General features: G+C 46.7%; 1 protein-coding gene across 2 annotated transcripts; it reads right to left on the reverse strand.

Annotated features, from left to right (window-relative positions):
• Positions 1–30,057: 30,057 nt before the first annotated feature.
• Positions 30,058–60,267, reverse strand: ZNF395 (zinc finger protein 395). 2 transcript variants are annotated; one of them, XM_063915043.1, is made up of 10 exons: positions 59,952–60,267; positions 49,590–49,825; positions 43,084–43,331; positions 42,785–42,891; positions 41,754–41,998; positions 41,457–41,557; positions 41,000–41,258; positions 34,138–34,230; positions 33,714–33,802; positions 30,058–32,513 (listed from the first exon to the last, which is right to left on the reverse strand). In XM_063915043.1, exons 1-10 carry the CDS (start codon positions 60,181–60,183, stop codon positions 32,402–32,404), a joined length of 1,722 nt encoding a protein of 573 aa, XP_063771113.1. In that variant the 5' UTR covers positions 60,184–60,267; the 3' UTR covers positions 30,058–32,401. The 2 variants fall into 2 exon arrangements, with proteins under 2 accessions (XP_063771113.1, XP_063771114.1); XM_063915044.1 differs by lacking the exon at positions 59,952–60,267 and adding an exon at positions 53,888–54,636.
• Between the last annotated feature and the right edge of the window lie 9,041 nt (positions 60,268–69,308).

Consider the following 69,308-nt stretch of genomic DNA (forward strand, 5'->3'; position numbering starts at 1 on the left):
GTCTGAGCGAACAAAAATACCCTTATTTAGGGTATATAATCACCCAAATCACGTTCGAACCTGGACTTATCACCCCTAATGAGACTGTACCATTAATAGCATTAGTCTGCCCCGACTCGCCTGGGGATAATGGACATTTACCCGCCATAGTGGGAACCAAAACCAATTTGTTTCGAAATCTTAGTCGATGGTGTGAAAGGCAAGAGAAGGAGAATCCCCTTGCGGGGGGTGGTCACCTTCGAGACGGAGGTTACCGATGTCAGAAGATTGGCAGCTGGTCTGTCCCCAGTGATACTTCCTTCAGTTTTAAGACCGATACATCTGGGACCCTTAACCTAGACTCCTGTTTCCAGGGCAGTGACATTGATGATGCGAGTAAACAACGTTTGATGGAGCAGCTGCAGTTGAGGGAAACCGTCTTCTCTAAGAGCGACTGGGATCTAGGTACTGCAACGGGGGTGGAACACCATATTAACCTCAAGGATGACACTCCGTTCAGGGAAAGGTCAAGGCGGTTAGCACCGGCTGACTTTGAAGACGTCCGAGAGCACTTGCGTAATTTATTGGAGAACAATGTCATCGCAGATTCAGAAAGTCAATACGCATCCCCTATAGTAGTCGCTCGCAAGAAGAGCGGGGAGATTAGGCTGTGTATAGACTATCGTACATTAAATAGCCGGACGGTGCCGGATCAGTACACTGTTCCGAAAGTGGATGAAGCACTCGATTGTCTACAGGGTAGTCACTGGTTTTCTGTTCTAGATCTACGATGCGGATATTACCAGATTCCGATGAGTCCGGCGGACAGAGCCAAGACAGCCTTCATATGCCCCATCGGGTTCTTTGAGTTCCTAAAGATGCCCCAAGGAATAAAAGGAGCCCCGGCGACATTTCAACGCACCATGGAAAAAACGGTAGAGGATATGTGTTACCGGGAGGTATTAGTATACCTAGATGACATCATTGTCTTCGGGAAAGATCTGGAAGAACACAACGAGCGTCTACTTAAAGTGTTAGATCGCCTTCAGGGTAGAGGGCTGAAATTGTCCCTTGAGAAATGTAAGTTTTGTCGGGCGTCTGTCAAGTACTTGGGGCATATAGTGAGTAGGCAAGGTATAGCCACTGATCCTGATAAAGTTGCCACGGTGAAGAACTGGCCCAAACCAGGAAACCTCAAGGATCTAAGGTCCTTCCTCGGATTCTGTGGTTATTACCGTAAGTTTGTGCCTCAATACGCAACAGTCGCCAAACCATTGACTGAATTGACCCGAGGGTATCCACCTGTCAAGACGCAGTTGAAACTTCACGGATTGCACAGGGAAAAACTCTATTACAAACCTCGTGAGCCCTTTGGGGAAAGATGGACAGCGCAGTGTGAAGAAGCCTTTACCAAATTGAAGGACAGCTTAACCAACTCTCCAGTGTTGGCATATGTACACCCCGAACTCCCCTATGAAGTGCATATCGATGCCTCATTTGAAGGCCTTGGAGGAGTGTTGTATCAAGTACATGATCAGCAGCTACGACCTATTGCCTATATAAGCAGGGGGCTGTCAAGTAGTGAAAAGCACTACCCCGTTCATAAGCTGGAATTTTTGGCACTCAAATGGGCCGTAAGTGAAAAGTTCCATGACTATTTATACGGAGTTCACTTTACCGTACAAACAGATAACAACCCGTTGACCTACATCCAGTCTTCAGCCAAATTAGATGCCACTGGCCATAGATGGCTGGCAGCGCTGACGAACTATGACTTTACCATCAAATACCGCCCAGGAGCCAATAATCAGGACGCGGATGCGTTATCCCGATTGCATCATGGAGATGACTGTGGATCAGTGGAAGAATGGGTTGAGGTGCCAGCCGCAGCAGTTAAAGGATTATGTCATCATATAAGTACCCATAAACACCGTCAAATGGCTGCTATACTGACAACTGGGGCCTCAGCCGCCGCCATTCCTCCTTCCTACTGTTGGCTGAGTCGCATGGAACTGGAAGGATTGGATATGATAACCAGGAAGCAGATGGCTCAAGCGCAACGGGAGGACCCCGATATCTTTGCAGTATTGAAATTAGTAGAGAATCCCCATCTCAAATTGAATCGGATGCAACTGTCAACATTGGCGAAACTTCTCTGGCGACAACGACCCAAGTTGAGGATGATGAAGGGTGTGTTGTATAGGACTGTTAAGAAAAATGATGGGGAGTTTAAATTTCAGTTGATATTGCCCCCTAGATACAAGAAGATGGTACTTGAGGCCTTACATGATCAACACGGTCATTTGGGATATGATAAAACGCAGGGATTAGTTGCTGATCGGTTTTACTGGCCCTTCATGAACCAAGACATAGAACAATTTTGTAGAACGTGTGGCAGTTGCATTCTTAGGAAAACATTACCTACCAGATCTGCTCCTTTAGTGAACATTACTAGCTCGGGACCAATGGATCTAATCTGCATTGATTTCTTAACGTTTGAAGGCCCTGAGGGACAGGACGCTCACATCTTGGTGGTAACGGATCATTTTACCCGGTATGCTCAAGCATATATCACGACAAATCAGAGAGCCGGGACCGTGGCCACCACGTTATGGAAAAAGTTCTTTGTTCATTATGGATTACCCGCCCGCATCCATTCTGATCAGGGAAGAGAGTTCGAAAGCCGATTGATTAAGGAACTGTGCCAGTGTTGTGGCATAAAAAAATCTCGAACCACACCCTATCATCCCCAAGGGGATCCACAACCCGAACGATTCAACAGGACTTTGCTAAATATGCTGGGCACCCTGGGATCAAAAAAGAAATATCAATGGAAACGCCATGTAGCTCCCTTGGTTCATGCCTATAATTGTACCAGAAACGAGGCTACTGGATTCACACCATATTACTTAATGTTTGGCCGGGAAGCCAGACTACCCATTGATGTATGCTTAAGCACACAGGTTAATTCCCCGACGGCATCGTCACACTCACAGTATATTAACCAACTTAGACAACAACTATATGAAGCATACCAATTAGCACAAACACAAAACAATATAATAACAGCGCTACCAGGTGCTGATTACCAAATCATTAAATAATGTTTAATAAAAATCAATTAATGTCATAAACACATATTAAAATCAAATATAATAAAACAAGCCTCATGTGCCAGTGATATGACCAAATGGAGAACTTTCCATGGACTCTTGTTAAGGCCAGATGGTAATGAGTATTCCACTGCGTTAGAATATCATATCCTGCATGGATAGCCGTGTAATAGTTACCAGATCCCAAGTGGAAAAAGGCAGGGAATCCCACCTAGCGCGGTGATGATAATTCTGTCCTGCGCAAATATGAATGGCGGTTCTCCCTTTTTATTGAATATCCACAGGTATGGATCGGTCTCCGGATGGGTGAGCGTGAGATGGATCAAAGCTCTGTGGACCACTGCGGGTTGTCCCAAACGTCAAAATCCAACTTTAAAAGTAGCAATGGATGTTGGATTCCATAGACTCACTGGCCTTGGCGACGTCCTGGTCATGGACTGGCAACCTAACGCGTTTCACTGTCTGTTTGGCAGCTTTATCAAAGGTAGTGTACTAGAGGCTCACTTCCCCTTATATAGGGGATTTAATGAAAAATAATCAGCACCTGAACCAACATTGGTTATATACATTTTTTTTAAAAACAATCTCAAATTATCTAGGAAGCAGCAGGAGACCAGACTTTATAATCTACATATCTTCTAATTAAAAAACGAAGTAAATAAACCACTTAAGAAGGACTTTTTTATACAGCATATTCAAAATAACGATCATGTGTACGTCACGGGTCCCCGTCCGATCATGTGACTATACCCATGTGATCGGAGGTATAATAATATTGATGATCCATAGTTCCGGGGTAAAAACAAAAACAAAAGGTTTCACTATTAACGTCACGTAGCAGAGTCCGATCACGTGATTAAAAACACGTGACCGGAAGGATGACGTCACTGGATATCCGAGTAAGAGTATAGTTATATTGAAGTGGGAATAAGGATTACACCGTCACTATAGCAACGTGTCCGATCACGTGTCTGTAAACACGTGACCGGAAGTATGACGTCGTCCAAAATCCAAATATGGGCATGGACATCCGAGAGCCTGAATGGTGTTTATATGGTTACTATAGTAACGTTCCCTGTTGGTGGATTAGAGCCTATAATAAGGGACAAAGCGGTCATGTGATCAAGATCACATGATCGTTATTTTGAATATGCTGTATAAAAAAGTCCTTCTTAAGTGGTTTATTTACTTCGTTTTTTAATTAGAAGATATGTAGATTATAAAGTCTGGTCTCCTGCTGCTTCCTAGATAATTTGAGATTGTTTTTTAAAAAAATGTATATAACCAATGTTGGTTCAGGTGCTGATTATTTTTCATTAAATCCCCTATATAAGGGGAAGTGAGCCTCTAGTACACTACCTTTGATAAAGCTGCCAAACAGACAGTGAAACGCGTTAGGTTGCCAGTCCATGACCAGGACGTCGCCAAGGCCAGTGAGTCTATGGAATCCAACATCCATTGCTACTTTTAAAGTTGGATTTTGACGTTTGGGACGACCCGCAGTGGTCCACAGAGCTTTGATCCATCTCACGCTCACCCATCCGGAGACCGATCCATACCTGTGGACATTCAATAAAAAGGGAGAACCGCCATTCATATTTGCGCAGGACAGAATTATCATCACCGCGCTAGGTGGGATTCCCTGCCTTTTTCCACTTGGGATCTGGTAACTATTACACGGCTATCCATGCAGGATATGATATTCTAACGCAGTGGAATACTCATTACCATCTGGCCTTAACAAGAGTCCATGGAAAGTTCTCCATTTGGTCATATCACTGGCACATGAGGCTTGTTTTATTATATTTGATTTTAATATGTGTTTATGACATTAATTGATTTTTATTAAACATTATTTAATGATTTGGTAATCAGCACCTGGTAGCGCTGTTATTATATTGTTTTGTGTTTCTACATGTGGTGACTGACTATCACCTTGATTTAACAGCTGCTTTAGGAACACAGCTCTGTTAAAGCGCCCGTCAATTAAATATAAACCTATTTATTGGTATATTTTTTAATTCTTTTTGCCTACCAATTAGCACAAGCCTCGGCTCACACGATGGGGGAAAAGAACAAAACCCATTTTGACCGGTATGTTAAAGAACATTGTTTAAAGCCAAGGGACAAAGTGTTAATACGATCATTGGGACAGCCCAAGAAGCAAAAATTGCATAATAAATGGCGGATGGAGCAGTATATAGTAGTCCAACAATTACCTAATCTTCCTGCATATCAACTAGTGCGGGCCGATGGACTGGGACCGTTACTAACATATCACAGGCAGCATTTGCTTCCCATTTCCCAAAACATACGGTGGGAGAACCTAGAGGAAGACCATTCTCAAGAGTACAAAAAATCCAAGGGGACAGCACCACCCTCTGAAATTGGCAGTGTGAGGGAAGAAGAGAATGAGAATAATACTGATGGATACGCCCCCGGATCTTTCTATTACGACAGGGATGGTCAGCCAAGGGAGTCAGTTGTGGGACAGGATCAGCAGGAACCGGTAGTCCTGTACTCCTCCAATCCTTTGGAACAGGATCACAGGGTATTCGAAAAGGACGCCACTAATGAGGAAAGTTGGGAAGAGGGTGAAGAGGTGGAGTTAATAGCTAATCCTGGGGAAGGCTTAGAGATCTTGTCAGAGAGACACAATCTGTCTCCAAGGACACAAAGGATCAGAAAGCCTCCAAGAATTCTCACCTATGAGCAGTTGGAAACTCCCACCGAAGTTCCACTGGTATTACACCCCAACCTGGTAATGTCATGGCCATATTTTGGGTACCCCTCCTACTGTTATCAGATAGAACGGCAGGGCCTGGGAATAGGTGGTGAGGTCCACTAACACTTTGCGTGTACTCACCAGGGGGAGAGTGTAGCCCATGATATATATATGCCCATGGGTTTGAGGGAATACAGGTATCTGGAGACCTATACCTGGTGGTGTATTTATATATGGTATCTGGAGACCTATACCTGGTGGTGTAGTTATATATGGTAATTAAAGCATACACTTGTAAATATACTAAAGTTTTATGAGTAAAGGATATGTATATATTATGGTATTCAAGTCCCCAGGGACCTTGGACTATGGGGCCAAAAGGGATGAGCTGGCACGAGGGGGCTGAAGAGACTCTTCCAGAAGCCCCTCGTGCAGGGACAGAGTGTGCTCGTGGAGAGGAGAGGGACGGTTGGTGACTAAGAGGGAGAGCGAGCCGGCGGAGGGAGCAAGCAAGGGGCTACGGAGGCTCCAGCTGAGAAAAGTGGTGTCCGGAGCTACGAGGGGAAGGAGATCGGAACTTACCCCGGAGAGGCGCGGCACTACTGAGTGGGGAACAGGAGATGAGAGCCGCCAGACGCAGCCAGTATCAGACCGGGGATCCGACTGCAGCCGGTGACAGAGCTGCACAGTGAGCTGAGCAGAGACGGGAGCGGAGATAGCGGATGGTGCCGCGGTGCGTTGCAACGGCAGTGTTGGAGGTACTGTAGATCCCGGGCCCCCCCGCTGATTGACTGTTGTTAACTGGAGGGCAGAGCCATGCACAGCGGACCTTCCTACCCACCACAGTGACCATCCCTCATGGTAGGAGGGGCTGGGGGGAGTGCCTGAGGACTGACTAGTTACGGTGAGATGAGTGGACTCATCACCGATAAATCTCTTTTACCCCTGGGGGATTTAGAGTCATCATCGGTGTGATATGGTAGAGAAACTGTGGCCGCCATCATATATAAAATAAGAATTTACTTACCGATAATTCTATTTCTCGTAGTCCGTAGTGGATGCTAGGGACTCCGTAAGGACCATGGGGAATAGCGGCTCCGCAGGAGACTGGGCACAAAAGTAAAGCTTTAGAACTACCTGGTGTGCACTGGCTCCTCCCCCTATGACCCTCCTCCAAGCCTCAGTTAGGATACTGTGCCCGGACGAGCGTACACAATAAGGAAGGATTTTGAATCCCGGGTAAGACTCATACCAGCCACACCAATCACACCGTACAACTCGTGATCTAAACCCAGTTAACAGCATGATAACAGAGGAGCCTCTAGAAAAGATGGCTCACTACAGCAATAACCCGATTTTTTTGGTAACAATAACTATGTACCAGTATTGCAGACAATCCGCACTTGGGATGGGCGCCCAGCATCCACTACGGACTACGAGAAATAGAATTATCGGTAAGTAAATTCTTATTTTCTCTAACGTCCTAAGTGGATGCTGGGGACTCCGTAAGGACCATGGGGATTATACCAAAGCTCCCAAACGGGCGGGAGAGTGCGGATGACTCTGCAGCACCGAATGAGAGAACTCCAGGTCCTCCTCAGCCAGGGTATCAATTTTGTAGAATTTTACAAACGTATTTGCTCCTGACCAAGTAGCTGCTCGGCAAAGTTGTAAAGCCGAGACCCCTCGGGCAGCCGCCCAAGATGAGCCCATCTTCCTTGTGGAGTGGGCATTTACAGATTTTTGGCTGTGGCAGGCCTGCCACAGAATGTGCAAGCTGAATTGTACTACAAATCCAACGAGCAATAGTCTGCTTAGAAGCAGGAGCACCCAGCTTGTTGGGTGCATACAGGATAAACAGCGAGTCAGATTTTTTGACTCCAGCCGTCCTGGAAACATATATTTTCAGGGCCCTGACAACGTCTAGCAACTTGGAGTCCTCCAAGTCCCTAGTAGCCGCAGGCACCACAATAGGTTGGTTCAGGTGAAACGCTGAAACCACCTTAGGGAGAAACTGAGGACGAGTCCTCAATTCCGCCCTGTCCGAATGAAAAATCAGATAAGGGCTTTTACAGGATAAAGCCGCCAATTCTGACACGAGCCTGGCCCAGGCCAGGGCCAACAGCATGACCACTTTCCATGTGAGATATTTTAACTCCACAGATTTAAGTGGTTCAAACCAATGTGACTTTTGGAACCCAAAAACTACATTAAGATCCCATGGTGCCACTGGAGGCACAAAAGGAGGCTGTATATGCAGTACCCCTTTTACAACGTCTGAACTTCAGGGACTGAAGCTAGTTCTTTTTGGAAGAAAATTGACAGGGCTGAAATTTGAACCTTAATGGACCCCAATTTCAGGCCCATAGACACTCCTGTTTGCAGGAAATGTAGGAATCGACCCAGTTGAATTTCCTCCGTCGGGCCTTACTGGCCTCGCACCACGCAACATATTTTCGCCAAATGCGGTGATAATGTTTTGCGGTTACCTCCTTCCTGGCTTTGATCAGGATAGGGATGACTTCATCCGGAATGCCTTTTTTCCTTCAGGATCCGGCGTTCAACCGCCATGCCGTCAAACGCAGCCGCGGTAAGTCTTGGAACAGACAGGGTCCTTGCTGGAGCAGGTCCCTTCTTAGAGGTAGAGGCCACGGATCCTCCGTGAGCATCTCTTGAAGTTCCGGTTACCAAGTCCTTCTTGGCCAATCCGGAACCACGAATATAGTGCTTACTCCTCTCCATCTTATCAATCTCAGTACCTTGGGTATGAGAGGCAGATGAGGGAACACATACACTGACTGGTACACCCACGGTGTTACCAGAGCGTCTACAGCTATTGCCTGAGGGTCCCTTGACCTGGCGCAATACCTGTCGAGTTTTTCCCAACGGTTTATAATCATGTGGAAGACTTCTGGGTGAAGTCCCCACTCTCCCGGGTGGAGGTCGTGTCTGCTGAGGAAGTCTGCTTCCCAGTTGTCCACTCCCGGAATTGCTGACAGTGCTATCACATGATTTTCCGCCCAGCGAAGAATCCTTGCAGCTTCTGCCATTGCCCTCCTGCTTCTTGTGCCACCCTGTCTGTTTACGTGGGTGACTGCCGTGATGTTGTCCGACTGGATCAACACCGGCTGACCTTGAAGCAGAGGTCTTGCTAAGCTTAGAGCATTGTAAATGGCCCTTAGCTTCAGGATATTTATGTGAAGTGATGTCTCCAGGCTTGACCATAAGCCCTGGAAATTCCTTCCCTGTGTGACTGCTCCCCAGCCTCGCAGGCTGGCATCCGTGGTCACCAAGACCCAGTCCTGAATGCCGAATCTGCGGCCCTCTAGAAGATGAGCACTCTGCAACCAACACAGGAGGGACACCCTTGTTCTTGGTGACAGGGTTATCCGCTGATGCATCTGAAGATGCGACCCGGACCATTTGTCCAGCAGGTCCCACTGGAAAGTTCTTGCGTGGAATCTGCCGAATGGGATTGCTTCGTAGGAAGCCACCATTTTACCCAGAACCCTTGTGCATTGATGCACTGAGACTTGGCTGGGTTTTAGGAGGTTCCTGACTAGCTCGGATAACTCCCTGGCTTTCTTCTCCGGGAGAAACACCTATTTCTGGACTGTGTCCAGGATCATCCCTAGGAACAGAAGACGAGTCGTCGGAACCAGCTGCGATTTTGGAATATTGAGAATCCAATCGTGCTGCCGCAACACTACCTGAGATAGTGCTACACCGACCTCCAACTGTTCCCTGGATCTTACCCTTATCAGGGAATCGTCCAAGTAAGGGATAACTAAAATTCCCTTCCTTCGAAGGAATATCATCATTTCGGCCATTACCTTGGTAAAGACCCGGGGTGCCGTGGACCATCCATACGGCAGCGTCTGAACTGATAGTGACAGTTCTGTACCATAAACCTGAGGTACCCTTGGTGAGAAGGGTAAATTTGGACATGAAGGTAAGCATCCTTGATGTCCCGAGACATCATGTAGTCCCCTTCTTCCAGGTTCGCAATCACTGCTCTGAGTGACTCAATCTTGAATTTGAACCTCTGTATGTAAGTGTTCAAAGATTTTAGATTTAGAATCGGTCTCACCGAGCCGTCCGGCTTCGGTACCACAACAGTGTGGAATAATACCCCGTTCCCTGTTGCAGGAGGGGTACCTTGATTATCACCTGCTGGGAATACAGCTTGTGAATGGCTTCCAAAACTGTCTCCCTGTCAGAAGGAGACATCGGTAAAGCCGACTTTAGGAAACGGCGAGGGGGAGACGTCTCGAATTCCAATTTGTACCCCTGAGATATCACCTGAAGGATCCAGGGGTCTACTTGCGAGTGAGCCCACTGCGCGCTGAAATTCATTGAGACGGGCCCCCCACCGTGCCTGATTCTGCTTGTAAAGCCCCAGCGTCATACTGAGGGCTTGGCAGAGGCGGGAGAGGGTTTCTGTTCCTGGGAACTGGCTGATTTCTGTAGCCTTTTTCCTCTCCCTCTGTCACGGGGCAGAAATGAGGAACCTTTTGCCCGCTTGTCCACGAAAAGACTGCGCCTGATAATACGGCGTCTTCTCATGTTGAGAGGCGACCTGGGGTACAAACGTGGATTTCCCAGCTGTTGCCGTGGCCACCAGGTCTGAAAGACCGACCCCAAATAACTCCTCCCCTTAATAAGGCAATACTTCCAAATGCCGTTTGAAATCCGCATCACCTGACCACTGTCGTGTCCATAACCCTCTACTGGTAGAAATGGACAACGCACTTAGACTTGATGCCAGTCGGCAAATATTCCGCTGTGCATCACGCATATATAGAAATGCATCTTTTAAATGCTCTATAGGCAAAAATATACTGTCCCTATCTAGGGTATCAATATTTTCAGTCAGGGAATCCGACCACGCCAACCCAGCACTGCACATCCAGGCTGAGGCGATTGCTGGTCGCAGTATAACACCAGTATGTGTGTAAATACATTTTGGGATACCCTCCTTTCTATCAGCAGGATCCTTAAGGGCGGCCATCTCAGGAGAGGGTAGAGCCCTTACAAGCGTGTGAGCGCTTTATCCACCCTAGGGGGTGTTTCCCAACGCACCCTAACCTCTGGCGGGAAAGGATATAATGCCAATAACATTTTAGAAATTATCAGTTGTTATCGGGGGAAACCCACGCATCATCACACACCTCATTTAATTTCTCAGATTTAGGAAAACTACAGGTAGTTTTTCCTCACCGAACATAATACCCCTTTTTGGTGGTACTCGTATTATCAGAAATGTGTAAAACATTTTTCATTGCCTCCATCATGTAACGTGTGGCCCTACTGGAAGTCACATTTGTCTCTTCACCGTCGACACTGGAGTCAGTATCCGTGTCGGCGTCTATATCTGCCATCTGAGGTAACGGGCGCTTTAGAGCCCCTGACGGCCTATGAGACGTCTGGACAGGCACAAGCTGAGTAGCCGGCTGTCTCATGTCAACCACTGTCTTTTATACAGAGCTGACACTGTCACGTAATTCCTTCCAACAGTTCATCCACTCAGGTGTCGACCCCCTAGGGGGTGACATCACTATTACAGGCAATCTGCTCCGTCTCCACATCATTTTTCTCCTCATACATGTCGACACAAACGTACCGACATACAGCACACACACAGGGAATGCTCTGATAGAGGACAGGACCCCACTAGCCCTTTGGGGAGACAGAGGGAGAGTTTGCCAGCACACACCAGAACGCTATATATATACAGGGATAACCTTATATAAGTGTTTTTCCCCTTATAGCTGCTGTATCTTTAATACTGCGCGTAAATAGTGCCCCCCCTCTCTTTTTTAACCCTTTCTGTAGTGTAGTGACTGCAGGGGAGAGCCAGGGAGCTTCCCTCCAACGGAGCTGTGAGGGAAAATGGCGCCAGTGTGCTGAGGAGATAGGCTCCGCCCCCTTATCGGCAGCCTTATCTCCCGTTTTTCTATGTATTCTGGCAGGGGTTAAATGCATCCATATAGCCCAGGAGCTATATGTGATGCATTTTTTGCCATCCAAGGTGTTTTTATTGCGTCTCAGGGCGCCCCCCCCCAGCGCCCTGCACCCTCAGTGACCGGAGTGTGAAGTGTGCTGAGAGCAATGGCGCACAGCTGCAGTGCTGTGCGCTACCTTGTTGAAGACAGGATGTCTTCTGCCGCCGATTTTACGGACCTCTTCTGTCTTCTGGCTCTGTAAGGGGGCCGGCGGCGCGGCTCTGGGACCCATCCATGGCTGGGCCTGTGATCGTCCCTCTGGAGCTAATGTCCAGTAGCCTAAGAAGCCCAATCCACTCTGCACGCAGGTGAGTTCGCTTCTTCTCCCCTTAGTCCCTCGATGCAGTGAGCCTGTTGCCAGCAGGTCTCACTGAAATAAAAAACCTAAAACTAAACTTTTCACTAAGCAGATCAGGAGAGCCACCTAGTGTGCACCCTTCTCGTTCGGGCACAAAAATCTAACTGAGGCTTGGAGGAGGGTCATAGGGGGAGGAGCCAGTGCACACCAGGTAGTTCTAAAGCTTTACTTTTGTGCCCAGTCTCCTGCGGAGCCGCTATTCCCCATGGTCCTTACGGAGTCCCCAGCATCCACTTAGGACGTTAGAGAAATAGCCTTATGCTCCATGGATAGCCATACACTATTGTAGAAATATAGGCCCTCATTCCGAGTTGATCGCTCGCAAGGCGATTTTAGCAGAGTTGCTCACGCTAAGCCGCCGCCTACTGGGAGTGTATCTTAGCATCTTAAAATTGCGAACGATGTATTCGCAATATTGCGATTACACACCTCGTAGCAGTTTCTGAGTAGCTCCAGACTTACTCGGCATCTGCGATCAGTTCAGTGCTTGTCGTTCCTGGTTTGACGTCACAAACACACCCAGCGTTCGCCCAGACACTCCCCCGTTTCCCCGGCCACTCCTGCGTTTTTTCCGGAAACGGTAGCGTTTTTCCCCACACGCCCATAAAACGGCCTGTTTCCGCCCAGTAACACCCATTTCCTGTCAATCACACTACGATCGCCGGAGCGATGAAAAAGCCGTGAGTAAAAATACTATCTCCATTGTAAAATTACTTGGCGCAGTCGCAGTGCGAATATTGCGCATGCGTACTAAGCGGAATTTCACTGCGATGCGATGAAAAATACCATAGTGAAGCCAACAGTAGTATACTGAAGAGTACTGCCTGAAGCAGCGGGTATTGGTGGCCTGAATATGAGGAACTAGTAAAAGAGGGCAGCTGACGTTATACTCCCAGACCTTTTCCATTGCCATTGCTGTTTCATACCCTATAATGGTACTCGTCAAGGAATGCAGATGTACCAGAGAAATGACCAGGTAGCATTTATGATTATAGATTGCTAGCACAAGCACAGCACTGGTTGTATTTCCGGAGGTTTTCATCATAGTAATTGTGGGGAACTGCAGGATATTAAGGCTGCTGGTACTAGTATGTCTAGTACCGCCCTCTATTCTCTGACTGATAATTAATTCTAAGCCTTATCCCCTGAACACCCCATACCGAACTGTGGATACAATTGTACCTAATTTGAGGATATTGGCAACGTCATTGAACTAGAGCCAGGGAAATTCAACAGGATAGTAACTTGTTCTGGTCGCTTACACTAAGGGCCCCAACTGTGCACCAACGTTGTATATACCTACAAAACTAAATAATTAGCGAGGTAATAAGACAAGGCTAATCAAATAGAATAGTCCCTCGGAGGTAACTCAGTGATCGATACTACGTATGAGTTCTTATTTTTTATCCAACCGGTTTCACACTTTTTTTTGTAATGCATGCACGGGAAAGTGTATAGGAGCTGGGAAAACTGTAGTAAAGTCATTGCATGTAATTTATTGTTGTTTATTGATAAGAGTTTACCCTTCCATTGACGAATTAAAGTTACATGAAAATGTTGCATATTGTTGTACAATAAATACTTACCAGCATACCGGAGTCTAGTTGATGACATCAGTCGGAGATCTGGAAAACAACAACGAGCAAGGTGTGATAAAAGTTAATTGTTAGAGTGATATATGAGTAAAGTGTAACAGTACAGGCCCTTTACTGGCTTTCCCAAGCGAGCCCCATAATTTATATAGTGCTTGGGTGGAGGCACAACTAGTATACCATTATAGTAACCCCAATAACATCAGGTCTCAGAGAGTTGGAAGGGGTTACACATATATACAGTGCCCAACTGTATATATGCTCACTTTGCCAAGAGGTCTCTAATTGCTGCCCAGGGCGCCCCCCCCCTGCGCCCTGCACCCTACAGTGACCGGAGTGTGTGGGTTTAATGTGGGAGCAATGGCGCACAGCTGCAGTGCTGTGCGCTACCTCATGTGAAGACTTCTGCCGGCGCTTTTGAAGTCTTCTTGCTTCTCACGCCGGCTTCTGGCTCTGCGAGGGGGACGGCGGCGCGGCTCTGGGATCGGACGACCAAGGGTGCGTTCCTGTGTTCGATCCCTCTGGAGCTAATGGTGTCCAGTAGCCTAAGAAGCATGACCTATCCACAGTGAGTAGGGCTGCTTCTCTCCCCTCAGTCCCACGTAGCAGAGAGTCTGTTGCCAGCAGACCTCTCTGAAAATAAAAAAATCCTAACAAAATACTTTCTATTCAGCAAGCTCAGGAGAGCTCACTAAAGTGCACCCAGCTCGTCCGGGCACAGATTCAAACTGAGGTCTGGAGGAGGGACATAGAGGGAGGAGCCAGTGCACACCAGTATTCCTAATTCTTTCTTAAAGTGCCCTATCTCCTGCGGAGCCCGTCTATTCCCCATGGTCCTTACGGAGTCCCCAGCATCCACTAGGACATTAGAGAAAATAAGAATTTACTCACCGGTAATTCTATTTCTCATAGTCCGTAGTGGATGCTGGGGACTCCGTAAGGACCATGGGGATTAGCGGCTCCGCAGGAGACTGGGCACAACTACAAAGAAAGCTTTTAGACTACTGGTGTGCACTGGCTCCTCCCACTAAGACCCTCCTCCAGATCTCAGTTAGGATACTGTGCCCGGAAGAGCTGACACAATTAGGAAGGATTTTGAATCCCGGGTAAGACTCATACCAGCCACACCAATCACACCGTATAACTCGTGATACAATACCCAGTTAACAGCATGATAACAACTGAGCCTCTCAACAGATAGCTCAACAATAACCCTTTAGTTAAGCAATAACTATATACAAGTATTGCAGACAATCCGCACTTGGGATGGGCGCCCAGCATCCACTACGGACTATGAGAAATAGAATTACCGGTGAGTAAATTCTTATTTTCTCTAACGTCCTAAGTGGATGCTGGGGACTCCGTAAGGACCATGGGGATTATACCAAAGCTCCCAAACGGGCGGGAGAGTGCGGATGACTCTGCAGCACCGAATGAGAGAACTCAAGGTCCTCCTCAGCCAGGGTATCAAATTTGTAGAATTTAGCAAACGTGTTTGCCCCTGACCAAGTAGCAGCTCGGCAAAGTTGAAGAGCCGAGACCCCTCGGGCAGCCGCCCAAGAAGAGCCCACTTTCCTTGTGGAATGGGCTTTTACTGATTTAGGATGCGGCAGTCCAGCCGCAGAATGTGCAAGCTGAATCGTACTACAGATCCAGCGAGCAATAGTCTGCTTAGAAGCAGGTGCACCCAACTTGTTGGGTGCATACAGGATAAAAAGCGAGTCAGTCTTCCTGACTCCAGCTGTCCTGGAAACATAAATTTTTAGGGCCCTGACTACATCCAACAACTTGGAAGCCTCCAAGTCATTCGTAGCCGCAGGCACCACGATAGGTTGGTTCAGATGAAAAGCTGATACCACTTTGGGGAGAAACTGGGGACGAGTCCTCAATTCTGCCCTATCCATATGGAAAATCAGATAAGGGCTTTTACATGACAAAGCCGCCAATTCTGAAACCCGCCTGGCCGAAGCCAAGGCCAACAACATGACCACTTTCCACGTGAGATATTTTAAATCCACGGTTTTCAGTGGCTCAAACCAATGTGACTTTAGGAAATCCAACACCACGTTGAGATCCCAAGGTGCCACTGGAGGCACAAAAGGGGGCTGAATATGCAGCACTCCCTTAACAAAAGTCTGAACTTCAGGTAGTGAAGCCAATTCTCTCTGGAAGAAAATCGATAGAGCCGAAATCTGGACCTTAATGGAACCCAATTTAAGGCCCATAGTCACCCCTGACTGTAGGAAGTGCAGGAACCGGCCCAGCTGAAATTCTTCCGTTGGGGCCTTCCTGGCCTCACACCACGCAACATATTTTCGCCATATGCGGTGATAATGGTTCGCGGTTACTTCTTTCCTAGCTTTTATCAGCGTAGGAATGACTTCCTCCGGAATGCCCTTTTCCTTCAGGATCCGGTGTTCAAGCGCCATGCCGTCAAACGCAGCCGCGGTAAGTCTTGGAACAGACAGGGCCCCTGCTGCAGCAGGTCCTGTCTGAGCGGTAGAGGCCATGGGTCCTCTGACATCATTTCTTGAAGTTCCGGATACCACGCTCTTCTTGGCCAATCCGGAACAATGAGTATAGTTCTTACTCCTCTTCTCCTTATTATCCTCAGTACCTTTGGTATGAGAGGAAGAGGAGGGAACACATAAACCGATCGGTACACCCACGGTGTTACCAGAGCGTCCACAGCTATCGACTGCGGGTCTCTTGACCTGGCGCAATATTTTTCTAGCTTTTTGTTTAGGCGGGACGCCATCATGTCCACCTGTGGTTTTTCCCACTGGTTTACAATCATTTGAAAGACTTCTGGATGAAGTCCTCACTCTCCCGGGTGGAGGTCGTGCCTGCTGAGGAAGTCTGCTTCCCAGTTGTCCACTCCCGGAATGAACACTGCTGACAGTGCTAACACGTGATTTTCCGCCCATCGGAGAATCCTTGTGGCTTCTGCCATCGCCGTCCTGCTTCTCGTGCCGCCCTGTCCATTTACATGGGCGACTGCCGTGATGTTGTCTGACTGGATCAGTACCGGCTGGTTTTGAAGCAGGGGTTTTGCCTGACTTAGGGCATTGTAAATGGCCCTTAGTTCCAGAATATTTATGTGCAGGGAAGTCTCCTGACTTGACCATAGTCCTTGGAAGTTTCTTCCCTGTGTGACTGCTCCCCAGCCTCGAAGGCTGGCATCCGTGGTCACCAGGACCCAGTCCTGTATGCCGAATCTGCGGCCCTCTTGAAGATGAGCACTCTGCAGCCACCACAGCAGAGACACCCTTGTCCTTGGAGACAGGGTTATCAGACGATGCATCTGAAGATGCGATCCGGACCACTTGTCCAACAGGTCCCACTGAAAGGTTCTTGCATGAAACCTGCCGAAAGGAATCGCTTCGTAGGAAGCTACCATTTTTCCCAGGATCCGCGTGCAGTGATGCACCGACACCTGCTTTGGTTTTAGGAGGCCTCTGACTAGAGATGACAGCTCCTTGGTCTTCTCCTCCGGGAGAAACACTTTTCTCTGTTCTGTGTCCAGAACCATCCCTAGGAACAGCAGGCGTGTCGTAGGGACCAGCTGTGACTTTGGAATGTTTAGAATCCAGCCGTGCTGTTGTAGCACTTCCCGAGATAGTGCTACCCCTACCAACAACTGCTCTCTGGACCTCGCCTTTATCAGGAGATCGTCCAAGTATGGGATAATTAAAACTCCCTTCCTTCGAACGAGTATCATCATTTCCGCCATTACCTTGGTAAAGACCCTCGGAGCCGTGGAGAGACCGAACGGCAACGTCTGGAATTGGTAATGACAATCTTGTACCACAAACCTGAGGTACTCCTGGTGAGGATGGTAAATGGGGACATGTAGGTAAGCATCCTTGATGTCCAGCGATACCATGTAATCTCCCTCGTCCAGGCTCGCAATAACCGCCCTGAGCGATTCCATCTTGAACTTGAATTTTTTGATATATGTGTTCAAGGATTTCAAATTTAAAATGGGTCTCACCGAACCGTCCGGTTTCGGTACCACAAACATTGTGGAATAGTAACCCCTTCCTTGTTGAAGTAGGGGCACCTTTACTATCACTTGTTGTGAATACAGCTTTTGAATTGCCTGTAACACTGCCTCCCTGCCTGAGGGAGTGGTTGGCAAGGCAGATTTGAGGAAACGGCGGGGGGGAGACGTCTCGAATTCCAGTTTGTACCCCTGAGATACTATTTGAAGGATCCAGGGATCCACCCGTGAGCGAGCCCACTGCTTGCTGAAATGCTTGAGACGGGCCCCCACCATACCTGGCTCTGCCTGTGGAGCCCCAGCGTCATGCTGTGGACTTAGAGGAAGCGGGGGAGGACTTTTGCTCCTGGGAACTGGCTGTATGCTGCAACTTTTTCCCTCTACCTCTGGGCAGAAAGGACGCGCCTTTAACCCGCTTGCCCCTATTGGGCCGAAAGGACTGTACCTGATAATACGGTGCTTTCTTTGGTTGTGAGGGAACATGGGGCAAAAATGTAGACTTCCCAGCTGTTGCTGTGGAAACGAGGTCCGAGAGACCATCCCCGAACAATTCCTCACCCTTATAAGGCAGAACTTCCATGTGTCGTTTGGAATCTGCATCACCTGTCCACTGCCGAGTCCATAACCCTCTCCTGGCAGAAATGGACATTGTACTAATTTTGGATGCCAGCCGGCAAATATCCCTCTGTGCATCCCTCATGTAGAAAAGTGCGTCTTTTATATGCTCTACGTTCAGCAAAATAGTGTCCCTGTCTAGGGTATCTATTTTCTGACAGGGAATCTGACCACGCAGCAGCAGCGCTGCACATCCAGGCTGAAGCTATAGCCGGTCTCAGTATCACACCTGTGTGTGTATATATAGATTTCAGGATAGCCTCCTGCTTTCCATCAGCAGATTCCTTCAGGGCGGCCGTATCCGGAGACGGTAGTGCCACCTTCTTTGACAAGCGTGTGAGCGCTTTATCCACCCTAGGGGATGTTTCCCAGCGTGACCTATCCTCTGGCGGGAAAGGGTACGCCATTAGTAACCTCTTAGAAATTACCATCTTTTTATCAGGGGAAGCCCACGCTTCTTCACACACTTCATTTAACTCTTCAGATGGAGGAAAAGCTACTGGTAGTTTTTTCTCTCCAAACATTATACCCTTTTTTGTGGTACCGGGGGTAACATCAGAAATGTGCAACACATTTTTCATTGCCTCAATCATGTAACGTGTGGCCCTACTGGAAGTTACATTAGTCTCTTCGTCGTCGACACTGGAGTCAGTATCCGTGTCGACATCTGTGTCAACCATCTGAGGTAGCGGGCGTTTTAGAGCCCCTGATGGTTTTTGAGACGCCTGGGCAGGCATAGGCTGAGAAGCCGGCTGTCCCACATTAGGTATGTCATCAAACCTTTTATGTAAGGAGTCGACACTATCACGTAATTCCTTCCACAGCACCATCCACTCAGGTGTCGACCCCGCAGGGGGTGACATCACATTTACAGGCATCTGCTCCGCCTCCACATAAGCCTCATCAAACATGTCGACACAGCCGTACCGACACACCGCAAACACACAGGGAATGCTCTGACAGAGGACAGGACCCCACAAAGCCCTTTGGGGAGACAGAGAGAGAGTATGCCAGCACACACCAGAGCGCTATATAACACTGGGATCCCACTATCAATGAGTGTTTTCCCTATAGCTGCTTTTTATATATATATTACATATATATATATATATCTATACTGCGCCTAAATTTAGTGCCCCCCCTCTCTTTTTTACCCTTCTGTCGTTTTCTCAGACTGTAGGGGAGAGCCAGGGAGCTTCCTTCCAGCGGAACTGTGAGGGAAAAATGGCGCCAGTGTGCTGAGGGAGAAGCCCCGCCCCCTTTTCGGCTGACTTTCTCCCGCTTTTTCTGTGATACTGGCAGGGGTAATTTTACATCTATATAGCCTCTGGGACTATATATGATGTATATTTTGCCAGCCAAGGTGTTATCTATTGCCCTCAGGGCGCCCCCCCCCCCCAGCGCCCTGCACCCATCAGTGACCGAAGTATGAGGTGTACATGAGGAGCAATGGCGCACAGCTGCAGTGCTGTGCGCTACCTTGGTGAAGACTGAAGTCTTCTGCCGCCGATTTTCCGGACCTTCTTCGTGCTTCTGGCTCTGTAAGGGGGACGGTGGCGCGGCTCCGGGAACGAACACCAAGGTCGGGTCCTGCGGTCGATCCCTCTGGAGCTAATGGTGTCCAGTAGCCTAAGAAGCCCAAACTACCACCTGTTAGGTAGGTTCGCTTCTTCTCCCCTTAGTCCCTCGCTGCAGTGAGTCTGTTGCCAGCAGATCTCACTGAAAATAAAAAACCTAAATATACTTTCTTTCTAGGTGCTCAGGAGAGCCCCTAGTGTGCATCCAGCTCGGCCGGGCACAAGAATCTGAGGTCTGGAGGAGGGTCTTAGTGGGAGGAGCCAGTGCACACCAGTAGTCTAAAAGCTTTCTTTGTAGTTGTGCCCAGTCTCCTGCGGAGCCGCTAATCCCCATGGTCCTTACGGAGTCCCCAGCATCCACTTAGGACGTTAGAGAAAAGGCCATTGACCACCTGACAACGCAGATACGATGCCTCCGCAATATAATTGCGGATGTATCGGAGGGCGGCCTCACACATGCTGGGTGGCCCCCCGCATGTGCAGAGATGAACGCAGATCTGGCTGCGTATGCATCGATCTGTGTTCATCTCTGAATAACCCCTGCAGTCTTATAGCTCTTTGAGAAGTTCTTGCAATCAGTAACAGTCTAGCTGTCCGATTAGTAATACAGTATATACACACACAATGGAAGCTGCTCAATCAGCTTGATAGTACTTATCAGTGCATGAAAGGGAGGGGTCATAACAAACAGAAAACACAGAGGGGGTGCTTCCCCCCTGGAATACCCCTGCACACCAAGTAGTACTTGGAACAATAAATGAAAACTATATGGTAATAGAAATTCAGAGATATTTGTTGCATATATTTGCAAATACATATTAAGCTATGTGTGCATTTCCGAGAGGCATTGTAAGGGATCAGCATGTGGAAGGCATGCTGGTTCCTGTAGTGCTATTGGGAGATCCCAGGGGTGGCTCCTAGGTAAGTTCGTCCTCAATTTGGGTATATTTCTGTATGGGCCTTTATTATGAGGCCTTACAATAGATGATCATATGGCTCTAAAGCCGGGTACACATGTACTGATGTGTACGGAGCAAGGGGGGGATGCTCACTACACCCAGCGGTGAAGTGAGCGATCTAACTAGATTATACCTGCATGCATGCCAATCTAGAGTCAGCGAATCGCGGGGGCCGTGCATCACTATCGCTGAGGCGTACACACACAGATGTATACTTCATTTCAAAGCAATCTAGTCAGATTGCTTAGAATGTAAGCACACATCACTTAGTGTGTACCCCCCTTAGGTGGCCATTGCTACCATGCAGTGTAGGGACTGCCGATTATCAGAGAAGTCATGAAAGGGCTCGGCCGCTTAACATGTATTTGCAAATATATGCAACAAATATCTCTGATTTTCTATTACCATATAGTTTTCATGTATTGTTGCAGGTACTACTTGGTGTGCAGGAGGGGAAGCCCCCTCTGTTTGTTGTGACCCCTCCATTTCATGCACCTGATAAGTACTGCCAAGCTGGTTGAGCCGCTTCCACTGTGTGCATTTGTGAGAGGCATTGTAAGGGATCAGCATTTGGAAGACATGCTGGTTCCTGTAGTGCTACAGGGAGATCCCAGATAAGCTCATCCTCTTGTTTGGATACATTCTTTATGGGCCTTTATCATGAGGCCTTACATTAGACAATCACATGGCTCTAAGTGGGCATTGCTACCATGCTGTGTAGGGACTGACGATAATCAGAAAAGCCGTGAAGGGGCTTTAGCTTAAAATTTATTTGCAAATATGTGAAACAAATATCTCCGAATTCATATTACCATACATTTTTCATGTATTGCTGCAAGTACTACTTGGTGTGTAGGGGGTTACCAGGGGGAACACGGATACCAGGGTGAACACCCCCCCCCCCCCTCCCTCCCCCCTCCTCCTGTTTTTTAATACAGTATATAGACAGGGACATCTACATAAGCAATGTAATCCTGGAGTTTCTATTGAAATTTGGTAACTTAATGCACTGACTCATGAAACATTCATCCCAAAGAATGAAGTCAACTGGTTCAACATTAAAACTAAAACAAATGTGATCAACGTTTACGAACGCAATAATCCCAACATACTAAACCATTAAAAACAAAGTCTGGCTGTTATTCCTGCACGGTGGTGCTCTTCCTCTCCTCCAATGGTACTTGGAGTAGGCCTGCCATGGCTTGTGGGTGTTCTGGCTCCAAGGTTCACAACAAGTATTGTTCCTCTGTCCTACTGTGACTTTCTCTCCATCCACTGATGGCCTGGTTCTGGTTGTCATCAACACAGAACATTTAATTTGGATCAACTCCTGTCTTCTATGGCTCTTGCTCCCTCGCTTACTACTGTCTCCTCTTCTTTCCCCCTTTTCCTTTTCTTACTTCTCCCCATTCTTTAAATATTACAGATTTTTCTTTCCCTACACATTTGTAGATTATTGTGGCTACAGGGTTTTCAGGGGTTTTGTTTTTTTCATTGGATTTATTTTGAAGCTGGCCTTTTTAGATGTTCTATGGTGCTTGATTCCAGATCTCACGTATCCTCATTTCTTTTCCTAATTTTTTTTTCTAATTGATGTTTATATAACAGGACCAATCTGTTACGGTCACCATTCTATTTGTGGTGATGCATGTCCATTTCATAACTCTATGCTGACCTTTAAATGAAAAATATTTAGCACTAAAACAAATAGATTGGATAACATTCTGAACAGTTAAGGTGGGTACACACTAGTAGATATATCTGCAGATCAATTGATCTGCAGATATATCTATGGACGGATCGGGCAGTGTGCTGTGCATACACACTGCCCGATCCGTCAGGGACTGACGTCATGAACTGGGCGGGCATCTACACACGCCCGCCCAGTTCAGCTGTCAATCACCGCCGGCCGCCGCAGCATGTGTACGGGCGGTCGGCCGACCACCCCATACACACACAGCGACGTGCCAATATATCGGTGGATATATTGGCCATCGGCTGTGCTGCGCGGCCGACGCGATACGTCTGTGAACGACGGAGTTCACAGACGTATCGGCCGTACACACTGGCCGACGGTCCCGCGATATATATCGGCCGTTCAAGAGAACGGCCGATATATCGACCAGTGTGTACAGGCCTTTACTGTCAACCAAACATAACTATACAATTTAAATCCAAAACTAGTTACGAGCCCGTCAAAATGACGGAACAACATAACAGTAATATCAGCGCCGGCGACTGGGTGCGCCTTAATGGAGCAACAATTGAATTGCTCCGTCGGGTGGCATTTAGTGGCAGACGGCATGCAGACGCTTGAATTCCCCCCAGAGAGGTGAGTAGCAGCGTTATCCTTTTATTATAGGACAACCAAATGAATGTGTTTGTGGGCCTCCTAACTATTGGTGGTATTACTTGACATTTCTCCTATGTGTATGTCTCCTTTTTTTCTATTAATGACCATAATGTACTCCCACTGTGAAATGTTAGCGATTCTTTCTTGAAACATTTCTGAAGTCAGGCAATAGGCTGATAGGGCCCTGGTCATGACAGCTTACTGTGTTATTTTTGATCCATCTTTGTCAAACTGGGGCATAATTTACTATCATTCGATTTTGATTTAGAAGGGATTTTGGCATTCTGTTTCTATTTGATTTGGATTGAAGAGATTTGCTAAAGACCAAATTGAATGTCATATCGATTCTAAAGCCAAATTCAACTTACATGCCACTAGAAATCGAGTTTCTGAAACACATCAATGTTTTCCCATGGCCCAACAAAAAATCCCCTCATTTCTTATATTCAATCTGCAAATCGATTTGAAATCTAACCTCAAATCCCCAAATGTTTAGAATGCTGTTCATTCGAGATAGGCTTCTAAACACCATTCTAATAGTAGGATAGTGATGACTTGATGAAGTACCCAAAAGCATGCAGGGCAGTGTGGAAGTAGTAATAATGGATGCCCAAGGTTATGGTATGTTGTGCACCTACCTGCACAGTGCCAATCACCACCTTTACTGAGATTACCCTGGAGGATCAATCAGCGCACCATCAGCGGCTTCATGAGTTGAATAGCGCACATATTTATACTTAGACTTTTCCATGAATGTGCAATAGATAGCACCAGAGCACAATATTGAGTAATATGGATGGTATAATGAATTTTAAAATCATGAGAGTTGTAACTGGCTATCCTGGTTCGTTTCATGACGCCTACATTTTCAGCAATTCATCCCTGTATGCAAAAATTATTGTGGTACAAATGCCAAAGGGGACGGTTGTTGTGTAAGATACCAGTATGTGCGAATATAGCAGCGAATATATATATATATATATATATATATATATCTCCTGGCTTTGTCAAATTGGCAAACTCCTGCTGAGCAGGAGTATAAAGAGGCACATACAGACACCCAATTCATGATGGAATGCTTCTTTAATTTATTTTACAAAAGTTATTTGGAAAGCATAATATTATATAATTTGGCAAAAATGTTTGATATTGTGCTCTATAGCTGTCTATTGCATAATCGAGCATTAAATAAACCGCACCCTCAGAATATGTAATAAACAGGGAACAGGCAGAGGTTTGTTTGTTATTTAAACAACAACTGACAATGTAGCACAGAAAGCAGAAGGCAAATTAGGGCTAAATTTATTTACAAATATTTCAGCTGTAATTTTTTAAAAAAATCATAAAAAATAAATAAATCACCACTTAGGTTTTCATGTATAAAACAGTGTAAAAAGAGAGCTTCCCTTTTAATTAGTGTGCATGTGATACATTTGGACCAAAAGGAAGCAATGAGGAAGTTCTGTTCGATTTTGCATAAAATTTTGCTGGGGATGAGTTTCGATTTTGGAAGGTATTTCATAAATTCAACTCTAAATCCCTTCCCAACATGAATGCACATCGAATTTGATTTTAAAAATAATTTTTTTGCAAATGAGAGATTTTTGTAAGGATTTTAGAGAATCAAAAAGAATAGATTTCAAATCGATTATGAAGATTTATAAAGTGGATTCCAAAATCAAATTTTAGTAAATATACTCCCTGGTCTGTTTTTGTGTTCGATTTCTATTTTGTGTGACTTGCAATTCTAACTGCCCAGATCTGTGGAGTTTTGTGGAATCTTGCAGATATATATTTTGCCACACACGTGGCTTGGCTGCAGCGGAAACCCTGCAATTGCATTTTCCGCTAAGCCCAATAATTACCCTAAGGATTCGGACAGGAACATCACCCGTCACTGCTGTTTTGTGCCACACTAGACAGGTTTGAAACTAGGATTTTTGTCACTCAGAACAAGGCAGTAATTTATAGGCAGTAGCAATCACCAGACCGGACATCAAATAAAGATGGGTGGGGGATCTCCAGCCAGGGGGTCCCCTGTAAGAGGGGGGCCCGGGGGTACTCGACCGTGCCCCATCCTTAATAAGTCCCTGGCCTACCCCCACCACAACATGTTTCCTACTCATCGTAGCTTTCCCATTTTTTGTCTAGGACTGTCTCAGCGCCCCCCTCAAATCCAGCAACCCCCCCCTAGTTGAGGCCCTGCACTAGGCAAGCGAGTCCTCAATGTGATCTGTAGTATCAGAGTGTTCAAACCGTCAGAAAATATTTGAGTTCCCCATCTCATCCTCGTATATAAAATTAGGATGGTAGCATAATTTAGCACGGAAACACCTGGTCCCAATTCAGAAACCACTGCACCAAACAATAAAGACGCTAGACACTCAATGTATTACTTATAAAATATATTTCATGTCGCCGCTGTATAAACATACAAGTTCACATTTATTTATTTGTATTACAATAGAAATAATACTTGGAAGACAGCTGAAAAACAATAAAAAAAAAGCTCAGGCGAAAATAAAAACTGTGAGGGGACATGCACATATACAAGGTCATCATTTTACAAATGAAACATTTTCATCGCTTGTATTTTTGCGGAGAGAAAAAAAAAAATTACCTACTTTAAAAACTGCATAACAATTTTTTTCGTTGCTGCTGTGAATGTGGTTAGTGTTTATATGTGATTGCGTTAAGTTTACAGATAACACAAAATAAAAAAATTCACTTGCCGTAAGGGAATAGAGTTTAACCCTTCACTATGTTCATCAACCAAAACTACTGCTATCTAATAGGCCGGTTTCGTGGGCCGCTGACCAGGCCTATTTGCTAGTATAACTTTTCCCTCTGTATAAGCTGTCCAATATTACTGTACAGGCAATAAAAACAGGACAGGCTCTCAATCAGTAAGTGCTTGCTGAAATGTTTTCCGAAGCTTCCCAATTACATTAGAATAAAATATAGGCTTGTGTTTGTTACATTAAAGTAGGAGTCAGAACACATACTGCACAGGAAGCGTTACCAATATACCAGAGGGTAAAGTGCTTTAAAAACATAATTATTCAGAGGTTTGAACACCAGCTGTACACGTGTCAGGATGGAGCGAAGAGAAAATGGCATTTTACCAACAGCTCTCGAAAAACAATTTTAAAACATTGAGTGGTCACGGGGGAAAAAAAAAATTAAATACACCAATTTCTAAAATGGGGTTACTCAAACTATTACGTCTCATTTGTGTAAAGTAGTTATTTATATCTGAATCACAACCAGTGGCAAAGATTTTCAAATATGCTAAAAAGTTGAGCCACAAATTAAAAATATATTTACAAATATTGACAACCACCAATCAGCAACATTATGTAAATCCTCACATTAATCCCACTCAGACGCATTAATATAATTCCTTTGCCCAAAATGTATTTCTGTGCAAATTCTCCTTTGTATCCAAACTACTTGAAAATTTCAACTTTTGCTGGTGTGAGCATAGGGAGGGGGGAATATAAAAATAAAAGGGGTGTTCTATCCACAGGAATAAAACGGATCATTTAGTTTTCTGTGAATTTATTCTGTGAATATAGAAAACTGGAGCATATATATGTGTAACTATCCTTAGTATACTGCAAATCCGATATATAACCTACTCAAACGTTCCGTGCACGTTTTGTCTTTAGGCCAATAGAACCTGCATTGGGTAATAAAGACAAGGGGTTATAAAGGGTCACTGGTTAAGACTCATTTATTTTAAAATTGGGAACATTGTTTCTCAGGAATAAAAATGCTCGGTAATAAAGATTAGCTGCCAAAATACCGGATTGGGACAGGATTATGTCGCAAAATGCGACAAGTAACCAGAAATCGCATATGAAATCGGGCACACAATCAATTAACTTTAGCATCCTGGCAGGGGCATAAGTGTGGTCACGACGGCTGCCGTGTTTCGGGTAAAGTTGGGTGGCATCCTCTAAGATGCACTAGACAGAAAGTGGAGTAATATGTGGTCAAACGTTAAAATAGCGTAGAATTAGCACCATCTCATGTTAAAACCAAAGTCTAGATGAACAGGTTTTACATGAATATACATTATTTGACGTTTCCTCATAAGGTTCTCCTGAAAGTGCCATTCTGTTTTGATTTAAATTAAAATCAAATGGGTTTAATAGACGAAAGCATATTTTTTAACAAACGTTACTATTATTTTGCGTATGTGGAAGTATTATATAAAAGGGAGTTTTTGTTTTTGCTGCAATTACGATGTTACGCTGAAAATGATTTACCTACATTTTTTAAAACATAATTTTACTTCATTTTCATAAAAGACCCCTCTATAGATGAACAATTTGTATTTATTAAAAAAAAATTATTATTCTTTTTTCTTTAATTTACATTTTGTTTCTTATGGAGATGTGTTTTGATACCACAATCTTCCTACGTAAATGCGTCAGGGAGGACCCTGCTCCTTCCTCTGTATAAATCTCAGCCTGTGGCTTCCTGCTGCCTCCATTCCCCCTCACATCATATCACTGCCCCTGTCACATGCAGCCTTGCCCTAACATATCAGTTTCTCTCCCGATATACGCAGTGCTGCTGGGGACCCTGCTCCTTCCTCTGTATAAATCTCAGCCTTGCCCTAACAAATCAGCTTCTCTCCTGACATACTATGTGCTGCTGGGGACCCTGCTCCCCCAACCCCACCCCACTATATAGCTCTCAGGGTGTGGCTTCCTTCTGCTTCCAATCATATAATGTGATTAGTCAATGATCAGAATGAATGCCACATTGCCCCAAGGCTAACATTAAAATAAAAAACGCAATGTAATATTACAATTGAATATGTCAAACGTATTGTAGCTGCCATAGTATTACAATGAATTAAGATCTTCCTACAACCATCTGCTGCACCGTATAGCATTAATGTAATGGGTGTGAACCCCTTAAAACAGAGCCGAAATCACACTAAAAAGGTCACGTATGAAACAAACACGGTGCAGACAGCAAAAAGGTGCTGTAAGATACACCTTAGAGCTGTACAGACCGAGCTGTAATACTGACCACTCAGCACTGGCCAGAACTAAATGACACGTTCTTACTCATGTGGAGGAGCGAGGATAAAATCATTTATCAAACTCCCCCCCCCCCCCCCCCCCAAATACTGTTCATTATAGGAAACGTCTATCCAAGTCTAGCTGCAGTTACACCAAGAACAATACAGAGTTGCTGGTTTTAGGTCTGCCGCGCAGAAGAAGCGAGTCATTTCATAATTAATTCTACAATTTGTACTTGCATTACTTCTGTGATGTTCCTGGCATTAAGGGGGTCATTCTGAGTTGATCGCTAGCTGCCGTTGTTCGCTGCGTAGCGATCAGTGTAAAAAATGGCTAATCTGCGCATGCGTAGGCACCGCAATGTGCACGCGCGTCGTACGGGTACAAAGTCCACTGTGGTTTTGCACTGGGTCTAGCGACGATTCCAATCGCACAGACGGCCGCAAGGTGATTGACAGAAAGAGGGCGTTTCTGGGTGTCAACTGACCGTTTTCAGGGAGTGCTTAGAAAAACACAGGCGTGTCGGGGAAAACGCAGGCGTGGCTGGGCGGGTGTGGGACGTCAAAAGCCGTCCCTCCGTCGTTAGAAACAACACACAGGACAAGTAACTACAGGGCTGGTCTTGTTTTGCACAAAATGTTTTTGCAGGCGCTCTGCTGCACAGGCGTTCGCACTTCTGCAAAGCGAAAATACACTCCCCCCGTGGGCAGCGACTATGCGTTTGCACTGCTGCTAAAAACTACTAGCGAGCGATCAACTCGGAATGACCCTCTAAATGTAAAGTTTGCCACTAAAATGTAAAAAGGAGCTAGTGACTCCTTACTAGAATGATCGCAAAGCAGCCGTTACACCACAAACGAGTTTATGGATCGTGTATTTAAATAAAATAAAAAAAAAATGCAATTGGAACTTTTTGATTAGCACCCTGCCACATTACAAAATGGGCTCTGAAGTATTCCAAAATAAATTGCCCCTCAATGCCAGGAAAGTCTTCTGTACCCAGCCTGCTTAGAACTGGAACGTACAGATGTGTCCTCCTTTGCTGCAGTCGCTACAGGTCCGGTGAGACTCTGCTAACGTTGGGCGTCTTTTTTGCCAAAACGGCATCTTAAACCGGGTACACACTTAGCTATGTGAATCCACCCCGACGCTGCGCGTGACCTGGAATACTGCAAGTGCTGCACGGTAGACAGGGGGGATGTTGCTAGCGAGTAGCGGGTACAGCATAGGTACATACTAGACGATGTGCCCAGTATGTCGCTCCGATCAGCGGGATCGGGTAGCAAATTGTCTAGGGTGTACCCCACTTCAGTTGCAATGTAGTGTGACTAGAACGCACCAGGGGACTGAGCTGTTTGAAAGATGGCATATGAATTTCTGTGTGGGACGGAGTCTCTGAATCTGTACATGAAGTGCTACAATGAAGCGGACGTGAATTATTTCCATGCCAAGTTTCGTTGTGCCTCATTTACAGGCTCAGTCGCACACAGATATACAAGTGTCATATATCAAATTAATTAGCTCAGTCTCCTGGCTGCATCGTGCTGCTACTAAGTCACCCAGCACTAGCAGAGAAGCGTGGGACCCGTCCGCTAACTCACGACAGATATTATTGAGGCAAATCTGCTGCTCTCACTGGTCTTGGAAGATTTAAAAAAATATACATATTGAATTTCAGAGCCCTTTTCCCCCCCCTGGAAGTATAAATATCTAACTAACCCCCCCCCCCCCCCCAAAAAAAAAAAAAAGCATCACAGAAGTAATTTCTGAGAGATGTGGATAGATATCCCCACTCACATGGTGTATAAACTGCTGGTGTCACTATTTTATATTTATTTTAGCAGAACTCCATGAAAGCGAGACCTCTGCAGATCAGGAGACCTGGACCCTCACATGCTCCAGTTCCACAGTTCTAGAGCATCATGGGGGGGTTACAGAAGCCTCCTGGGGTGGAGCCGTTTGGGGTAGGTGTAGTGAAAAGACAAGAAAGGAAAAAAATAATAAAAAAAATAATATACATCTATGAAAAAACTTGTACAGGCTCCTGGGTTACTCCCTCTCCATGTCCTATGGTGGGGCTTCCTATATTAGGACTGTCTACCCCTAGACTGAGTGGTTTTCACAATCTCAATTAATATCCGGAAAGACTATGCAATGAACGCCTGGAAACGAGAGAACAGTATAGCTTAGTCACACTATGTCCATGTCAGCAGCATATTATAAAGTACAAACAACTGAATTGCTACATGATGAAGAACAGTATTTTTTTTCCAGTATAAGCCATAAACCGCACCGAGGAGACAGCACCGCTGCATAAAGGATACAAATGGTAATTATATGGAGATTCCAGAACACTGCTCTATGTAACGCGAGTCCTGGAACAGCTAACTAAATGCGCCAAAGCAAGGTTATGAAAAGCACAATCCTAATATGTAGATACATTAACTTAATCAAAACGGGGACACAGCTGTGTCAGCTTGTAAATCACATATTTCCTTATAAAGGTGCATTTATGCTGTGCGGGTCAGTCACACACTGGAAGCGGCACGATTCCATCTTCAGTCACTTATGGCGGCACACTGCACCTTTCCATCAATCCCTCCAGCCTGGTGCTTGCTGGCTACACACTATACGGCTGTATTCGCACCACTGGTACCAGCGGTCCCTTACGCTAACTGGGCAAATGCCATAGGGTTGCAGGATGTACTAGCCAGAGTAATGACATGTACAAACCATCTTGGTATCTAGAGAAGGCGATGACTGGGAGGACTCTCGCCTGTGAAGGGGTTCAGCTGTTGGGGGGAAGATGACGAGGCGGGAAGACCACTTTCATGCTACACAGTTTTACTGAACATTCTGCACTATTGGTCTGATCCATGTTTGTAAGTAAAGCAAAGAAAAAAAAAACAACAACAATTTACTGTGTATAAAGATCAAACCATGTTGCAATGCAAGGGGAGCAAATTAATTTATATTTTTCTTATGCAGGGTAAATACTGGCTGCTTCTGCATGAAGCACACAAATACTAGACCGCTTTATTTTTACATTGCAACTTAGATTTCAGTTTGAACACACCCCACCCAAATCTAACTCTCTCTGCACGTTACCTCTTCCCCCTCCTGCAGAGCAGCATGGTTTTGCTCATTTGCTGCCTTTTTTGCTTTGCTTAGAAACATGAATCCGGCTCTGTGTGCGCACAATTATGTAATGCAATTCTGACGCACAGGTATTGTGCACCTATTTGCTAAACTTAGCGGAGGGTGCCATTTCTTTCCATTCAAGAGCACGAAACTCATTATGATAAAACAATGTACCCTGTTTCCACTACAGTAAGTGCGGACTGGACTTTTAATGAGATCCAGAACTTATTACGTTTATATTTTTAGTTTAGTCTCCCAATGTAAAATACAGGTCTGTCCTGTTTCGTCATTTACTGACCAATCACAGCACCGGAAACGAAAAACGGTTTTGTGAATATACTGTAAGTAACAATTTGCTCCCCCAGACTCTTATACTGGCATTTTGAAACACCTATTCTGACAAACCCAATAGTCGTTTGATGGACCCCGCCCACCGCTGGAGCAAACCGCCCGGCTTTACTCTTCACACACTTTTCCCGCATCAAAAAAACAAAACAAAAAAAACCCCACAAGGTTGTAAAAGTAGAAGCACAAACACTGTAGCATATCTAGGACATTTACAGGTGATTTAGGTGAAGCAGACGCTATATTACACGAGGACGGGTCATATCGGATCTTCTTAAAACTTCAGGAAACTAGCGACGAGGGTTGTTTTATAAAGAAGGTTGAACACTTTGGTCCCTGCACATCCATTTAGCAAAGATTTAAAAAAAAAAAAAAAAAAACCTTGTCTATTTTAAAAGAAGGGAGCTTAAAAAATCTGGCAAACATACAACATTGTACAGGTGCTGGAATATACATTTCATACAGTCTGTAGTCACCACCGCATTTTTCAGAGAGGCTGTAAATCGCGCCCTTTAGGCGAAGAGGCCGCTACTGTCCATCCCACTTCCCTCCCCCTTCCCCCCCAGCACTTGTGCAGGCTCGGCGAATCAGCGCTTAGTCTAGGAACCTCTGACATGCTTTTTTCCATCGGCAGGCGGTGCACCACTGGTCCCGGTGTTCAATGCCGTAGACCTTACGGCACTTCTTAGCCTCACCGCGAACTTTCCTGAGGGCAAAGCAATGGACAATAACTAGTCAGTCAGCGAGCAGCTACAACAAATGGGAAATAATAAATACAAAGGTGGTTCAATAAGTAAAGTAATAAGACCGGTCACGTGTGTAATGTTCTCTATTTCACGCTTATTTCCTGCCAGACCAGAGTAGGTAGACCACTGCTTCCCCGCACGGCACATCTGAAGCTAAAATTCATCGCCAACCTGTCGTGGTATGCGGTTATAACGTCATGTCATGGGCGATAATACTCAAAGATATGAACGATCTCGTTCATTAATGAACAAGATACCGTTCATATCTTTGAGTGTGGAGGCACCAGCGATGAACGATGCGCAGCCCCGCGCTCGTTTATCGCTGGTGCCCCGTCGCCTGTGCATGCAGGCCAATATGGACGATCTCGTCCATATTTGCCTGCACTTCTATGGAGCCGGGTGACAGGGGGAGTGAAGAAACTTAACTCCCCCCGTCACTGCCCCCCCGCCGCCGGGTCGCCCATCGGACGTATCTGCTGTCGGGCAGCTCGGCGGCGGATCTCTCAATGTGTAAGGCCCTTTACAGGTTTGGTGCACTGCCTGTGGTGGACGTGCTTGATCGACGTTATCAAAAGCAGTGCGCCAAACCTGTTTCCGTGACCTGACGCTATCACCGTACACACTGACAAGTTGGAGATGAATTGCAGCCGCTGATGCGCCCTTTAGACACAGAAATCTGATCACACTACGCACCGCACTGTGCGACCATGTTTCCGCCAGCCCTGCCATCTTGCATCTGATGTTGGGACAATAGGAGTGAAATGAGAAGCAGTCTGTGAGGGGGAAGCAGCGGTCTACCCGCTCTGACAGGAATCGAGAAAATTACACCCGTGAGAGGTCTTGTTAGCTTACTTACAGAACCACCTTCGTATATAGCGAACGCCAAATGCAAAGCAAACAAAACAATTCATCAGAACACTCCATACTGAACACTGTATACAACAACTGTTGGGCCGGGGACAACAGAGTATGGTTCACGCGCTGTACCCACAGGCCATCACTGGGTGCAGGGGATCCGAAGACGACAAAGCGCTCGAGAACAAGCGTCAACAACGCAGTGCTATACATCATGTCATCACATTATATACACTGAGTAACATCAGCGCCTGGCTACAGAGAGGATCCCCAATACGCACACAGCAAACACAGGAAGCACAAACCTGCTGCCGTTGGCTGCTCTGGGCGGTGAAGCCACAATCAGTTGGGACTGTTGCTGATGTTCGCTGAAGCTGAGAGACCGGCTTCTGATCTGTTGGTATCAATGGGAAAACAGGGACAAAGAAAATGAATCACTTAATGCCTCCGCGGTGTTCCCATTTCCAAGGGCACGGGCAGCGTGCTTTGCCATCTACATTTGGTTCTCTTCACAAAATGGTGGACTCTACTGAACGAAAAGGTAAGTACTCATTACAGCGTTGTAACAGCGGACCTGTAATACACCCTAGGGGCTGGGTACATTGATTCTGAGGACGGCGACTTACAGTAATTACAGACAGCTACTTATTTATTTATTACTACACCAATCTACGTAGTTGCTTCAAGAGAAGGAACACCTTCATCCATTTACACGGCAGGCTTACTCACCGGAGACAGAGTCGGGAGAGCCGGTGGGGCAGCTGCCCAGGTTATACTGGTAAAGATGTGGGGGGAGACTGGGATCTGGATGGAAGGCAGGGCCTAAAGCAAATTACATACAAACAGTTAATAATGCAAACAATTGTAACTCAAAATATCAACTACATCTATGACAGTGGTTCCTAAACTGCCCACCACCACGTAACTGACCCTAAAGGATGAGAGGCAAGAACAATTTACTTAATTAATCACTAAAAAAAACAAAAACTTTTATCCTAGGGGTGACGTGAAAAAAACGCCGATACTCTAGGACACCGTGATTCGAGAAAGGTTGGGAACCACAGATCTTTAAGTTTGTAGGTGTTTTTGACGCTGTCCTTTCCATATTTGAAGTTGGATGGGGCCCAACGTGTCCATCTAAACATCAATCCTGTACAACTTGTACAGGGTTCCACAAGTTCCAAAAGCCAACTTGTTTATTTAAGAGCCTGCCCGCTGCACACAGGACATGCAGGCTGCAATAGGAATGCACCACACCTGCAATTATTAAGGAATGAACTGGACGTCTCTTCATGGAAGGTAAATCCCCGGCGGCAGCAGCTGCAGATCTGCAAAACTCCAACGGAATTTGCAGGGCTTGAAGCAAGCATGGTAAGTGGGCCAAGCAAGCTCCCTGTGGATTTTTTGTAGACTCTTGTATATAAAGCACATATATACATAGGGGGTATTTCCAAGTTGATCGCAGCAGGATTTTTGATAGCAATTGGGCAAAACCATGTGCACTGCAGGGGAGGCAGATATAACATGTGCAGAGAGAGTTAGATTTGGGTGGGTTATTTTATTTCTGTGCAGGGTAAATACTGGCTGCTTTATTTTTACACTGCAAATTAGATTGCAGATTGAACACACCCCACCCAAATCTAACTCTCTCTGCACATGTTATATCTGCCTCCCCTGCAGTGCACATGGTTTTGCCCAATTGCTAACAAAAATCCTGCTGCGATCAACTTGGAATTACCCCCCTAGTTCTAATTGACCATTTAAAAAGAGAACACCAGCAGTTTGGACTATTAAATAAAAACAATGTAGTAATAAATAAGAATTTACTTGCCGATAATTCTATTTCTCATAGTCCGTAGTGGATGCTGGGGACTCCGAAAGGACCATGGGGAATAGCGGCTCCGCAGGAGACTGGGCACAAAAGTAAAAGCTTTAGGACTACCTGGTGTGCACTGGCTCCTCCCCCTATGACCCTCCTCCAAGCCTCAGTTAGGATACTGTGCCCGGACGAGCGTACACAATAAGGAAGGATTTTGAATCCCGGGTAAGACTCATACCAGCCACACCACTCACACTGTACAACCTGTGATCTGAACCCAGTTAACAGCATGATAACAGAGGAGCCTCTGAAAAGATGGCTCACAACAATAATAACCCGATTTTTGTAACAATAACTATGTACAAGTATTGCAGACAATCCGCACTTGGGATGGGCGCCCAGCATCCACTACGGACTATGAGAAATAGAATTATCGGTAAGTAAATTCTTATTTTCTCTGACGTCCTAGTGGATGCTGGGGACTCCGAAAGGACCATGGGGATTATACCAAAGCTCCCAAACGGGCGGGAGAGTGCGGATGACTCTGCAGCACCGAATGAGAGAACTCCAGGTCCTCCTCAGCCAGGGTATCAAATTTGTAGAATTTAGCAAACGTGTTTGCCCCTGACCAAGTAGCTGCTCGGCAAAGTTGTAAAGCCGAGACCCCTCGGGCAGCCGCCCAAGATGAGCCCACTTTCCGTGTGGAATGGGCTTTTACAGATTTTGGCTGTGGCAGGCCTGTCACAGAATGTGCAAGCTGAATTGTACTACAAATCCAACGAGCAATAGTCTGCTTAGAAGCAGGAGCACCCAGCTTGTTGGGTGCATACAGGATAAACAGCGAGTCAGATTTTCTGACTCCAGCCGTCCTGGAAACATATATTTTCAGGGCCCTGACTACGTCCAGCAACTTGGAATCCTCCAAGTCCCTAGTAGCCGCAGGTACCACAATAGGCCGGTTTAAGTGAAACGCTGAAACCACCTTAGGGAGAAATTGAGGACGAGTCCTTAATTCTGCCCTGTCCGTATGAAAAATTAGGTAAGGGCTTTTATAGGATAAAGCCGCCAATTCTGAGACACGCCTGGCTGAAGCCAGGGCTAACAGCATTACCACTTTCCATGTGAGATATTTTAAGTCCACAGTGGTGAGTGGTTCAAACCAATGTGATTTTAGGAACCCCAAAACTACATTGAGATCCCAAGGTGCCACTGGAGGCACAAAAGGAGGCTGTATATGCAGTACCCCCTTGACAAACGTCTGAACTTCAGGAACTGAAGCTAGTTCTTTTTGGAAGAATATCGACAGGGCCGAAATTTGAACCTTAATGGACCCTAATTTTAGGCCCATAGACAGTCCTGTTTGCAGGAAATGCAGGAGACGACCCAGTTGAAATTCCTCTGTAGGGGCCTTCCTGGCCTCACACCACGCAACATATTTACGCCAAATACGGTGATAATGTTGCACGGTTACATCCTTCCTGGCTTTGATCAGGGTAGGGATGACTTCATCCGGAATGCCTTTTTCCTTCAGGATCCGGCGTTCAACCTCCATGCCGTCAAACGCAGCCGCGGTAAGTCTTGGAACAGACAGGGTCCCTGCTGGAGCAGGTCCTTTCTTAGAGGTAGAGGCCACGGGTCTTCCGTGAGCATCTCTTGAAGTTCCGGGTACCAAGTCCTTCTTGGCCAATCCGGAGCCACGAGTATAGTCCTTACTCCTCTCCTTCTTATGATTTTTCAGTACCTTGGGTATGAGAGGCAGAGGAGGGAACACATACACAGACTGGTACACCCACGGTGTTACCAGAGCGTCCACAGCTATTGCCTGAGGGTCCCTTGACCTGGCGCAATATCTGTCCAGTTTTTTGTTGAGGCGGGACGCCATCATGTCCACCTTTGGTTTTTCCCAACGGTTCACAATCATGTGGAAGACTTCTGGGTGAAGTCCCCACTCCCCCGGGTGGAGGTCGTGTCTGCTGAGGAAGTCTGCTTCCCAGTTGTCCACTCCCGGAATGAACACTGCTGACAGTGCTATCACATGATTTTCCGCCCAGCGAAGAATCCTTGCAACTTCCGTCATTGCCCTCCTGCTTCTTGTGCCGCCCTGTCTGTTTACGTGGGCGACTGCCGTGATGTTGTCCGACTGGATCAACACCGGCTGACCCTGAAGCAGAGGCCTTGCCTGACTTAGTGCATTGTAAATGGCCCTTAGTTCCAGGATATTTATGTGAAGTGACGTTTCCATGCTTGACCACAAGCCCTGGAAATTTTTTCCCTGTGTGACTGCTCCCCAGCCTCTCAGGCTGGCATCCGTGGTCACCAGGACCCAGTCCTGAATGCCGAATCTGCGGCCCTCTAGAAGATGAGCACTCTGTAACCACCACAGGAGAGACACCCTTGTCCTTGGAGACAGGGTTATCCGCTGATGCATTTGAAGATGCGATCCGGACCATTTGTCCAGCAGATCCCACTGAAAAGTTCTTGCGTGGAATCTGCCGAATGGAATCGCTTCGTAAGAAGCCACCATTTTTCCCAGGACCCTTGTGCATTGATGCACTGACACTTGGCCTGGTTTTAGGAGGTTCCTGACTAGGTCGGATAACTCCCTGGCTTTCTCCTCCGGGAGAAACACCTTTTTCTGGACTGTGTCCAGAATCATCCCTAGGAACAGCAGACGTGTCGTCGGAATCAGCTGCGATTTTGGAATATTTAGAATCCACCCGTGCTGTCGTAGTACTACTTGAGATAGTGCTACTCCGACCTCTAACTGTTCTCTGGACCTTGCCCTTATCAGGAGATCGTCCAAGTAAGGGATAATTAAGACGCCTTTTCTTCGAAGAAGAATCATCATTTCGGCCATTACCTTGGTAAAGACCCGGGGTGCCGTGGACAATCCAAACGGCAGCGTCTGAAACTGATAGTGACAGTTCTGTACCACAAACCTGAGGTACCCTTGGTGAGAAGGGCAAATTGGGACATGGAGGTAAGCATCCTTGATGTCCAGAGACACCATATAGTCCCCTTCTTCCAGGTTCGCTATCACTGCTCTGAGTGACTCCATCTTGAATTTGAACCTTTGTATGTAAGTGTTCAAGGATTTCAGATTTAAAATAGGTCTCACCGAGCCGTCCGGCTTCGGTACCACAAACAGCGTGGAATAATACCCCTTTCCCTGTTGTAGGAGGGGTACCTTGATTATCACCTGCTGGGAATACAGCTTGTGAATGGCTTCCAATACCGCCTCCCTGTCGGAGGGAGACGTTGGTAAAGCAGACTTAAGGAACCGGCGAGGGGGAGACGTCTCGAATTCCAATTTGTACCCCTGAGATACTACCTGCAGGATCCAGGGGTCCACTTGCGAGTGAGCCCACTGCGCGCTGAAATTCTTGAGACGGACCCCCACCGTGCCTGAGTCCGCTTGTAAGGCCCCAGCGTCATGCTGAGGACTTGGCAGAAGCGGGGAAGGGCTTCTGTTCCTGGGAAGAGGCTGCCTGCTGCAGTCTTTTTCCCCTTCCTCTGCCCCGGGGCAGATATGAGTGGCCTTTTGCCCGCTTGCCCTTATGGGGACGAAAGGACTGAGCCTGAAAAGACGGTGTCTTTTTCTGCTGAGAGGTGACCCGGGGTAAAAAGGTGGATTTCCCAGCCGTTGCCGTGGCCACCAGGTCCGATAGACCGACCCCAAATAACTCCTCCCCTTTATACGGCAATACTTCCATATGCCGTTTGGAATCCGCATCACCTGACCACTGTCGCGTCCATAACCCTCTTCTGGCAGAAATGGACAGCGCACTTACTCTTGATGCCAGAGTGCAAATATCCCTCTGTGCATCTCGCATATATAGAAATGCATCCTTTAAATGCTCTATAGTCAATAATATACTGTCCCTGTCCAGGGTATCAATATTTTCAGTCAGGGAATCCGACCAAGCCACCCCAGCACTGCACATCCAGGCTGAGGCGATTGCTGGTCGCAGTATAATACCAGTATGTGTGTATATACTTTTTAGGATATTTTCCAGCTTCCTATCAGCTGGTTCCTTGAGGGCGGCCGTATCAGGAGACGGTAACGCCACTTGTTTTGATAAGCGTGTGAGCGCCTTATCTACCCTAGGGGGTGTTTCCCAACGCGCCCTAACCTCTGGCGGGAAAGGGTATAATGCCAATAATTTTTTAGAAATTAGCAGTTTTTTATCGGGGGAAACCCACGCTTCATCACACACCTCATTTAATTCATCTGATTCAGGAAAAACTACGGGTAGTTTTTTCACACCCCACATAATACCCTTTTTTGTGGTACTTGTAGTATCAGAAATGTTCAAAACCTCCTTCATTGCCGTGATCATGTAACGTGTGGCCCTACTGGAAAATACGTTTGTTTCCTCACCGTCGACACTGGAGTCAGTGTCCGTGTCTGGGTCTGTGTCGACCATCTGAGGTAACGGGCGCTATAGAGCCCCTGACGGTGTTTGAGACGCCTGTACAGGTAATAACTGATTTGCCGGCTGTCTCATGTCGTCAACAGTCTTTTGTAAAGTGCTGACACTATCACGTAATTCCTTCCATAAGACCATCCAGTCAGGTGTCGACTCCCTAGGGGGTGACATCACTATTACAGGCAATTGCTCCGCCTCCATACCATTTTCCTCCTCATACATGTCGACACAACGTACCGACACACAGCACACACACAGGGAATGCTCTGATAGAGGACAGGACCCCACTAGCCCTTTGGTGTGTGCTGGCAAACTCTGTCTCCCCAGAGCGCTATATATATATATATATATATATATATATATATATATATATATATATATATATACACACACACAGGGATAACCTTATATAAGTGTTTTTCCCTTATATAGCTGCTGTATAGATTTATCTGCCAAATTAGTGCCCCCCCTCTCTTGTTTTACCCTGTTTCTGTAGTGCAGGACTGCAGGGGAGAGTCAGGGAGCTTCCCTCCAACGGAGCTGTGAGGAAAAATGGCGCCAGTGTGCTGAGGAGATAGGCTCCGCCCCCTTCTCGGCGGCCTTTCTCCCGCTTTTTTAAGGAAAAATTGGCAGGGGTTAAATGCATCCATATAGCCCAGGAGCTATATGTGATGTATTTTTTGCCATATAAGGTGTTGGTGTTTTTATTGCGTCTCAGGGCGCCCCCCCCCCCAGCGACCGGAGTGTGAAGTGTGCTGAGAGCAATGGCGCACAGCTGCGGTGCTGTGCGCTACCTTATTGAAGACAGGACGTCTTCTGCCGCCGATTTTCCGGACCTCTTCTGTCTTCTGGCTCTGTAAGGGGGCCGGCGGCGCGGCTCTGGGACCCATCCATGGCTGGGCCTGTGATCGTCCCTCTGGAGCTAATGTCCAGTAGCCTAAGAAGCCCAATCCACTCTGCACGCAGGTGAGTTCGCTTCTTCTCCCCTTAGTCCCTCGGTGCAGTGAACCGGTTGCCAGCAGGATTCACTGAAAATAAAAAACCTATACTTAAACTTTTTTACTAAGCAGCTCAGGAGAGCCACCTAGTGAGCACCCTTCTCGTTCGGGCACAAAAATCTAACTGAGGCTTGGAGGAGGGTCATAGGGGGAGGAGCCAGTGCACACCAGGTAGTCCTAAAGCTTTTACTTTTGTGCCCAGTCTCCTGCGGAGCCGCTATTCCCCATGGTCCTTTCGGAGTCCCCAGCATCCACTAGGACGTCCGAGAAATATGAGAAGGGGCGGACTCATGATTGTGCACGGTTATGGTGGTGGAGCATCACCACGGTGTGGGACTAAGTACCTGGTATGCATGATCAGCCTGGATGTGCCAGAATGACCCTGGAGCAGACTGACTGAGTGCACTTGTCAATGGAGACTCAACAGGGGGCACCTCTAAGGCTTGAGACTCTGCCTTGGGGGTCAAAGGATGGACGAGGAGTGGGGCGGTGGCTGTGCTGGGACTTTTAGGGGTGCTCTCCACTTCAGCTTCTGCCTTCATTTGGACTTCGGTGTAGTAGAAGTCTTCTTCTCTCTTACGTTGGTCAGAATCTGCACCATCTCTGTTAAGGGGACAGAAGACTATGGTGAGAAAACATGCGTCTGATATATATATATATATATATATATATATATATATATATATATATATATATATATATATATAGTACCAAACGCTGACCAAAAGCTTTAATCCCCCATTTCCTTTAAGAGTTCCTGATGGGCAAATATATAAAAATATACATATTTTTTGTTCTCACCCAAGATGCTGGGTCTTCACGTGGCGCTTAATGCCGACGATGGAACGCAGGAGTTTTCCGCAATTTGGCCACAGACACTTGTACATCACTTTCACTGAGTTCTATAACAGAGTGAGAGAGGGAGGTACATTAGCGTTTGAAAAAAAAAAAAAAGGGGTGGGGGGGGGGTGGGGGGGTAAAACGTATTAAAAAAATGGACAATACAAATTTTCAACACTAACTAAATATGGCAGCGACTAGCACAACTATACAAGTCTATAAGCATGGACTATGTAGCACTAGATTCTTTTGTGGTACCTTGCGTTTCCGTGGAGCTGGTTCGTCCAGAAGTAAGGGATCGGGGTCCGTTTCGAATCCCTCGTCCACATGGGAAGCACTGAATACCTCGTTTGAATACTTGGGGCTGGCTTCAGTGTGGGGAGGGGAAGGAGTGGAAGGAGTGGAAGCCCCACACTCTGCACTCCAGTGCCCACTGGTTGTGCTGCTTCCGCTGTCTGACACGTCCCCGCTTTCTTTCCACAGGTCACAAGGTACCTGAGCAGCTGAAATAACAGAATGCCATAAATATAATTAGCACATAAGCCTACACCAGTAACCATTGCTTAACAAAAACAAAAAAACAGATGCTATAATATAAACTGATAATTGACAATGCCCAAATATTATAAGGGGAATGTCACTTGCAAAAATGACCATTTTCCAATTGTAGCTACTTAAGTACTGAGATATTGAAGAAATATATACATTACAATTATACTTTCGTGCCAGAGCAATCTTACACTCTATCATCCGTCAGTGACAAAAGATTTTTAGAAAGTCGTTTTTAATGAAGAGTAATGTTCAGTGTCATTAGGTAGAATTACTCATACTCATCAGCGTAAGCGAAAAAATATCTGCGGTATGTTAATAAAATCTGGCAGGCACAACATGGGGTGTCTGGCATACGTGGGTGTAGATTTTTGGAAGGGATATTCCCCCCTTTAGAGACTGAACACAGAAGTCCAACGCCTATTCAGTCATCTACAGCAGAAAGTGCACGTGTGTGTCCTCAATGACTGACCTTGGGAACACCCCAAACTAACTTAAACCAAGAAGACCCCCTTTAGAAGACCACTTGAAGTTCTGGAACATAGCGGCACAGCTTGGATGGGCACGGCTTACCAATTCATTTTACAATCCCCTGGAGTCTGGAAGAAGACTGCAAAGCAAATATAAAAGCCTCCGTCAGCCTCGGGTACTGAAGCCAGCAACTAGGCCCATAGCATTCAACATTTGTACCCAACCAGGAGAACAGCTCGGGTGGTGCAGCCGGTTCTGCGGGTCCTTACCTGGGATGGGCTCGCAGCAAGGTGGGCTCTGTACAATGGGGCTGCAGGACAGGCTGGTGAGAACCATCGCCGCCATCATCTCATCCATTTCCACAGCATCTGATCTTCTAAAACAAAGATAAATATGCACAGGTAAACAATAACTCTATTCTAGACTAACTTTTTTAATCTTTTTCCCCCAATGTCTTTGTGGGCTGCATTCTGTAGTATATTGGTGCAGCTTTATCTATTATAGTGGAGTGTGTGAAAGAGGAAAGTGGAGCTTTGGCTGGTAAATCCGCATTGAGGAAACCACTTACCTCTTCGGAACGTCGATGCTACGAGACACCAATCTCTGGGCAGCGTTGGAAGGTGCCCCGGAGCTGGAGGACAGGGCCTGCTCCATTGGAAGGCTCATGCTTCTCGGAGCTTCGGCGAGACGGACATCTGCTATCTTTCTGCACAGGTGAAGCCCGAGCTCAAACGCGAACAGCTTCACCTCATCATCCACGTGGTTATGCTGTTCCACCAAACCGACACTTTCCTTGCCGTTGTGCGTAATGAACACCTGCCGAAAAGGACACAGGCACAGGTCAGCACCGCCTAGCACCGCCTTTATATCTTCCTTTACAAATAAAGAGAAGGAGACGGATATTACACGATATACCATATTATTTTACCAATATTGGCAGCACTTGCATCCCAGCCTATGCACGCCTACATACACAATGATTAGAATAATACAAAGATATTTCTAAGTTCTAAGGGGGTCATTCCGAGTTGATCGCTCGCTAGCAGTTTTTAGCAGCCGTGCAAACGCTATGCCGCCGCCCACTGGGAGTGTATCTTAGCTTAGCAGAAGTGCGAACGAAAGGATCGCAGAGCGGCTACAAAATAATTTTGTGCAGTTTCAGAGTAGCTTCAGACCTACGCAGCGCTTGCGATCACTTCAGACTATTCAGTTCCCTGCGTTCTCCCAGCCACGCCTGCGTTTTTCCTGCCACGCCTGCGTTTTTTCCGAACACTCCCTGAAAACGGTCAGTTGACACTCAGAAACGCCCTCTTCCTGTCAATCACTCTGCGGCTGCCTGTGCGACTGAAAAGCTTCGCTAGACCTTGTGTGAAACTACATAATTCGCTGTAATAGTACGACGCGCGTGCGCAGAAGTGCAGACTTTTTGCCTGATCGCTGTGCAGCGAACGAAAGCAGCTAGCGAACAACTCGGAATGACCCCCTAAATAACTAACATTAGCACGGTGCTCAGTGCAGGATACTCCTTATTGAATGGGCTGTCACCTTATTAGACATGGGGTAACTACTCTACTTATAGAGCACGGGTGAGTGACTGAGCCATAGGGCTGAACAGTGTGCACGGTGGGAGTATGGGCTGTAGATCGTTCCAGAGAAATGAGAGGATTATTCACGTTTTACCTGCACGGAGTGATGCCCTGCATAATAATTATATACTTTATCACCATATTACATCTATCTGTACAGCATATTTACAGGTGATTGTTACAACAGACCGATTATTTTACACGTCATTCTTCTCAATAGAATACGAGTGTAGTATTACTAATGGTGGAGCCATTTACATCGTCTTTTGTATCTTCTTTTCAAATCATCCTCAGGCTCGTGCAGTCGTGTAATTACTCTGTCAGGTGACCTTTTAAAAACACTAATTACGCTCTACACCGCACCTCCATATCAGTCTCCCAGAAACCCTCGGAGGAGGTATTCAGTCTACAAATAGCGGTTTTATGAAGATTCAGCTGCTGAACACCTGTTGCAATAGATCGTTTGGCGGCATGCACTCTTAAAAAGTAGCCCCCTGCCCAATTATATACAGACGGGAACGGAGGTAAATCAAGATTGGTGTGATGGACGATCGTGTTCCAAATGTGCTAGAAGGCTCCGCGATTGGCCAAAAGGGACCAGGCCGCTGAGGAAGGACCGGCGGGTACGTAGCCTGGGTTTACAGATAACTTCAGACACGAGATGTCTGTTCTCTGCTGCTTTGCCTGTCTCAATACGGAGGAGAATGGGCTTTTTCTGGCAGTTGTAGCCTGTGCGGCCCAGTCTTCTTTGGAAAGATTAGCTTTAAGTCCCTTTAGTGGGTCCATACAGAGTAAATGGTCTGTGCCAACTTTGTCCACTGGTGCTTTGTTGTGGAATTCTCTGGGTCTATGCCCACCCATTCTAAGTCCTGACACTCAGACTTGCAAAAAAATAAAATGTGCATCCCACCCTCCTCTAGTCTACATACATTTGGATTACCCATTTTCCCTAAAGCCATGCTCCACCCTTGCATGGTTCTGACGGAACAGAAAAAAAGGCTTCTACAGAAAGAATGATTTCCTTCTCACTGGGCTAAATCTTGTCCCAGCACGAGGTTCCTCAGACAGACCGATCACTAAATTCAGATTACATGCTGCGTTTTGCCAACAGAACAATTCTCCTTCAAGTACTTATCCACCTTTTATTTATAAAACTATGGGTTCTGCAGTCACCTCACAAAGACAGGTGCAACGTATGATTGGATCCAAGACCGTTTCCTGGAATATTTGTTGAGGCAAGCTTATTGTTGTTGAAAAAATATTAATTATATACACAAGGCTGGTTGAATAAGGTAACAAGACCTCTCACGTGCGCAATGTTCTCTATATCAGGCTAATTTCTCGCCAGGCCAGAGCAGGTAGACCGCTGCGGTATCCGTTCACATGGTCGACCATGTTATGGTCGACAGTCATTAGGTTGACCACTATTGGACGACATTGACATGGTCGACACATGAAAATGGTCGACACATGAAAGGTCGACATGAGTTTTTAAACTTTTTTTTTCTTTTGGGGAACTTTTCCATACTTTACGATCCACATGGACTACGTTTGGAATGGTAAAGTGTGCCGAGCGAAGCGAAGGCACCATGCCCGAAGCATGGCGAGCGAAGCGAGCCATGCGAGGGGACGCGGTGCACTAATTGGGGTTCCCAGTCACTTTACGAAAAAAACGACACCAAAAAAAGTTTTAAAAAAAACAATGTCGACCTTTTCATATGTCGACCTTTCATGTGTCGACCATTTTCATGTGTCGACCATGTGGACCATGTCAATGTCGACCAATAGTGGTCGACCTAATGACTGTCGACCATAACATGGTCGACCATTCATACTGGAACCGACCGCTGCTTCCCCTCACGGCCATTAGACTGGGCCATGTATCAGTGATACTGTCCCAATATCAGGTGTAAGATGGCGGGGCTGGTGGATAGATGGTCACACATTGAGGAGCGTGGTGGGATCAGATTTCTGCGTCTAAAGGGCCCATCAACAACGGACATTCATCGCCAGCTTGTAGAGGTGTACGGTGATAACGTCATGTCATGGAAATAAATTTGGGTTTGGTGCATGCCTTAAATAAACAGCAGGACAGATGTTCAAGATGGAGCAGCAATCCAGCCGACAAAGCACGTCCAACACAGAGGACAATTTGAGCTGCATTGAAGGTCTGACAGACACACAAGTTTGTGATATTGCTGACGAACTGAACATCTCTGTGGGTACTGTTCAAATATTGTTCATGAGCGACTGGGGTCCAGGAAAAAGTGTTCACACTGCGTACCAAAGCAGCTGGCAGAAGTTGACAAACCAACAGGATGAGATTGTCTCTTGTGCACTTGATGCGGTACCATGAGCAGGGAGTGCTGTTCCTGCAGTGTATTGTTACAGGCGATGAAACACGGGTGCATCATATGACACCGGAGACGAAGCAAGCCTCCATGACATGGAAACAGAATTGTTCCCACCTTCAAAGAAACTCAAAACAACTTCATCAGCTAAGAAGGTCATGGCAACCATGCTTTGGGATCACAAGGGCGTGCTCCTTGTGGATTTTCTCACCAAGGGAGATACTGTGAATGCGGACCGCTATTGCAACACACTGTTCCGGATGGCAATTAATTAAAAACGACCCGGGTGGCTGCGCACAGGCCTCATACTGCTGCATAATAACGCCAGGCCCCACTCAACCAACTGCATGTGTAAGATATTACGGCGCTACCATTGGCGGGCACTGGACCATTCTCCCTACAGCCCTGACCGGGCACCGACTGATCTCCCATCTCTTTGGACCACTGGGTGGAAGGCGATTCGCAACAGACTGAAGTTCAGCAATATCCTGGCTTCAGGCGCTTGACACGGATTTCTTCTGTGCAGGGATGGATATCTTGGTGTACCATTGGAACAAATGCTTAGGCAAGTATGATGTGAATAAAAACATTAAAAAAAAAAGTTTAGAGAAAATCATTATCACCCTCATATCTAATTCCTTGGTCCGTCCAGTTCAGGAATAAAAATAGTCCCTTCTGTGAGAAATCCTTTAGGATATCCCAGCCCGTGAGAATCTGCAAATCACCAGGGCTTTATATTGAGGCAGAAATGGACGGCTAAGAAACTCATCGGAAAAACGCAGAACTTTCACGATGTCTTTTCCATACAAATCACAGGGGACCCATAGGTGAATGGTGAAAGGATGTGGGAAACCCAGGCAGTGTTATGAAACACAGATACCATTTACGTGGCAGGGAGTGACGTTCTGCAGCGCAGTTTCGCCTGCGTCTTCAATTTCCGAGTATGTGCTAATGGTTCATCGGGATCAATTATCTAAAGTAGCCGAAAAATAATTTACGGTTTGTTTAGATGATCTCCCTATATAAATATTAACAAAAAAAATATTCACTTTTTTTCTTTTTTATTCAATCTAATTGATAAATAAGAGTATTGACAAATATTCTTCTACTGCCTCCAGGTAAAACAAATTATTAAGACGCTTTCAATCCAATTGACTTGAGAGTTCAGCTGATCGTCATCAAGTGGGTCTTTAAATAAACCACCATGAACAACTAGAACAAGAAACAAGAAGCTCGTTAATTACCATTTCTCCTGGGTTTGATTTTTCAGACTGCTATTAAGGATGTAGAACTCCTCATAGGGGGGTAGTCAATTGATTATTGCGCCCAATCTCTCATCTAAGGTGACAGGAGATTGCGGGCTAATATTCAACTGTATCTGTTTTTCGCAACTAATCGCCAATGGATATCTGGTTTAGCCGCGTATAGCATCTAAACCCGACCAAAGTGCTGGGCGCGATCGTGAAAAGTGCCATTTGGGTGCCCAAACGGGTCACTTTTTGCACAAGCACCAGGAGCCATCGCACCCGAACAGTGCTACAATTGAATAGCTCTGTTTTAGCACCATCTAGTGGCTGCCGGCGTGATAACAATTGAATCTCGACAATAGTGTCTTGACATTACCATATCAACTAGCGTCACATACGTTAGTGAGCAGAGATGCTTTGGAATGCCCTTGAGCTCTAGTTGCACTGTGACCTTTTCTCCCCTTAGGACAGATAAATATAAAGGCGGCAACACTTTCCTATAGGACATGTGAACACTCGCTGTTCTGTGGTAAAACAAGGGAGAAAATGATAAATGTCCAGCACGCATCCAGATGACACCCAGCCTTTATTACTTTCATTATTACATAGGGAGTGGGGGACTTCTGTTCACGAATTTACCCATCATGTGGTTCTTCCACCAATATTGCCGTACTGTAAAAATGCGCAGACCGCATGCAGGCAATAGCTCCTGGAGTACAATATACCAGCATCAAATATCTATCTCTTATCAGTATTCACAAGCCAGATATGTCTCTCTCTTACAAATCATAGTTCCAGCATGGTTATTCTACATGAAATAAGCAAAACTAAATACAGAAAAATGGAAAACGTTTCCGCGGACCTAATGCGGTCAGCTTTTACACAACAAATTCAATCCACAAAATAAAACTATTCAACAACTTTCCCAATTGTGGAGAGGCCATTAGGTGTTGTTAAACATAATAAATGATAAACGCTATATTATTGCCATGGATGTCCAAGACTAGCAAATATCTTCTTAAACCATTCTGAAAGACCTGTTCTTCCACCGGGAGGCGCTGTGGAAGCGCTGTCCTGGGTCTCTGTAGAGCTACAGCTGTGATGACCACTTGCTGGCCACTAGGGCTGGTCAGACCAAGAGTGCTCAGAGAGACTCAGCAAAGAGACCAAGGGGCACAGGTGTAAATAGTACATCTATGGCACAGTACAAGCTCTTCTATTTAAGACAAGGGCTTGCACTGTACCTTTGCAACATGGTAAATGGAAACTTTTTGGGGTCGATTTTATCACCCGCGAAGGGTGTGATGTGACATTGCCACAGCGTTTAAAACCATCAACGACACCCGATCTTGCACCCTTCGCGGACTGATTGCGCACGAAAGTGCTCAGAGCTCTATGGGGCAGCGAGCACTATTGAGCAAATTCGGGCTGTCGTAAAGTGCGCCCGCTGCTGCGATGAGTCGCACTCGCCACCCCTTTGTCTGAACAAACTCAGAAGTACTATAGGAGACTCAACCCTGGCATTGCTTGCTGACTGCGTTTAAGAACTGCATAAGTGCCCAGGACCACCTGTTAGCTACCACAGCTGATGACAACTTAAAGGACAAAGCAAAAGCTAAAACTTTGAAAACAAGTAAAGTAAAAATTAAACAGATAAAAAGCTACACACATTCCCCCTAAAGGTCTGGTGCAGTGAGTGCATTTTTAAGCAGCCAAGGCAAGAGAAGTCCTTCTCAAATAACAGCAGTAAATATAGCTTTATCATGTGATTATTATTTTTTTTCTTTCTTTAACGATTTTGTTTGGAGGCAGAAAAATGTGACCGTCATCAGCTGACTTGTATGGAAATCCCCGCCTATAGTGCATCCTGCAGTAACTCTGGGGTCATACCTTCTGGCCAGGGTGCAGCTTGAAGCGACTGGTCGGCGAATGTGTGGAGGAGCAAGTGTTTTCCTCTAGGCACTCTCTGAGGCATCCGCTCTCGTACGCTGCAAAGTGAGCCGCTCCGGACGGGTCTCCCGGCCCCTCCACCGACATGCCATCTGCGGATATACTCGGGGTGCCGACTCTGGCACCAAGCAGTGACCTCTTGCCAAGACGTTTAGACAGTATGCTGGCCATTTCACCTACAGAACAAAGATAGAACAATTAGTACTTATTCAAATACCATATATGTATAGAAGTTATCGGATTATTATATGGACCTGCAAACTTTTCTATACAGTTATATACCCACTAGGGGGCACTACTTTATTGGCATCTAAGGCTCCTATAATTGGATTTATGTATTTGTGTAGTTAAACACTGCAATGTAGCCGATTACATTCTAACAAGCTGGTCTTTATTCTATCCTCAGACGCGAGTTCCCATCTTGCATCCACATGGAACATTCTATATTTATTTTGATGAACTAAATGTTTCCCTAAGCAGCACTCGCACAGATGTAAAACCTGTACAGGAAAATTCCTTCACTGGACTTTACCCCTGGCCTTAGAGGTGTAATATTTGCACATCTTATCATATTCAATGCAGGAGGCAGTGTCAGCACAAGGGGAAGACCAGACGCACATCAGTGGGAGGAGCTTAGGACTGCTTGTATGGTTAATGTTCAAACACTTTGCCATTTTTCACTATTCTCCAAACAGCAGGTGGCGCTATTACCATTCATTCATTGCTAGCATGGTCTGTACTGTAGCCAAAATAACTACTGGGGCTGATTTAGAGGTGGACTCAGAAGCGGCTCATCTGTACTACGTCTCTGTGCACGGACAATCAGGATGCGTGCTCAGTAGAAAAAACAGCCGGCCAACTGCGTACATGTCGCCAGTGCGTCCACTTCTAAATCAGCCCCAATAAGCGGCAGAAGGAATGAGTTAAACAACAATCACTGCGTACGGACATCATACACACAAGGCGCGTAAACAGCTATTCCGACAAAAAAAAAAAAAGGAGAACAAATTTTAAACTTTTTTTTTTTTTTTTTTTTTTTTACCGACTACAAAACAAACAGAACGGCCTCACAGTACGCTGTCCCATTAAATAGCAAATGACCATCACGACTTTAGAGTTATAAACAGTTCCCAGGAAACTATCTCTGCAAAGATATTTATTTTTTTATTGGGGGGGGGGGGGGGGCAATATATAGATCAATGACATCACTGCAGCACAATATAAGCTATGTGCCTCATGCCTCAGAGATGTTGCTGGTTTAGAGATAAATTATCAGAAACCTCCCTCCAGTGTGGACGTGCAGACGAGACGTGGCCGAAACAGAGGTTCTCCCTCAGGTCAGTCCGCAAACGAGGCACCGGCGAGGTTAAGTAAACCCGGCTCACGCCAGTGTTGAATTACAAATCCTGTTTGCACCACGCAGGCTTACCATCAGCGTTATTACACGCTGGCAGAGAGGCCGGCGTGTACGCCTGGCCAGGCATGTGTAATAAAGTGCAATAGGCCGGCAGGACAGGCATGTGACAGCTGAACGTTCTCAGGCCACAGGAAAGGGAAGAAGATTTTGCAGCAAAACAATGACCTATTTAGGGCTAAAGGGCTGATGGAGAAGTATGTGAGGCTAGTACCAGGCGGCTTTACAGTCGTTAGGGTTAAAGCCATTAATGACGCCAATCACCTGACCAGCAGCACAACAAAAAGTGACATTTTATAGAGCGGAACTGTGTGTGTGTTCTCTATCCTCTGCCGGCGTGTAAACACCAGAGAGCTAGAGGCAAACCATATGCGTTCATCACTTACAGTGTTATTTCTCTTCTTTTTACATGAAACTACATGGCATTTGATTGCAACAAAACATTAATGTTATATTATATTTATATGGTGACACAAGGGTTCCCCAATCATTATCTTTTATTATACAGCTCCACAAGGGTTCCGGAGCACAGTGCATAGTTGAGGGAACGTACAACAGAATAACGTAGTAGACGCGGGTGCTAAGGACAGGGCAACTCTAGATAATGTCATAATGTAACACTGATAACATCTGTGATCTGCAAAAATTGCAAATGTAAAAAGAAAGAAACTGGTGAAATAGATTGCGAGTTCTGCAGTCCCACCAGATGCTGAGTGGTTACAGTCGGCCTGTCAGCAATTAGAATGTGGAAGTGTCAGAATGCTAGGCTGTGGGTGTGGCAAGGAGCGGTGCGGAGACTGGGATAACAGAAGGGGTGTGCTGCATGATAAGACCAGACGTCTCCAGCATTTCACATAAGCAGTCAGAATCCATCATTATGATATAAAGAAAATCAAAGAAAATATAAATAACACCTTCATGTTTCTGATCGGTTTCAAACCAGGGACTGTTCACGTGAGAGGTGATTGGTGATAACGCCTACACTACAGAAACCAAGGGGCAGATTTATTAAACCTGGAGAAGTGATAAAGTGGAAGGCGATAACGCACCGGCCAATCAGCTCTTAACTGTCATTTTTCAAACCCAGCCTGTAACATGGAAGAGCTTATTGGCCGATTCGTTATCACCTTCCACTTTATCACTTCTCCAAGCTTAATAAATCTGCCCCCAACTTCTTCCTGCAACTGCTGGAGCAGCGGGCGCCAACCAAATCCACCCGACCACATCCAGATCTCCAGAGCACCCAATCTTCCACAGGCTGTAGGCTTAGGCACGCACAGGGAGAGGGGCACCTACACCTAAGGTGATTACGGCATTTACACCCACATGCTTAGCGTAACTCTGCGCCACCATATAATGGACGGTGAACAACTTCTACTTTGCAGAAATAGCAGCAACAACAAACAGTCTAGTTTCCTCAGACACAGCAGAGGCCCGATACCTTATTCCACCTCAACAGAGTAACCAGCATGGCAGCTGCCACCAGCTAATTCAGGGGAAATTAATTTCCAGTGCTGAACTGCAAACAATCCATTCACCACGGACCAAAGACTCTGCCAACGCATCACGTTGTTATAACGATGCCAGCCACGGCTGTATATCGTCACAATTCATCCATGCCACCGGAAAATACCTCATACAATGCACAGCGGGATTTCTGGATGATAGCGGCAATAAAAAACATAGAATGGGAATATTAACGAGAATTACACAAAATATCACTTGCACATATCAATGTCAGCCAGCAGCCTCAGCATCCTACCACAATGTGGCAGTCGGGATGCCGCTGTCCCAATTTTGGCCACCGGCATCCTGACTGTCGGGATCCCGTAGCTCCCCCCCCCCCCCTTCCTGTGTGCACTGTGCAGCATCACTGTACAAGACACACAGTGATAGCACCATTGCTGGCAGGGCTGTGTGCACTGTCACACTATAACCGTCACACTATAACACACAGTGATAGCACCATTGCTGGCAGGGCTGTGTGCACTGTCACACTATAACACACAGTGATAGCACCATTGCAGGCAGGGCTGTGTGTACTGTGTAGCATCACTGTACAATACACACAGTGATAGCACCATTGCAGGCAGGACTGTGTGCACTGTGCAGCATCACTGTACAAGACACACAGTGATAGCACCATTGCTGGCAGGGCTGTGTTCACTGTCACACTATAACACACAGTGATAGCACCATTGCAGGCAGGGCTGTGTGCACTGTGCAGCATCACTTTACAACACACACAGTGATTGCACCATTGCAGACAGGGCTGTGTGCAGCATCACTATACAACACACACACAGTGATAGCACCATTACTGGCAGGACTGTGCACTGTACAGCATCACTACACACACACACACACACACACACACACACACACAGTGACACCACCACTGCAGGCAGGGGGCTGTGTGTACTGTACAGCATCACTACACACACACACAGTGACACTACCAGGACTGCGTGTACCGGGTAACTTTGCAGCGGGCGCAGTGGCTGGGGTGCAGGGAGCTGAGTGGGTGTGTCTGTGCCGGCAGTGGCAGCACAGGAGGGGGGTGTGAGCAGACCTGGGAAGGGGGGGGGGAGCATTTGTAGCAAATGTGGAATAAGCAAAAACAAATAAATCCCCTCCCTGGGGAGCATTAGCGCATGCCAGGTCGTGCACGTAGGGTGCCATCTCCTCCCTCCTCACCCGGTGACCGGCCAGCACCCGCTGATGCCCCGGTAGACGCTGCATCGCACATGCAGGAGCCCCCTCCCCGCAGCACGGACACGCACCCTGCAGCAGCGCGATGCCCCCGGCGCCAGACCCCGCTTACCTGCCCCGTGCAGACGGTATGAGCAGCAGCAGTGCTCCCCGGGCTGGTCGGGAAATGGGTGTCCGCTCCCCCCGTGCCGCGCCTCCTCTCTCTCCCAGCCCCGCGGAGAGCGCACAATCCCGCGCTGGATCCTGGCCCCGGCCGCTGCCCGCACTGGCCGGACGGCGCTCGCCGGAGTCCGGGGTGTGCCGAGGCTGCAGTCCGGCTCCGTGCTGGGTGGTGTGGGCGGCGGTGCGGGCTGGGGGCGGGTGAGGAGAGCCGGGCGGCTGGCTGTTCCTGCGCCGGGTTTTCCGGCAGACTGTCAGTGTGGCTGGGCCGCTCCCCCCTCCTCCTGCTGCCGGCCGCCGGGTGGGTGAGACTCAGCCGCGGCTCCTAGTTGTAAACAAGCTCCCCACATGCTCAGCCCTCCGCTTCCCATTGGCTGCCGCGCTGCCAGCGGCTCACACCCACCAGCCGGCGCGCCCGCGGGCGGGAGCGCGCACCCCGGCACCACAACACTATACAGTGTGTATACAGTACAGACAGAGTATATCACCGGCACTACTACTACTGTACACTACTCACACCCACCAGTCAGCGCGGGCGGGGAGCGGGAGCGCGTACAGTGTACCATGGTACAGTATGTTACTGTATGTACAGTGTAACCTCTGCACGGTGCGACTTCCCTGCGACTCCGCAACACACAGTATATATACAGTATACCACCTACTGTGCACTGCCCTCACTCACCCTGTGCATCACCCCATCCTCACTCACCCTGCGCGTCACCCGCATCCTCACTCACCCTGCGCGTCACCCCCATCCTCACCCCCACTCACACTACCCCTCAGCTGATATATATATATCATATATATACAGTATACCACCTACTGTGCACTGCCCTCACTCACCCCATCCTCACTCACCCTGCGCGTCACCCCCATCCTCACTCACCCTGCGCGTCACCCCCATCCTCACTCACCCTGCGCGTCACCCCCACTCACACTGCACACTACCCCTCAGCTGTCAGTCACTCACCCTATTACCCCCATCCTCACTCACCCTGCGCGTCACCCCCATCATCACTCACCCTGTGCATCACCCCCACTCACACTGCACACTACCCCTTAGCTGTCAGTCACTCACCCTATTACCCCCATCCTCACTCACCCTGCGCATCACCCCCATCCTCACTTACCCCCCATCCTCACTCACCCTGTGCATCACCCCCATCCTCACTCACCCTGCGCATCACCCCCATCCTCACTCACCCTATCATCATCATCCTTTATTTATATGGCGCCACAAGGGATCCGCAGCGCCCATTACACAGTACATAATCAAATGAGCAAACAAGAAAACAGCACTTACAGTACAAGACACTATAGGACAGGTATAGAAACCCCGGGTTAGGTGCCATCAAAGGGAGTATGGAGTATAAGATAGTGTAAGTAAGAAAAGGAAAGGCACATGAGGAAAGAAGTGCATCACCCCCATCCTCACTCACCCTGTGCATCACCCCCATCCTCACTCACCCTGTGCATCACCCCCATCCTCACTCACCCACCCTGTGCATCACCCCCATCCTCACTCACCCTGTGCATCACCCCCATCCTCGCTCACCCACCCTGTGCATCACCCCCATCCTCACTCACCCTGCGCATCACCACCATCCTCACTCACCCTATGCATCACCCCCATCCTCACTCACCCAGTGCATCACCCCCATCCTCACTCACCCTATGCATCACCCCCATCCTCACTCACCCTATGCATCACCCCCATCCTCACTCACCCTGTGCATCACCCCCATCCTCACTCACCCACCCTGTGCATCACCCCCATCCTCACTCACCCACCCTGTGCATCACCCCCATCCTCACTCACCCACCCTGTGCATCACCCCCATCCTCACTCACCCTGTGCATCACCCCCATCCTCACTCACCCACCCTGTGCATTACCCCCATCCTCACTCACCCACCCTGTGCATCACCCCCATCCTCACTCACCCTGTGCATCACCCCCATCCTCGCTCACCCACCCTGTGCATCACCCCCATCCTCACTCACCCTGCGCATCACCCCCATCCTCACTCACCCAGTGCATCACCCCCATCCTCACTCACCCAGTGCATCACCCCCATCCTCACTCACCCTGCGCATCACCCCCATCCTCACTCACCCTGCGCATCACCCCCATCCTCACTCACCCTGCGCATCACCCCCATCCTCACTCACCCTGCGCATCACCCCCATCCTCACTCACCCTGTGCATCACCCCCATCCTCACTCACCCTGTGCATCACCCCCATCCTCGCTCACCCACCCTGTGCATCACCCCCATCCTCACTCACCCTGCGCATCACCCCCATCCTCACTCACCCTATGCATCACCCCCATCCTCACTCACCCTGTGCATCACCCCCATCCTCACTCACCCTGCGCATCACCCCCATCCTCACTCACCCAGTGCATCACCCCCATCCTCACTCACCCTGCGCATCACCCCCATCCTCACTCACCCTGCGCATCACCCCCATCCTCACTCACCCTGTGCATCACCCCCATCCTCACTCACCCTGTGCATCACCCCCATCCTCGCTCACCCACCCTGTGCATCACCCCCATCCTCGCTCACCCACCCTGTGCATCACCCCCATCCTCACTCACCCTGTGCATCACCCCCATCCTCACTCACCCAGTGCATCACCCCCATCCTCACTCACCCAGTGCATCACCCCCATCCTTACTCACCCAGTGCATCACCCCCATCCTCACTCACCCTGTGCATCACCCCCATCCTCACTCACCCTGTGCATCACCCACCCTGTGCATCACCCCCATCCTCACTCACCCTGTGCATCACCCCCATCCTCGCTCACCCACCCTGTGCATCACCCCCATCCTCACTCACCCTGCGCATCACCCCCATCCTCACTCACCCTATGCATCACCCCCATCCTCGCTCACCCACCCTGCGTATCACCCCCATCCTCACTCACCCTGTGCATCACCCCCATCCTCGCTCACCCACCCTGTGCATCACCCCCATCCTCACTCACCCACCCTGTGCATCACCCCCATCCTCACTCACCCTGTGCATCACCCCCATCCTCACTCACCCTATGCATCACCCCCATCCTCATTCACCCTGTGCATCACCCCCATCCTCGCTCACCCACCCTGTGCATCACCCCCATCCTCACTCACCCTGCGCATCACCCCCATCCTCACTCACCCTATGCATCACCCCCATCCTCACTCACCCTATGCATCACCCCCATCCTCATTCACCCTGTGCATCACCCCCATCCCCATCCTCGCTCACCCACCCTGTGCATCACCCCCATCCTCACTCACCCAGTGCATCACCCCCATCCTCACTCACCCAGTGCATCACCCCCATCCTCACTCACCCAGTGCATCACCCCCATCCTCACTCACCCTATGCATCACCCCCATCCTCATTCACCCTGTGCATCACCCCCATCCTCGCTCACCCACCCTGTGCATCACCCCCATCCTCACTCACCCTGTGCATCACCCCCATCCTCACTCACCCTGCGCATCACCCCCATCCTCACTCACCCACCCTGTGCATCACCCCCATCCTCATTCACCCTGCGCATCACCCCCATCCTCGCTCACCCTGCGAATCACCCCCATCCTCACTTACCCTATGCATCACCCCCATCCTCGCTCACCCACCCTGTGCATCACCCCCATCCTCACTCACCCTGTGCATCACCCCCATCCTCGCTCACCCACCCTGTGCATCACCCCCATCCTCACTCACCCTGCGCATCACCCCCATCCTCACTCACCCTATGCATCACCCCCATCCTCACTCACCCTATGCATCACCCCCATCCTCATTCACCCTGTGCATCACCCCCATCCTCGCTCACCCACCCTGTGCATCACCCCCATCCTCACTCACCCTATGCATCACCCCCATCCTCATTCACCCTGTGCATCACCCCCATCCTCGCTCACCCACCCTGTGCATCACCCCCATCCTCACTCACCCTATGCATCACCCCCATCCTCATTCACCCTGTGCATCACCCCCATCCTCGCTCACCCACCCTGTGCATCACCCCCATCCTCACTCACCCTATGCATCACCCCCATCCTCATTCACCCTGTGCATCACCCCCATCCTCATTCACCCTGTGCATCACCCCCATCCTCGCTCACCCACCCTGTGCATCACCCCCATCCTCACTCACCCTGTGCATCACCCCCATCCTCGCTCACCCACCCTGTGCATCACCCCATCCTCACTCACCCTGTGCATCACCCCCATCCTCACTCACCCTGCGCATCACCCCCATCCTCACTTACCCTATGCATCACCCCCATCCTCACTCACCCTGCGCATCACCCCCATCCTCACTCACCCTATGCATCACCCCCATCCTCGCTCACCCACCCTGTGCATCACCCCCATCCTCACTCACCCTGTGCATCACCCCCATTCTCGCTCACCCACCCTGTGCATCACCCCCATCCTCACTCACCCTGCGCATCACCCCCATCCTCACTCACCCTATGCATCACCCCCATCCTCACTCACCCTATGCATCACCCCCATCCTCATTCACCCTGTGCATCACCCCCACCCTGTGCATCACCCCCATCCTCACTCACCCTGTGCATCACCCCCATCCTCGCTCACCCACCCTGTGCATCACCCCCATCCTCGCTCACCCACCCTGTGCATCACCCCATCCTCACTCACCCTGCGCATCACCCCCATCCTCACTCACCCTATGCATCACCCCCATCCTCACTCACCCTATGCATCACCCCCATCCTCACTCACCCTATGCATCACCCCCATCCTCATTCACCCTGTGCATCACCCCCATCCTCACTCACCCTATGCATCACCCCCATCCTCATTCACCCTGTGCATCACCCCCCATCCTCGCTCACCCACCCTGTGCATCACCCCCATCCTCACTCACCCTGCGCATCACCCCCATCCTCACTCACCCTATGCATCACCCCCATCCTCACTCACCCTATGCATCACCCCCATCCTCACTCACCCTATGCATCACCCCCATCCTCATTCACCCTGTGCATCACCCCCCATCCTCGCTCACCCACCCTGTGCATCACCCCCATCCTCACTCACCCTGTGCATCACCCCCATCCTCGCTCACCCACCCTGTGCATCACCCCCATCCTCACTCACCCTGTGCATCACCCCCATCCTCGCTCACCCACCCTGTGCATCACCCCCATCCTCACTCACCCTATGCATCACCCCCATCCTCACTCACCCTATGCATCACCCCCATCCTCATTCACCCTGTGCATCACCCCCATCCTCACTCACCCACCCTGTGCATCACCCCCATCCTCACTCACCCTGTGCATCACCCCCATCCTCACTCACCCTATGCATCACCCCCATCCTCACTCACCCTGTGCATCACCCCCATCCTCGCTCACCTACCCTGTGCATCACCCCCATCCTCACCCACCCTGTGCATCACCCCCATCCTCACCCACCCTGTGCATCACCCCCATCATTACTCACCCTGTGCATCACCCCCATCATTACTCACCCTGTGCATCACCCCCAGCCTTGCTCACAACCTCACTCACCGTGTGCATCACCCCCAGTCACACTGCGCAGTACCCCTCAGCTGTCAGTCACTTACCCTGTGCATCACCCCCAGCCTTGCTCACACCCCCACTCACCCTGTGCATCACCCCCAGTCACACTGCGCAGTACCCCTCAGCTGTCACCCACCATGTGCATCACCCCCATCACTCACTCTGTGCATCACCCCCAGCCTTGCTCAGACCCTCACTCACCCTGTGCATCACCCCCATCCTCACTCACCTTGTGCATCACACCCATCCTCACTCACCCTGTGCATCACCCCCAGCCTTGCTCACACCCCCACTCACCCTGTGCATCACCCCCAGTCACACTGCGCAGTACCCCTCAGCTGTCACTCACCCCGTGCATCACCCCCCAGCCTTGCTCACACCCTCACTCACTGCGCAGTACACCCCTCAGCTGTCGCTCACACCCCACACGATGGAGTAGTGCCGGCTCACCCTGGATGTCGCTGTGAGATAGTGAGTGACAGCACAGCTGAGGTTCTGCAGCAGCGCGGTCACAGGGAGTGATAATAACAACATGGGAGGTGGGCGAGTGTGAGTAACACGTGGCTGGGTGCATGGGGTCTGTGCTGCTGTGTGCCGGAGCCCCCTCCTCTCCCTCCCCGTGCTTGTTGTGCTGCGCAGGCGCAGTGGCGGCAGGTGGGTGTGTGGCCCGGACCTCGTGCATTTGTTATGGAAACAAATACGGGGAGCAAGACCCCGGCACCGGCTGCACGGGTCCCCGCCGCCTCCTCACCCTCCCCAACCGGCACTGACAGCTCTGTGTGCCCCACAGCCCCCCTGTGCACCGCAGCCCGCCGGGGGGGAGGGGCAGGGGGCGGGGCGCAGCAGCAGCAGCAGAGCTGGCCTGTAAACCGGTATATGCCGGCTCCTGCTGCTATATACGTGCAGGCATCCACGTGAGGGAGGGCGCCGGCGGGCGAGAGAGACACCCCCCACCCCAGTACCCGCCGTGTGCAGCAGGGACGTGCAGGCAGGGGAGGCAGTGCCTCCCCTGTCATAATCATTAAAATAATATAAAGAAAATACTTATGACACATATTCTGTGTCATAAGTATATGCATTAGGCTTTATATTATTTTAATGATTCTTGGTGTCTAAATATTCTTTTTAATTGAGTTTAGGAGGCACAGCTGTCAGTGCCTCCCGCTGTCAGTGCAAAGGACAGGAAGCGGGGAGGCGGGACCAAGAATTGGGCTGTAAAAGCCCATTCAAAAATGCAGCTGAAGCGGCACTTAGTGGAAGTGCCGCTTTGACAGGGGAGTGGCAGGGGCGTGCTTTCAACCCATAGCACGCCCCTGTAGCTAACACTGACCAGCAGCAGCGGTGGAGCGGGAAGCTGCTGGCTGCCCGTCAGCCTTCAGCCCGGAATCAGCAGAGCGGGAGGGGAGCTGTCCCGGAGCCCAAGTCTCTGTCCTGCCGCTGCAAGGGTTGTGAGGCGCGCCTTCCCCTTGTCCCTCCGCCGCCGTCCCCGAGTCCCGCCGCCGTCTCTGCTCAGCCCCTGAGACCAGCTCCTTGCTGCCGCTGGCTGTCTTCCGCTCTAAGGGGCTCCGAAGCGTCGCAGCAGCTGCCAGGATCTGCGTCCTGTGGATGGTGGATCGTGGCCCCCCAAGGCGAGTACCAAACAAACACATACACACACACACTCACTCACTCACTCACACTCTCTCTCTCGTCTGCTGATGTAATGTGTAAGAAAAATAAAAAAGGGGAATCTGTCTGCTGTAATGTGTAAAAAAGGGGGGCGCTGTCTGCCGTAATGTGTAAAAAAGGGGCGCTATATGCCGTAATGTGTAAAAAAGGGGACGCTGTCTGCTGTAATGTGTAAAAAAAGGGGATGCTGTCTGCCGTAATGTGTAAAAAAGGGGGGCGCTGTCTGCCGTAATGTGTAAAAAGAGGACGTTGTCTGCCGTAATGTGTAAAAAAGGGGCGCTGTCTGCCGTAATGTGTAAAAAGAGGACGCTGTCTGCCGTAATGTGTAAAAAAGGGGACGCTGTCTGCTGTAATGTGTAAAAAAAGGGGATGCTGTCTGCCGTAATGTGTAAAAAAGGGGGGCGCTGTCTGCCGTAATGTGTAAAAAGAGGACGTTGTCTGCCGTAATGTGTAAAAAAGGGACGCTGTCTGCCGTAATGTGTAAAAAAGGGACGCTGTCTGCCGTAATGTGTAAAAAAGGGGAGGCTGTCTGCTGTAATGTGTAAAAAAAGGGGATGCTGTCTGCCGTAATGTTAAAAAAGGGGGGCGCTGTCTGCCGTAATGTGTAAAAAGAGGACGTTGTCTGCCGTAATGTGTAAAAAAGGACGCTATCTGCCGTAATGTGTAAAAAAGGACGCTATCTGCCGTAATGTGTAAAAAAGGGGACGCTGTTAGCCTTAATGTGTAAAAAAGGACGCTATCTGCCATAATGTGTAAAAAAGGGGACGCTGTTAGCCGTAATGTGTAAAAAAGGGGACGCTGTCTGCCGTACTGTGTAAAAAAGGGGACACTGTCTTTCGTAATGTGTAAAAAAGGGACGCTGTCTGCCGTAATGTGTAAAAAGGGGTACCTAACTCTGATCCCAAATCCCCCAACTATTTCAACTCACGGGCTACCTAAAACACATATATTTTTTTTTAAATGTTTAAATAAAAAAATAGAAGTAGGCAGGCACTGTCAGCCTACTTCGATGACATCACAAGTGGCGGTAAGTTTCATCACCGGACTTTGCGGATCATTATGGCTGCAGTGCCTCACCAGCCAATGACCTCACCGCACGCCACTGGTGTGCAGGGACGACTTGTACAGCGCCGCACATCCAGCGCACCTATATAATATAAATAATAACCATGCACAGCATCCAGCACCTATATAATATATATAATAACGATGCACAGCATCCAGCACCTATATAATATATATAATAACCATGCACAGCAGCCAGCGCACCTATATAATATATATAATAACCGTGCACAGCATCCAGCGTATCTATATAATATATATAATAACCATGCACAGCATCCAGCGTATCTATATAATATATATAAAAACCATGCACAGCATCCAGCACCTATATAATATATATAATAACCATGCACAGCATCCAGCACACCTATATAATATATATAATAACCATGCACAGCGTCCAGCACCTATATAATATATATAATAGCCATGCACAGCATCCAGCACCTATATAATATATATAATAGCCATGCACAGCATCCAGCACCTATATAATATATATAATAACCATGCACAGCATCCAGCACCTATACAGGTTGAGTCTCCCTTATCCAAAATGCTTGGGACCAGAGGTATTTTGGATATGGGATTTTTCCGTATTTTGGAATAATTGTCTACCATAATGAGATATCATGGTGATGGGACCTAAATCTAAGCACAGAAGGCATTTATGTTACATATACACCTTATACACACAGCCTGAAGGTAATTTTAGCCAATATTTTTTATAACTTTGTGCATTAAACAAAGTGTGTGTACATTCACACAATTCATTTATGTTTCATATACACCTTATACACACAGCCTGAAGGACATTTAATACAATATTTTTAATAACTTTGTGTATTAAACAAAGTTTGTGTACATTGAGCCATCAAACAACAAAGATTTCACTATCTCACTCTCACTCAAAAAAGTCCGTATTTCGGAATATTCCGTATTTTGGAATATTTGGATATGGGATACTCAACCTGTATAATATATATAATAACCACGCACAGCATCCAGCGTATCTATATAATAAATGTATATATATATATATATATATATATATATATAAAAACCATGCACAGCGTCCAGCACCTATATAATATATATAATAACCATGCACAGCATCCAGCACCTATATAATATATATATAACCATGCACAGCATCCAGCGTATCTATATAATATATATAATAACCATGCACAGCATCCAGCGTAGCTACATAATATATAATAACCATGCACAGCATCCAGCACCTACATAATATATATAATAACCATGCACAGCATCCAGCACCTATATAATATATATAACCATGCACAGCATCCAGCGTATCTATATAATATATATAATAACCATGCACAGCATCCAGCACCTATATAATATATATAATAACCATGCACAGCATCCAGCACCTATATAATATATATAATAACCATACACAGCATCCAGCGTATCTATATAATATATATAATAACCATGCACAGCATCCAGCGTATCTACATAATATATATAATAACCATGCACAGCATCCAGCGTATCTATATAATATATATAACCGTGCACAGCATCCATCATATCTACATAATATATATAATAACCATGCACAGCATCCAGCGTATCTATATAATATATATAATAACCATGCACAGCATCCAGCGTATCTATATAATATATATAATAACCATGCACAGCATCCAGCGTATCAATATAAAATATATAATAACCATGCACAGCATCCAGCGTATCAATATAATATATATAACCATGCACAGCATCCAGCGTATCTATATAATATATATAATAACCATGCACAGCATCCAGTGTATCAATATAATATATATAATAACCATGCACAGCATCCAGCGTATCTATATAATATATATAATAACCATGCACAACATCCAGCGCACCTATATAATATATATAATAACCATGCACAGCATCCAGCGTATCTATATAATATATATATATAATAACCGTGCACAGCATCCAGCGTATCTATATAATATATATAATAACCGTGCACAGCATCCAGCGTATCTATATAATATATATAATAACCGTGCACAGCATCCAGCGTATCAATATAATATATATAATAACCGTGCACAGCATCCAGCGTATCTATATAATATATCTAATAACCATGCACAGCATCCAGCGTATATCTATATAATATATATAATAACCGCGCACAGCATCCAGCGTATCTATATAATATATATAATAACCGCGCACAGCATCCAGCGTATCTATATAATATATATAATAACCGTGCACAGCATCCAGCGTATCTATATAATATATATAATAACCGTGCACAGCATCCAGCGTATCTATATAATATATATAATAACCATGCACAGCAGCCAGCTTATCTATATAATATATATAATAACCATGCACAGCATCCAGCGTATCTATATAATATATATATAATAACCTGCACAGCATCCAGCGCACCTATATGATATATATAATAACCATGCACAGCATCCAGCGTATCTATATAATATATATAATAACCATGTACAGTATCCAGCGTATCTATATAATATATATAAAAACCATGCACAGCATCCAGCACCTATATAATATATTTAATAACCTTGCACAGCATCCAGCACCTATATAATATATATAATAACAATGCACAGCATCCAGCGTATCTATATAATATATATAAAAACCATGCACAGCATCCAGCACCTATATAATATATATAATAACCATGCACAGCATCCAGCACCTATATAATATATATATAATAACCATGCACAGCATCCAGCACCTATATAATATATATAACCATGCACAGCATCCAGCATATCTATATAATATATATAATAACCATGCACAGCATCCAGCACCTATATAATATATATAATAACCATGCACAGCATCCAGCACCTATATAATATATATCATAACCATACACAGCATCCAGCGTATCTATATAATATATATAATAACCATGCACAGCATCCAGCGTATCTACATAATATATATAATAACCATGCACAGCATCCAGCGTATCTATATAATATATATAACCGTGCACAGCATCCAGCGTATCTACATAATATATATAATAACCATGCACAGCATCCAGCGTATCTATATAATATATATAATAACCATGCACAGCATCCAGCGTATCTATATAATATATATAATAACCATGCACAGCATCCAGCGTATCTATATAATATATATAATAACCATGCACAGCATCCAGCGTATCAATATAATATATATAATAACCATGCACAGCATCCAGCGTATCTATATAATATATATATATATATAATAACCATGCACAGCATCCAGCGTATCTATATAATAACCGTGCACAGCATCCAGCGTATCAATATAATATATATAATAACCGTGCACAGCATCCAGCGTATCAATATAATATATATAATAACTATGCACAGCATCCAGCGTATCTATATAATATATATAAAATAACCTGCACAGCATCCAGCGCACCTATATAATATATATAACCATGCACAACATCCAGCGCACCTATATAATATATATAATAACCATGCACAGCATCCAGCGTATCTATACAATATATATAATAACCATGCACAGCATCCAGTGTATCAATATAATATATATAATAACCATGCACAGCATCCAGCGTATCTATATAATATATATAATAACCATGCACAACATCCAGCGCACCTATATAATATATATAATAACCATGCACAGCATCCAGCGTATCTATATAATATATATATATAATAACCGTGCACAGCATCCAGCGTATCTATATAATATATATAATAACCGTGCACAGCATCCAGCGTATCTATATAATATATATAATAACCGTGCACAGCATCCAGCGTATCAATATAATATATATAATAACCGTGCACAGCATCCAGCGTATCTATATAATATATCTAATAACCGTGCACAGCATCCAGCGTATATCTATATAATATATATAATAACCGCGCACAGCATCCAGCGTATCTATATAATATATATAATAACCGTGCACAGCATCCAGCGTATCTATATAATATATATATAATAACCGTGCACAGCATCCAGCGTATCTATATAATATATATAATAACCGTGCACAGCATCCAGCGTATCTATATAATATATATAATAACCATGCACAGCAGCCAGCTTATCTATATAATATATATAATAACCATGCACAGCATCCAGCGTATCTATATAATATATATATAATAACCTGCACAGCATCCAGCGCACCTATATAATATATATAATAACCATGCACAGCATCCAGCGTATCTATATAATATATATAATAACCATGTACAGTATCCAGCGTATCTATATAATATATATAAAAACCATGCACAGCATCCAGCACCTATATAATATATATAATAACCATGCACAGCATCCAGCACCTATATAATATATATAATAACCATGCACAGCATCCAGCACCTATATAATATATATAACCATGCACAGCATCCAGCATATCTATATAATATATATAATAACCATGCACAGCATCCAGCACCTATATAATATATATAATAACCATGCACAGCATCCAGCACCTATATAATATATATCATAACCATACACAGCATCCAGCGTATCTATATAATATATATAATAACCATGCACAGCATCCAGCGTATCTACATAATATATATAATAACCATGCACAGCATCCAGCGTATCTATATAATATATATAACCGTGCACAGCATCCAGCGTATCTACATAATATATATAATAACCATGCACAGCATCCAGCGTATCTATATAATATATATAATAACCATGCACAGCATCCAGCGTATCTATATAATATATATAATAACCATGCACAGCATCCAGCGTATCTATATAATATATATAATAACCATGCACAGCATCCAGCGTATCAATATAATATATATAACCATGCACAGCATCCAGCGTATCTATATAATATATATAATAACCATGCACAGCATCCAGCACCTATATAATATATATAATAACCATGCACAGCATCCAGCGTATCAATATAATATATATAATAACCATGCACAGCATCCAGCGTATCTATATAATATATATATATATATATAATAACCATGCACAGCATCCAGCGTATCTATATAATATATATAATAACCGTGCACAGCATCCAGCGTATCAATATAATATATATAATAACCGTGCACAGCATCCAGCGTATCAATATAATATATATAATAACCATGCACAGCATCCAGCGTATCTATATAATATATATAAAATAACCTGCACAGCATCCAGCGCACCTATATAATATATATAATAACCATGCACAACATCCAGCGCACCTATATAATATATATAATAACCATGCACAGCATCCAGCGTATCTATATAATATATATATATATTAACCTGCACAGCATCCAGCGCACCTATATAATATATATAATAACCATGCACAACATGCACAGCATCCAGCGTATCTATATAATATATATAATAACCATGCACAGCATCCAGCGTATCTATACAATATATATAATAACCGTGCACAGCATCCAGCGTATCTATGTAATATATATAATAACCATGCACAGCATCCAGCGTATCAATATAATATATATTATAACCGTGCACAGCATCCAGCGTATCTATATAATATATATAATAACCGTGCACAGCATCCAGCGTATCTATATAATATATATAATAACCGTGCACAGCATCCAGCGTATCAATATAATATATATAATAACCGTGCACAGCATCCAGCGTATCTATATAATATATATAATAACCATGCACAGCATCCAGCGTATCTATATAATATATATAATAACCTGCACAGCATCCAGCGCACCTATATAATATATATATAATAACCATGCACAACATCCAGCGCACCTATATAATATATATAATAACCATGCACAGCATCCAGCGTATCTATATAATATATATAATAACCGTGCACAGCATCCAGCGTATCTATATAATATATATAATAACCGTGCACAGCATCCAGCGTATCTATATAATATATATAATAACCGTGCACAGCATCCAGCGTATCAATATAATATATATAATAACCATGCACAGCATACAGCGTATCAATATAATATATATAATAACCATGCACAGCATCCAGCGTATCAATATAATATATATAATAACCATGCACAGCATCCAGCGTATCTATATAATATATATAATAACCATGCACAGCATCCAGCGTATCTATATAATATATATAATAACCGTGCACAGCATCCAGCGTATCTATATAATATATATAATAACCGTGCACAGCATCCAGCGTATCAATATAATATATATAATAACCGTGCACAGCATCCAGCGTATCTATATAATATATCTAATAACCGTGCACAGCATCCAGCGTATATCTATATAATATATATAATAACCGTGCACAGCATCCAGCATATCTATATAATACTAGGTGCTTCATCGCGCCCTACGGGCGCTCTTCACACCGTCGCAAGGGGCTACGCCCCCTTAACCCTTGCATGCCTTTCTGGGGTTCAATATTTGTGTTATATGGAGTATCACCTGCATTCCTTTGTTAGTGGTTAAATATTGCACAATGAAAGGGTGTGCGATGGTGAAGGAGGCGCAGCCCCTTGCGACGGCGTGAACAGCACCTGCAGGCCACAATGTACAGAATGTAGCGGGTGCGGGGGGTACTGCGGATGGTGTCTGTAGATGCTGCGGATGGAGGGGGGGCGGAAGTGGGGGTGGGGCCCGGATGGGGAAGGGTTGGGAGGTGCTGCGGGTGGGGGAGGGGCAGAGGAGTGGGGGATGCAGGTGGGGGAGGGGTCCGGAGGCACTGCAGGTGGGGGAGGGGCAGGGGTGCCATGGGTGGGGGAGGGGCAGGTGTGGGTATGTTGCAGATGGGTGAAGGGTTCCGGAGGTGCTGTGGGATGGGAAGGGGCGGGAGTGCCACTGGTGGGGTAGGGGTCCGTAGGCGCCATGGGTAGGGGAGGGGCAGGTACGGGTGTTGCGGCAGATGGGGAAGGAGGTCTGGAGGTGCTGCAGGTGGTGGTGGGGCAGGTGCGGGGG

This window comes from Pseudophryne corroboree, chromosome 4 (assembly GCF_028390025.1).
Source record: "Pseudophryne corroboree isolate aPseCor3 chromosome 4, aPseCor3.hap2, whole genome shotgun sequence".
NCBI lineage: Eukaryota > Metazoa > Chordata > Amphibia > Anura > Myobatrachidae > Pseudophryne > Pseudophryne corroboree.

Excerpts from the sequence above, each read along its gene's own strand:
- ZNF395 (XM_063915043.1), bottom strand. The coding sequence starts at position 60,183 with ATGCACGAGGTCCGGGCCACACACCCACCTGCCGCCACTGCGCCTGCG. Across the intron at positions 41,999-42,784 it reads TTGCTGCGAGCCCATCCCAG|CTGCTCAGGTACCTTGTGAC; the intron begins GTAAGGACCCGC and ends CTGTTATTTCAG. Across the intron at positions 34,231-40,999 it reads AGGCTGATCATGCATACCAG|GCCCTGCCTTCCATCCAGAT; the intron begins GTACTTAGTCCC and ends AATTTGCTTTAG.